Source organism: Papaver somniferum, unplaced genomic scaffold, assembly GCF_003573695.1.
Source record: "Papaver somniferum cultivar HN1 unplaced genomic scaffold, ASM357369v1 unplaced-scaffold_139, whole genome shotgun sequence".
Classification (NCBI taxonomy): domain Eukaryota; kingdom Viridiplantae; phylum Streptophyta; class Magnoliopsida; order Ranunculales; family Papaveraceae; genus Papaver; species Papaver somniferum.
Genome location: NW_020623156.1, coordinates 837322 through 900167, shown reverse-complemented (window position 1 = coordinate 900167; position 62846 = coordinate 837322). Strand labels below are relative to the sequence as shown.

The 62846-nt window shown below is 37.9% G+C and overlaps 1 long non-coding RNA gene across 18 annotated transcripts; it reads right to left on the bottom strand.

Annotated features, from left to right (window-relative positions):
- Nucleotides 1-38832: 38832 nt before the first annotated feature.
- Nucleotides 38833-42793, bottom strand: LOC113335161. Of its 18 annotated transcripts, XR_003353189.1 has the most exons (14): nt 42536-42793; nt 42248-42305; nt 42046-42130; nt 41770-41868; nt 41566-41664; nt 41185-41481; nt 41052-41090; nt 40859-40957; nt 40528-40620; nt 40377-40421; nt 40201-40269; nt 39994-40066; nt 39345-39426; nt 38833-39069 (listed from the first exon to the last, which is right to left on the bottom strand). It is a non-coding gene; the product is annotated as an uncharacterized LOC113335161 (long non-coding RNA). The 18 variants fall into 18 exon arrangements; XR_003353202.1 differs by having other exon boundaries at nt 40201-40620; nt 41185-41283; nt 41378-41438; nt 41555-41664; XR_003353194.1 differs by adding an exon at nt 39496-39554 and having other exon boundaries at nt 40201-40620.
- Nucleotides 42794-62846: the final 20053 nt, after the last annotated feature.

The following is a 62846-nucleotide window of genomic DNA, read 5'->3' as shown; positions in this document are numbered from 1 at the left end:
GGTGTTTGAATTCCACACAAGAGTTTCCAAAGATAAGCAATACGAATGCTGAATTTCAGAGATTGGCTATCGTCAAAATATCAAAGAATATTGGATGGGGGAAGATAGCAGCACCAATCAAACATAGACTTAAATTTTCAAGATATATGGAAATGCATGCTATTAACAAGTTAACTGCTGTACTATTGCTTGATGATAAGGAGTGGAGCAAAATCTGGATGCTTCAAAAACAAAAACAAAAAAGCAAAATCTGGAAACCAGACATCTGGGAAACGAAAGGGGTTATTATCAAAATTAGTCTATCAAACGCAGAGTCTCTAAAAGCTTTGCCTATTTTTGAAGAGATGAATAACTCTATAGGAAAAGAAAACGGTACAAAGCATCAACAGAAGGAAATAAGCTCCCACTCAAAATCTGGGAGGAGGAAAATAAAGGACAAGATTTCATTACATAATCTAAATAACACAGAAAAATGGATTAAGATTTGAGGACTTCCAATCAAATGGTGGCGTAGTGATATTTTTGCGTCCATTGGAAACGAAATGGGTGGTTTACTCCTCATATCAGCAGAAACGTTGGATCTAAATGATGAAAAAAAATTCAATTTTTAAGAATTGTTGTAGGTGGTGAATTCAAAGACATTCTGGCGATGCTGCTAACGACGGCGGAGGAAGAGAATGTGGTGCTGACGGTGGAATGGGATACGAGATATTCTCCTAACATCTTGGATCCAATGGACTATTCTAATAAAGTTGATAACTTTGATGCGAGATTTTTGAAGTCAATGCAAGATATTATGGATTGCATGCATTCAAATGGAAATCTTCCTATTCAAGGTAACTTTCAGAACGGTCAGGATGGGTTTTCGACTGCCAATGAAGATTTGGTAGATGAAATTCGAGTGAATGGGTTATTACGGTCTGGAGAGGGTCGGGTTATAAGGGAAGATGAGGGTGGAAGTTGGGTGTACATATCGAAGCCCAGAAGAAGAAGTATCTTCTCTTTAACAGGTGCGGTACCCGATTCAGTATCAGGCTCAAGATTTAGGCAGCTGGATAATAACATGAACGTCTCTGAATTTTCTCTGAAGGATGTAGAATCTAGTGAAGATACTAGAAGAGAATCTGTAGGCGGAAGCCAGCGGATGCAAGATGAAGTGCTGCATAATCTACAAGGTGTGAAGAATGTGGACAAATCTGACGAGATAGTGACGAAGAAGACAGTGGATTCCTTTTTAACCTAGCTTGCTGTGAAAGGACAATAGTCCTACCTACATCGCTATAATCCGCTTAATAAACTTAAAATATAATATGGAAGGGCAGCTCCGTTCATTTCCAATTGGTTTTGAGTTGGATGCCCGCAGACTTTAACATGGTATCAGAGCTAAGCCCAAGACCCAGACCTGCGTACGCCGGATGTAGGCCGAGTTACTGGCCGAAGTGTTTAATTGATTTTGTCACTTGTACACCCGGGGTGTAGGCCAGTGCCGATACTGTCCGAGGTGTTACCTCCTGATTTTAGTCACTCACCTGTGTACACCTATTACCGATGGACTGGTAACTCGTACATAGGTCCACGTGTGAGGCTCATTGACTGGCCTTACACGTGAGGGGCGTTTGAAAGGACAATAGTCCCACATCGCTATAATCTGCTTAATTAACTTAAAATAAAATATGGAAGGGCCGCTCCACTCATTACCAATTGGTTTTGAGTTGGATGCCCGCAGATTTTAACACTTGCAGTTACGGGTCTATTGATGAACACCAAAAATCTATACTGAGACAGAAGATGACTTGTTTAGTACTGAATAAAAAGATAGATTCAAATTATCTGAGGAAGAAAGATTATATAATCAGAAGTAAGGAATTCAGGTGAAGTTGGTATCTACATGAATGATGAAGAACAAGAACAAAGTTCTAATCATAGAGAAGTGCACAAGGATGAGTGCTTGGAAGATGGAGAAAGAAGAAGCTTGGGAGAGAATGAAGGAGATAATATGTTTCTTATGAAAGCAGGGAGGAAGGAGAACAAGGGAGATGAAAATTCAACTGGATTTTGAAATCCTGTGCTGGAATATTAAAGGCATGAACAACTTTGAATCTGGTTAATGCCCAACGTTGCGATATTTGTATTATTCAGGAAACGAGGATGATGCAAATTACTACTTGGCTTATCAGGCAAATTTGGTATGACGATGGATTTGAGTGGTCATTCATTCCCTCAATAGGTGCTAGTGGTGGATTGCCGACGATTTGGAATACCAACAAATTTTTGAAAGAAGATGAAAGAATGGGACTAAAGAATATCTCTACTCTCTTTACTATTAGGAGTACTGGCTTCAAATGGGCACTGACGAATGTGTATAGTCCCTGTGAATACAATTGCACAACTGATTTTTGGGAAGATTTAGAAGACATTAGACACCGGTGGAGTGGTCCGTTATGTTTTGCTGGCGATTGGAATGCAGTTCGGTCTTCTAATGAACGCAATAGGGGTGATGGATACTCTAGAAACAACTCTTTTTTGAACAATTTCATTCTACAACAAGAATTAATTGATCAACCACTGATTGGAGGTTCTTATACTTGGTCAGATAATCATTCTAATCCGTTATTGTGTAGGCTGGATAGATTTCTGTATAGCATTGATTTTGAGAAAGCTTTTCCTGTTGGATAAACTTCAACATTAAGCCTAAGATAATCTCTAACAAGTTGGTTAGGATAAGAAAAGGAAATTGATGTAATCCTAAGGGAATTAGAAGTCATCTAGTTCTAAGAAAAGGAAAGACATGTAATAAGGTAATAGGACTAGGAAAAGGAATTCATAGTTCTATATATATATGATCACCAAAGTTGTGGTTGATCATATGAGCAAGATTAGAGCTTGTGTTTAGTTTTGAGAGATTTTCTAAACATCAATAAAGATAGTTGTCTTTATATAAGCTAAGTTTCATCTTGCAGTTGCCATTAATTGGTATCAGAGCTTGTTTCTGAGCCATGGAAAATGAAACCACCATTGTGGGTGCAAAATAGTTCACGCCACCATCAATACAAGTTCCAATCCTCAACGCCACAAACTACACAGTATGGGCCATGAGAATGAAGGTACTGATGAAAATCTACAAAGTTTGGGAAACAATTGATCCTGGTACATTGGACCCAGACAAAAACAATGTTGCCATTGGATTACTCTTTCAAGCAATACCAGAATGTCTTGTTCTACAAGTTGGTGAACAGAATACTTCAAAGAAAATTTGGGATGCAATAAAGGCACGTAATCTCGGAGCTGATCGAGTTAAAGAAGCCCGTCTGCAAACCTTAATGTCTGAATTTGAAAGAGTGAAGATGAAAGACACTGATACTATTGATAGCTTTGCAGGAAAGCTATCAGAGATAGCCTCAAAATCTGCGTCACTTGGACAATCCATTGATGAAAATAAACTGGTAAAGAAGTTTCTCAATAGTTTACCAAGATCCAAGTATATTCATATCATAGCTTCTCTCGAACAATTTTAGATTTAAAGAAGACTAGCTATGAAGATATAATTGGAAGATTGAAAGCATATGAAGAAAGAATCCTTGATGAAGAAAACAATGGAGAAACTCAAGGAAAACTCTTGTACACAAACTCTTACCAACAAAACTCTGCGACAAGAGGAAGAGGTGGTAGAGGAAACAGAGGCCGAGGAAGGGGAGGAAGGTTTAACTCACAAGATAGAACAACAAGTCAGAATGATCAAAACCAAGGGAAAGAAAAGAAGGATAGATCAAACATTATTTGTTACAGATGTGATAAACCAGGACACTTCTCCTCTGTATGCCCTGAAAGAATACAAAAGATGAAAGAAGCAAACAAGAATGAAACAAGGGAAGCAAATACAGCTCTTTTCATGCACGGAGTTGTATTCTTAAACGAAGGGAAACTAATACCAGAGAACTACGAATAAAAGGATGGAGAAGAAGGAATCTGGTATTTAGATAATGGAGCCAGCAATCACATGACTGGTAAGAGACACTACTTTTCTGTACTCAATAAGAAAATCAAAGGACAAGTGAAGTTTGGGGATGGATCTTCTGTAGAAATTGAAGGGAAAGGATCAATTCTATTTCAGAGCAAGACCGGAGAACAGAAGCTTGTCACAAACATCTACTTCATCCCAAACTTACAAAGTAACATTCTAAGGTTAGGACAAGCTACAGAAGTTGGATGTGATGTTAGAATGCAACAAGATTATCTAACAGTTCATGACCCAAGTGGAAGACTTTTAGTTAGAGTCTCACGCTCACAGAATAGACTCTACAAGATAAGTCTCATGATTGGAAGGCCATTGTGTCTGAATATGAGACTGGAAGATCAGACATGGAAGTGGCACGCAAGGTTAGGACACATAAGCTTTAGAACTTTAAAGGCAATGTCTTAAAACAAGATGGTTCGAGGACTACCACAGATAAATGATGAAGCAAAAATCTGTGAATCATGTTTAGTTGGGAAACAAACTCGTCAAGGTTTCCCAAAAGCAACAACATTCAGAGCCTCAAAGCCATTAGAGCTTCTTCATGCTGATTTATGTGGTCCTATTACACCACAAACCCTTGCAAATAACAAATACATATTTGTTATTATAGATGGCTTCTCAAGATATATGTGATCTATTCTTATGAAAGAAAGGAGTGAAGCATTTGACAGATTCAAAGCTTTCAAAAATCTGATAGAAAAAGAGTTAAAAGAGGAGGTCAAAATGCTTAGAACTGATAGAGGAGGAGAGTTCACTTCCGTAGAGTTCAACAAGTTCTGTGAGTCAAATGGAATCAAAATGAAACTCACAACACCATATAAACCATAACAAAACGGAGTGGTGGAGAGGAGAAACATGACTCTAATGGAGATGACAAGAAGTTCTTTAAAGGCTATGCAGGTACCTAATTATCTATGGGGAGAAGCTGTACGACACTCCACATACCTAATAAATAGGATACCTACGAAAGCTCTGAAAGACATGACTCCGTATGAAAGTTTGCGAAAGAGAAAACCAAACATAGATCATTTAAGAGTGTTTGGTTGCAAAGCATACGCAAAAGTTGATTCTGCAACTCTTATGAAATTGGATGATCGATCTCAGACTCTTGTGCATATAGGAATTGAGCCTGGATCCAAAGCTTACAGATTATTCAATCCAACAACGAAAAGAGTAATAGTGAGTCGAGATGTGGTATTCGATGAAAAAGCAAACTGGAACTGGAAAGAAACTAATGATGGACCAAGTAGGGATCCAGGAATGTTTCACATGAGATGGGGTCAAGTAATTGATGAAAGCGAAGGACCCATAATCATCAATACCAATGGAAACAATGATGTTAATCAAGAAGAAGAAGAGAATAATGAAAACACTGAGAATAACGAAGAAGTAGAAGAAGAAGAAGACGAGATCGATGAAATAACTCAACCCATTCCACTGCGAAAATAAACAAGACAGATACAAAAGCCACAGTACCTGGAGGATTATGTTCTTCAAGCTGCAGAAGAATGTGAGATTATGCTAGTTTCTGTTAATGATGAACCAAGGAATTTTCAGGAAGCAAAGGTCTCGACTAAATGGACACAAGCATGTAGAGAAGAAATTATTTCAATCAACAGAAACAAGACTTGGTTTCTAGTTGATAAGCCAGGTGGGGTAAAAGTGATTGGTCTTAAGTGGATCTTCAAAATAAAACGGAATGCTGATGGTACTGTCAACAAATATAAGGCAAGCCTTGTAGCTAAGGGATACGTTCAAGAATCAGGCATAAACTTTGATGAAGTTTTCGCACCAGTTGCTAGACTAGAGACAATTCGTCTCTTAATAGCAGAAGCAGCATCAAACTCATGGGAAATTCACCACTTAGACGTTAAGACAACATTCTTACATGGTAAATTGCGAGAAGATGTGTATGTTTAACAACCAGAAGGATTTGAAGTAAAAGGACAAGAGCATAAGGTTTGTAAGTTATCAAAAGCTCTATATGGTCTAAGACAAGCTCCTCGATCCTGTAATAAAAAGTTAGATCAAATCTTAAGAGAAATCAGATTTGTTAAGTGCTCTAAAGAAACATCAGTATACAAAAGAGAAAAAAAGGGAACGCTTCTTGTGATTGCAGTCTATGTAGATGATCTATTTTTGACTGGAAACTCTCTTAAGGTGATCAATGAGTTCAAGAGAGAAATGTCATCAAAGTTTGAGATGTCAGACCTCGAAAAACTCACTTATTACCTTGGCATAGAAGTCCATAAAGTAGTAGATGGGATTCAGATTAAACAATAAGCTTATGCAAGGAGAATTCTGAAAGAAGCAGGACTTGAAACTTGTAATCCAACTAAGATACCAATGGAGTTTGGACTTAAAGTTTCAAAGGCACAAGAAGAAGCTGAGATTGATCCAACGAGTTATAGAAGAAATGTTGCATGCCTTAGATACTTGTTACACACAAGACCAGACTTGGCTTTCTCTGTGGGAGTAGCAAGCTGTTATATGCAGAGTCCACGCAAGTCTCATGGTGATGTAATAATGCAGATATTGAGATATCTAAGAGAAACAATCAGCTGTGGATTGAAGTATGGTCGAGGAGGATCAAAAGGAATTGTTGGGTATAGTGACAACAGTCATAATATTGACCAAGATGATGGAAAAGGTAAAACTGGTCATATATTTTACCTAGGATATGCACCTATCACATGGTGATCACAGAAGCAAGACACAGTAGCTCTGTCATCATGCGAAGCTGAGTTTATGGCTGCAACAGAAGCAGCTAAAGAATCAATATGGCTTCAAGAATTATTGGGTGAAATCAAAGGAAGAGAACTGATGTATTTTCAAATGTTGTTGTAGATAGTGGTAAAAACTAGGTTCTTTCGAACTTGTGAAGGTAACTTTTTTTTTAGATTTAATTAAATTGTAAAGAAAATAACAAAGTGATTGAAATATTTTTGGAGGAAACTGGGGCTAAGGATTTCACTTTTCTACCATTTAAATTGATATTTCTAATATTTATTATGCAAATTTTTCCTTTAAAATAATTTTAATTATTGCTAAAACTGATTTTTTAAAATAATAACTGTAAGTTAAAAGCATGGAATATCAAAAACTCTAAGTCAAGCATAATCCATCAATCAAGATAACAATTATTTAATAAAAATCTTTGGAAAAATCCTATAACTCAAGGCAAATAATTAAATAAATTTAATTGCATAAATAATAAAAATAGAAATTACCAATTTTTTATTGGTGGAATTGCTTCCTCCGTCGCCCCAGAGAATAAGTTTAGCTCATCATGGTGCAATACATCTCAAAAGATTTTATTAATGCTCACAAGTTGATTACAAATGATGAAATAACAAGAAAATCAATTTATGACCGTCCTTTGCAACACACAAGAAACGTCTGAAAAGAACGGCACATGAGAAGTGCAGTTGACGCTGTTGTGAAATCACGGGAAAGGAATAGGGAATTGTCGCAGTTCAGCGACACTCCTCTACGACTTTCCTGGTTGGTCTTTGTTCTTCGTGTTCTTAGCTGAGCAGCAGCAGAACTCTTCTTGCTGTCGACCCTTTCCTTCGATTCTCTCGGCTCTAACTCTCTCCCTATGACTTGCTAACCCTTCCAAACTCTTTTGCCTTGTATTTATAGTGTTTTAGGACCAAAATATCCGACCATTACTTGCGTATATTCTCCATTTAATCCGTCATTGCTCGCTTCCCTTAGTTAACGATAATTTCCAATTATAACTTTGTCACACGTAAACTTTGATCCTGCACGCTCTAGTAAGCCTTATACATGCCTCATAAGTCATCCAACTCCTCCAAAACACTTCCATGCACAACCAAAACACACACAACACCGTGTACAGGCCGTGTTCACTCCGTGTAGCTCTGTTTTGAGCTCGAGAATCAAATCGATATTTCCAGCCAATTCCGATCAAATTCGACACCCAAACTATCTTCCTTAGGCTAAATCACATCTTTCTACCAAAATTCAACCATTGAATCGACCTACCACTACTTCATTTCTTCGATCGAAAATTCTCCTGTGTGTGAACATTTTTCCCGCCAATTTTGAGAATTTGAATTGTTGAAGAAGGTGCCCCTTATCCTGGACTGGGGTGCGAATAGCAGATGCCTTGGGGTGACCTGGGGGTGCCCCTTAGTAATTAGGTTACCCCTTATCCAAACTTGGGAGTCCGAATAACACGTGCCCTCCGGGTGCCAAAATCAACTTTTCGAGCCGAATTTTCTTAAAATATTTATTTCCAAAAAATACCTACAAATACATAAAATAACAAAATTAGTACAAAATCGAGTGCCAACAATATATAGTATTGAGATCAAATTAGACACAAAAATGTGTCTATCAAATACCCCCAAACTTATTATTTGCTAGTCCTCGAGCAAAATTTATTCTTGAAAAGTGACCGAGTTAATCTCGGGTGGGTTTATCAGAGGTGTACCCACAAAAACCAATACTCCAGATCCTATCTATCTACGCAGAACCTTGGAAAGCACTAAAGAACCTCCTTGGTTGGCATACAATTATTGATTCTAAGAGGAAGAACCCTGATGCGAAATTCCAATTGTTGTACACGAGTTTGCACTCAAGCATACTAAAATTCATATAAGTGACAGAGCTCTACTAAGATAGTTTCACGATGGACATCATACTCGGAGTCAGACTAATCACATGAAAAGATTAAGAAGATGGAAAAAGAAAAATGTAGATGGTTGAAAAGTGAACGGTGTTTCCCATATCTGTCTGAAGGCCTCTGCCAAGATGAACCTAACCTAAATGACTGAGATACCGGTCTGACTAATATTAACACACTGGCATATACAAGGGAACCAGTGGTCAATACTTAAATCTAGATCAACAAACTGGCAAATACAAGGGAACCAGCAGTTGACTACACATAACCATTTTTTTTTTTTTTAACTTAACGGCATGAATAGATCTTTTTGATCCAAGCGCATGCTTCTTGTCAGCAGATTACACGATAGTTCCCACGGGTCCTGCATTCCACGCTTGCTTAGGCGACGGAAACAGGGAGAACACACGCATATTGCTATCCAAGTGTTAATACTTATTCCGATTGGTCTAACTGGTCGGTTTTTTTTTTTTTTTTTTTTTTTTTTTTTTTTAAAATGTAACTCAGTCACTCTATTTCACCCTAGCAAAGGTAACAATTTGAATCGTGTGCCCCACCAAATCACTTGAAACAAAAGAAAACTAAAAATAGAAAGTGAAAAGGACTCGACAAGATATGGCGAAACTATCATGTTATTTCTAACACCTGAGCTCTGTGCTTTTATGAATAGACTCTATAGATGTTTCCATCTAGTCAGATTGGTTCCTCAACTCCTAAAACAAAAATGTTTCCATCCACTTAGATTGGTTAGTGTTATCCTTAATAGGCGTAAATTTCTAGGCTCTGGAGTTTATTTATTGCAACTTAAAACTAAAAAAATTTCTTCCCCACCCCCAAACTTAAATCTAACATTGTCCTCAATGTTCTAAAGATAAAATTAAAAGCATGAACAAGGAGAAACTGTTACCACTTGAAGAAAAAGAGTTAGGGAAAGATATTACCATGTTGCATGAGATTGGGTTACCTCCCAAGAAGTGCTAAGTTTAAAGTCTTCAGCCAGACATCAAATACCTCAAAAAGGATCTTCACCTTCAAAGTCATATACCAATAGCCGAAAGAGTTGTGGGTCCATAATACCAAATAGAGCTAACACCAATATGAGACAACTGCACTGGTTCAGAAAAATGAACAGAAGGAGCACATCCTCATCTAAGGTTTCTTGCAAGAAATCGGATCTATCCAGAGCCTCCAGTTGGGCTTCATAAGAGTGTCTTGAAAAATAGATTCATCCGAAAAGTGGGTTTCTAATATATGGATTTCCTCCTGAAAAGTATCAGGCGGATCAGGTTGTGGAGTCTGAATAGGCTCAAGCGATACCTCAGATGCACTAGGCTTGAGTCCCAAGTTAGGGACTTCTACTGGGGATAATTGACAATCTCTACCCCCAAATTTAGGGTAATCACTATTCTCCGTAAGACCTTTAACTATGGCTTGAATTTCTTCTAGTTCACTACCCCCAAACTTAGAGTTTTGGGTATCTCTACATAAACTAGTCACAATATTCCTAATTTCTAAACCATCCGGTTCCTGAAAAAGGTCAATTGCTTTCTCTGATTATAATCAGGTGGTTCATCCTCTAAATTCTTTTGAGGTGTACTAGCTATAGGACTTAGATGTTTCATATCCTCTATGGTCATCCCTAGGGTTTCCTTATTGTGTTGAAGCACGGTTGCTGGCCTAATTTCATGATCACTATCCAAATCGGAAGTTATAGGCAAAATCTCAGATGGGCCTACAAATGCATAATTGGGGTCCAACTTAGGAGGATCTTTAGGCTCTTCGAAATAAGGGCTTAAGGTAGATTCGGTAGCTAGTAATAGTTCAAACCTAGATTTCCATCTATCAGTATCTAACATAGGAATAGAATCCAACAGAGCATTTACTTGTTCAATGTTGCTATCATCGTCGAAATCCATGCTAAAACGGGCTAGACAACTCTCTAATGGATCTTCCGATTCGTGTTTGGTACAGACTTCGGAACTAAGGTTCCTATCATGTTGACCTCTTCAATGCACGTGTCATCTAGCTCAGAATGTAGCTTATTGACATTAAAAATATTCAACTCAATAGTCATATTACCAAAAGATAGATTCATAATACCATTTCGACAGTTTATGATCGCATTAGATGTGGCTAAAAACGGGCGACCTAAAATCACTGGTATTTGGTTCTCTGGGTCAGGGACAGGTTGGGTATCTAGGATAATAAAATCCACTGGATAAATAAACTTGTCAACCTCTATGAGAACATCTTCGATCACACCACGAGGAATTTTAACGGACCTATCAGCTAACTGAAGTGTCATCTGTGTAGGTTTCATCTCACCAAGTCCTAGCTTAAGGTACACATGGTATGGAAGTAAGTTCACACTGGCTCCTAAGTCAAGCAACGCTTTCTCAACACGGTACTTACCTATTGTACAAGCAATGGTAGGGGACCCTGGGTCTTTATACTTAGGAGTAGTGGTATTCTGAATAATAGAACTCACGTGACTAGCTATGAAGGCTTTCTTCTGGACACTGAGCTTACGCTTTCGCGTACACAAGTCCTTAAGGAACTTGGCATAAGAGGGAATCTGCCTAATTGCATCTAATAATGGAAGGTTGATATTAACCTGCTTAAAAACCTCCAATATATCATTAAAGTTGGACTCCCTCTTAGTCGGAACTAGCAGCTGGGGGAACGGGGCTCTGGGAACAAAGCCGGGCTCATCAGGACCCTCATTGGTCTCTTTGGAGACTCTATCAGTCTCCTCATTTTCTGGCTCATAAGGGTGAACTACAGCATGTTCACTATCAGGCATGGCAACCTTGTTGTCTACTTTCTTTCCACTCCTAAGGGTTGTGACAGCATTCACATGATGGTACGATTTCTCCCCTTTGGGATTAGGCTCAGTATGACTAGGGAACTTTCCATCTTCTCTCTCACTTATAAACTTAGCTATTTGTCCTACTTGAAGTCTTAATTCGGCAATACTTTGAGAAGTATTCTTCAATTCTTGCCTAGTTTCTTGTTGAAAGCTCATGTGGTTCTTTGATAGCATTATGAGATTTTCCTCTAAGGCAGAGATGTTTTTCTCGGAAATGTTCTGAAACTGAGTTTGACCCGAAGAGTTCTTAAAACCAAATCCTGGGGGAGGCTGAGAATTACTAGACTGTCCTTGATTCTGACCCTTAGACCAAGAAAAATTAGGATGGTTTCTCCAACCAGGATTGTAGGTCTCTGAGTATGGGTCAATCTTCTGACGGTTCTCAAACCTAGCATTGTTATAGACAGCATGAGCTTGCTCTTCACTAACCTGACCTTCCCAAAATGAATTATCGGGCTCTATTCCACAACTAGAGACTTGAGAGGCTCTATTAGGTTCAACAAGGGACCTATTTTTGGACTGACCCATTTCCAAAGCTTCTAACCTTCTAGACAAAGCAGCAAACTTACATCAGACGCAAAACTCGTATCTACCACATTGGTGCTACTTCTATTGACCAAGAGTTTTAGGGGGTTCAACACAAGATTCCCACTGTTGGGATTTTTCAGCGATAACTTCTAAGAAGGTAAAAGCATCATCAGCACTTTTACTAGTGAACTCACCAGCGCACATAGACTCAACCATGGCTTTGGTCGAATAGTCTAAACCATCATAAATAATTTGTACGAGTTTCATCTTATCAAATCCATGGTGGGGACACTGAGATAGGAGATCATTGAATCTCTCTAAAAATCTATAAAGAGACTCTCCCTCTTGTTGCACACTAGCACTAATTGTTTGCCTAACAGCTGCAGTTTTATGCTTAGGGTAGAATTTCATATAGAAAGCGGCAATAAGTTCCTGCCATGTTTCAATGGATTCAGATGGTAGGTTGTTCAGCCAGGTCTTGGCTTTATCTCTCAAGGAAAAGGGAAACATCTTAAGTTTCAAGACTTCATCAGTAAGGTCTTTTATTCTAATTGTCCCACAAATTTCCTCAAAGTCCCTAATATGGAAATAAGGGTTCTCATCATCCTTTCCTAAGAATATAGGTATCATTTGGAGAGTACTAGGTTTTATCTCGAAATTAGCCGTAGTGGCTGGCAATTTAATGCACGAAGCTCGGTTGGTCCTAGTTGGGAACATGTAATCTTTCAAAGTTGCCATCTTAGGCACAATTGGAGTACTAGGGGTACTCCTCTCACTCAGAGATAAATTCTCAAAACTGAAGTTTCCAAAAACAGGGCTCTCAAAAGAACAATCTTCGACTCCCTGCTTAAATCAGAAGAACTACTAGGTTTTTCGCTAATCAATCGACCTAGAGTATCTCTTTTCCAAGCCCTATTAACAAAATCGGGCATACACTAAAAAAAATCAAAAAGAAATAAAAATCCTAACAGGAAGGTTCTAGCAATCACACAGCAGGCTGACTCGACTTTACCACAGCAAACCTAGAGAGTTCTAGCAAACAACAAGCATGATGGCTCACTTAGATTGTTTCTAGACCAGCTTCTATCTCTCGAAGGGGAATTCGTTACAATTTAAGCAAACCCCTCTGGAATCAATCCGAGTCAAAGTAAGTTGAATCGAGGCGAGGGAAGCTTAGTGGAGCTTTGATACCCAAGGCCTCACCGCAGTACAAGGCGGCGCAGTCACGCATTCAACTCACAGAAACCGTCATGAACTTCGAAGTATGCTAAAAGAATAACCAATATCCTTCGAAAATTTTCCTAACAAGCTCGATACCCTATAGGTCTCTTTCTAATCAGATTTTAAAGCTTGGGTTCGCGTTAGGTTTTGTTCTCCTAAAGCGGGCAAGAAGGGAGCGGTGATGAAATCCGAACCCTTATCTTGTTTAGGCCAGGCCTTGCCCTTTACTAGGAAAATAAAGACAGTCCTTCGTCCTCAACAATAGCACCTTAAGGAGTACAGTAACTCGCTTGCAGGGGATTCGCGAGTGTTTCGATTGGACTTACCTCCCGTACCAGACGGGGGATGAACCGTTGTCGTCGACTCGGGCCACGACTCCTATGCCGTGTGCGAACCCGAGGGGCCGAGGTGATATTGTAATCACCGTCCTTCCCTGCACACAGTTTGTATTTAACTACCCTTCCGTAGGGTTTAAAAAAATAATAATAAAGTCCAAGAGTCCAGTCCAAAGTCCAATAAAGTAAAGTGCAAAAGAAAAAGAAAAATAACCTAAAAAAAATATAAAAAAATCTCTCTCTTTTTTTTCTCTCTTCTATATATAAAACAAAAAAAAAAAAAATTCCTCTTTCGCTCCTTCGCTTTAAGCTTTTCCTTCCAAGGTCCTTAGTACTCCACTTCGAACCTGCAAATCAAAGACAAAAAGAAACGTAAAAAGGAAAAAAAAATAATAAACCTAAAAAAAAAATTCTACCTAAGCACAGGTCCGCGTCGGCGGCGCCAAAAACTTGATGTATTTTCAAATGTTGTTGTAGATAGTGGTAAAAACTAGGTTCTTTCGAACTTGTGAAGGTAACTTTTTTTTTAGATTTAATTAAATTGTAAAGAAAATAACAAAGTGATTGAAATATTTTTGGAGGAAACTGGGGCTAAGGATTTCACTTTTCTACCATTTAAATTGATATTTCTAATATTTATTATGCAAATTTTTCCTTTAAAATAATTTTAATTATTGCTAAAACTGATTTTTTAAATAATAACTGTAAGTTAAAAGCATGGAATATCAAAAACTCTAAGTCAAGCATAATCCATCAATCAAGATAACAATTATTTAATAAAAATCTTTGGAAAAATCCTATAACTCAAGGCAAATAATTAAATAAATTTAATTGCATAAATAATAAAAATAGAAATTACCAATTTTTTATTGGTGGAATTGCTTCCTCCGTCGCCCCAGAGAATAAGTTAGCTCATCATGGTGTAATACATCTCAAAAGATTTTATTAATGCTCACAAGTTGATTACAAATGATGAAATAACAAGAAAATCAATTTATGACCGTCCTTTGCAACACACAAGAAACGTCTGAAAAGAACGGCACATGAGAAGTGCAGTTGACGCTGTTGTGAAATCACGGGAAAGGAATAGGGAATTGTCGCAGTTCAGCGACACTCCTCTACGACTTTCCTGGTTGGTCTTTGTTCTTCGTGTTCTTAGCTGAGCAGCAGCAGAACTCTTCTTGCTGTCGACCCTTTCCTTCGATTCTCTCGGCTCTAACTCTCTCCCTATGACTTGCTAACCCTTCCAAACTCTTTTGCCTTGTATTTATAGTGTTTTAGGACCAAAATATCCGACCATTACTTGCGTATATTCTCCATTTAATCCGTCATTGCTCGCTTCCCTTAGTTAACGATAATTTCCAATTATAACTTTGTCACACGTAAACTTTGATCCTGCACGCTCTAGTAAGCCTTATACATGCCTCATAAGTCATCCAACTCCTCCAAAACACTTCCATGCACAACCAAAACACACACAACACCGTGTACAGGCCGTGTTCACTCCGTGTAGCTCTGTTTTGAGCTCGAGAATCAAATCGATATTTCCAGCCAATTCCGATCAAATTCGACACCCAAACTATCTTCCTTAGGCTAAATCACATCTTTCTACCAAAATTCAGCCATTGAATCGACCTACCACTACTTCATTTCTTCGATCGAAAATTCTCCTGTGTGTGAACATTTTTCCCGCCAATTTTGAGAATTTGAATTGTTGAAGAAGGTGCCCCTTATCCTGGACTGGGGTGCGAATAGCAGATGCCTTGGGGTGACCTGGGGGTGCCCCTTAGTAATTAGGTTACCCCTTATCCAAACTTGGGAGTCCGAATAACACGTGCCCTCCGGGTGCCAAAATCAACTTTTCGAGCCGAATTTTCTTAAAATATTTATTTCCAAAAAATACCTACAAATACATAAAATAACAAAATTAGTACAAAATCGAGTGCCAACAATATATAGTATTGAGATCAAATTAGACACAAAAATGTGTCTATCAAATACCCCCAAACTTATTATTTGCTAGTCCTCGAGCAAAATTTATTTTGAAAAGTGACCGAGTTAATCTCGGGTGGGTTTATCAGAGGTGTACCCACAAAAACCAATACTCCAGATCCTATCTATCTACGCAGAACCTTGGAAAGCACTAAAGAACCTCCTTGGTTGGCATACAATTATTGATTCTAAGAGGAAGAACCCTGATGCGAAATTCCAATTGTTGTACACGAGTTTGCACTCAAGCATACTAAAATTCATATAAGTGACAGAGCTCTACTAAGATAGTTTCACGATGGACATCATACTCGGAGTCAGACTAATCACATGAAAAGATTAAGAAGATGGAAAAAGAAAAATGTAGATGGTTGAAAAGTGAACGGTGTTTCCCATATCTGTCTGAAGGCCTCTGCCAAGATGAACCTAACCTAAATGACTGAGATACCGGTCTGACTAATATTAACACACTGGCATATACAAGGGAACCAGTGGTCAATACTTAAATCTAGATCAACAAACTGGCAAATACAAGGGAACCAGCAGTTGACTACACATAACCATTTTTTTTTTTTTTAACTTAACGGCATGAATAGATTTTTGATCCAAGCGCATGCTTCTTGTCAGCAGATTACACGATAGTTCCCACGGGTCCTGCATTCCACGCTTGCTTAGGCGACGGAAACAGGGAGAACACACGCATATTGCTATCCAAGTGTTAATACTTATTCCGATTGGTCTAACTGGTCTGTTTTTTTTTTTTTTTTTTTTTTTTTTTTTTTTTTTTAAAATGTAACTCAGTCACTCTATTTCACCCTAGCAAAGGTAACAATTTGAATCGTGTGCCCCACCAAATCACTTGAAACAAAAGAAAACTAAAAATAGAAAGTGAAAAGGACTCGACAAGATATGGCGAAACTATCATGTTATTTCTAACACCTGAGCTCTGTGCTTTTATGAATAGACTCTATAGATGTTTCCATCTAGTCAGATTGGTTCCTCAACTCCTAAAACAAAAATGTTTCCATCCACTTAGATTGGTTAGTGTTATCCTTAATAGGCGTAAATTTCTAGGCTCTGGAGTTTATTTATTGCAACTTAAAACTAACAAAAATTTCTTCCCCACCCCCAAACTTAAATCTAACATTGTCCTCAATGTTCTAAAGATAAAATTAAAAGCATGAACAAGGAGAAACTGTTACCACTTGAAGAAAAAGAGTTAGGGAAAGATATTACCATGTTGCATGAGATTGGGTTACCTCCCAAGAAGTGCTAAGTTTAAAGTCTTCAGCCAGACATCAAATACCTCAAAAAGGATCTTCACCTTCAAAGTCATATACCAATAGCCGAAAGAGTTGTGGGTCCATAATACCAAATAGAGCTAACACCAATATGAGACAACTGCACTGGTTCAGAAAAATGAACAGAAGGAGCACATCCTCATCTAAGGTTTCTTGCAAGAAATCGGATCTATCCAGAGCCTCCAGTTGGGCTTCATAAGAGTGTCTTGAAAAATAGATTCATCCGAAAAGTGGGTTTCTAATATATGGATTTCCTCCTGAAAAGTATCAGGCGGATCAGGTTGTGGAGTCTGAATAGGCTCAAGCGATACCTCAGATGCACTAGGCTTGAGTCCCAAGTTAGGGACTTCTACTGGGGATAATTGACAATCTCTACCCCCAAATTTAGGGTAATCACTATTCTCCGTAAGACCTTTAACTATGGCTTGAATTTCTTCTAGTTCACTACCCCCAAACTTAGAGTTTTGGGTATCTCTACATAAACTAGTCACAATATTCCTAATTTCTAAACCATCCGGTTCCTGAAAAAGGTCAATTGCTTTCTCTGATTATAATCAGGTGGTTCATCCTCTAAATTCTTTGAGGTGTACTAGCTATAGGACTTAGATGTTTCATATCCTCTATGGTCATCCCTAGGGTTTCCTTATTGTGTTGAAGCACGGTTGCTGGCCTAATTTCATGATCACTATCCAAATCGGAAGTTATAGGCAAAATCTCAGATGGGCCTACAAATGCATAATTGGGGTCCAACTTAGGAGGATCTTTAGGCTCTTCGAAATAAGGGCTTAAGGTAGATTCGGTAGCTAGTAATAGTTCAAACCTAGATTTCCATCTATCAGTATCTAACATAGGAATAGAATCCAACAGAGCATTTACTTGTTCAATGTTGCTATCATCGTCGAAATCCATGCTAAAACGGGCTAGACAACTCTCTAATGGATCTTCCGTTGTTTGGTACAGACTTCGGAACTAAGGTTCCTATCATGTTGACCTCTTCAATGCACGTGTCATCTAGCTCAGAATGTAGCTTATTGACATTAAAAATATTCAACTCAATAGTCATATTACCAAAAGATAGTTTCATAATACCATTTCGACAGTTTATGATCGCATTAGATGTGGCTAAAAACGGGCGACCTAAAATCACTGGTATTTGGTTCTCTGGGTCAGGGACAGGTTGGGTATCTAGGATAATAAAATCCACTGGATAAATAAACTTGTCAACCTCTATGAGAACATCTTCGATCACACCACGAGGAATTTTAACGGACCTATCAGCTAACTGAAGTGTCATCTGTGTAGGTTTCATCTCACCAAGTCCTAGCTTAAGGTACACATGGTATGGAAGTAAGTTCACACTGGCTCCTAAGTCAAGCAACGCTTTCTCAACACGGTACTTACCTATTGTACAAGCAATGGTAGGGGACCCTGGGTCTTTATACTTAGGAGTAGTGGTATTCTGAATAATAGAACTCACGTGACTAGCTATGAAGGCTTTCTTCTGGACACTGAGCTTACGCTTTCGCGTACACAAGTCCTTAAGGAACTTGGCATAAGAGGGAATCTGCCTAATTGCATCTAATAATGGAAGGTTGATATTAACCTGCTTAAAAACCTCCAATATATCATTAAAGTTGGACTCCCTCTTAGTCGGAACTAGCAGATGGGGGAACGGGGCTCTGGGAACAAATCCGGGCTCATTAGGACCCTCATTGGTCTCTTTGGACACTCTATCAGTCTCCTCATTTTCTGGCTCATAAGGGTGAACTACAGCATGTTCACTATCAGGCATGGCAACCTTGTTGTCTACTTTCTTTCCACTCCTAAGGGTTGTGACAGCATTCACATGATGGTACGATTTCTCCCCTTTGGGATTAGGCTCAGTATGACTAGGGAACTTTCCATCTTCTCTCTCACTTATAAACTTAGCTATTTGTCCTACTTGAAGTCTTAATTCGGCAATACTTTGAGAAGTATTCTTCAATTCTTGCCTAGTTTCTTGTTGAAAGCTCATGTGGTTCTTTGATAGCATTATGAGATTTTCCTCTAAGGCAGAGATGTTTTTCTCGGAAATGTTCTGAAACTGAGTTTGACCCGAAGAGTTCTTAAAACCAAATCCTGGGGGAGGCTGAGAATTACTAGACTGTCCTTGATTCTGACCCTTAGACCAAGAAAAATTAGGATGGTTTCTCCAACCAGGATTGTAGGTCTCTGAGTATGGGTCAATCTTCTGACGGTTCTCAAACCTAGCATTGTTATAGACAGCATGAGCTTGCTCTTCACTAACTTGACCTTCCCAAAATGAATTATCGGGCTCTATTCCACAACTAGAGACTTGAGAGGCTCTATTAGGTTCAACAAGGGACCTATTTTTGGACTGACCCATTTCCAAAGCTTCTAACCTTCTAGACAAAGCAGCAAACTTAACATCAGACGCAAAACTCGTATCTACCACATTGGTGCTACTTCTATTGACCAAGAGTATTTTAGGGGGTTCAACACAAGATTCCCACTGTTGGGATTTTTCAGCGATAACTTCTAAGAAGGTAAAAGCATCATCAGCACTTTTACTAGTGAACTCACCAGCGCACATAGACTCAACCATGGCTTTGGTCGAATAGTCTAAACCATCATAAATAATTTGTACGAGTTTCATCTTATCAAATCCATGGTGGGGACACTGAGATAGGAGATCATTGAATCTCTCTAAAAATCTATAAAGAGACTCTCCCTCTTGTTGCACACTAGCACTAATTGTTTGCCTAACAGCTGCAGTTTTATGCTTAGGGTAGAATTTCATATAGAAAGCGGCAATAAGTTCCTGCCATGTTTCAATGGATTCAGATGGTAGGTTGTTCAGCCAGGTCTTGGCTTTATCTCTCAAGGAAAAGGGAAACATCTTAAGTTTCAAGACTTCATCAGTAAGGTCTTTTATTCTAATTGTCCCACAAATTTCCTCAAAGTCCCTAATATGGAAATAAGGGTTCTCATCATCCTTTCCTAAGAATATAGGTATCATTTGGAGAGTACTAGGTTTTATCTCGAAATTAGCCGTAGTGGCTGGCAATTTAATGCACGAAGCTCGGTTGGTCCTAGTTGGGAACATGTAATCTTTCAAAGTTGCCATCTTAGGCACAATTGGAGTACTAGGGGTACTCCTCTCACTCAGAGATAAATTCTCAAAACTGAAGTTTCCAAAAACAGGGCTCTCAAAAGAACAATCTTCGAACTCCCTGCTTAAATCAGAAGAACTACTAGGTTTTTCGCTAATCAATTGACCTAGAGTATCTCTTTTCCAAGCCCTATTAACAAAATCGGGCATACACTAAAAAAAATCAAAAAGAAATAAAAATCCTAACAGGAAGGTTCTAGCAATCACACAGCAGGCTGACTCGACTTTACCACAGCAAACCTAGAGAGTTCTAGCAAACAACAAGCATGATGGCTCACTTAGATTGTTTCTAGACCAGCTTCTATCTCTCGAAGGGGAATTCGTTACAATTTAAGCAAACCCCTCTGGAATCAATCCGAGTCAAAGTAAGTTGAATCGAGGCGAGGGAAGCTTAGTGGAGCTTTGATACCCAAGGCCTCACCGCAGTACAAGGCGGCGCAATCACGCATTCAACTCACAGAAACCGTCATGAACTTCGAAGTATGCTAAAAGAATAACCAATATCCTTCGAAAAATTTTCCTAACAAGCTCGATACCCTATAGGTCTCTTTCTAATCAGATTTTAAAGCTTGGGTTCGCGTTAGGTTTTGTTCTCCTAAAGCGGGCAAGAAGGGAGCGGTGATGAAATCCGAACCCTTATCTTGTTTAGGCCAGGCCTTGCCCTTTACTAGGAAAACAAAGACAGTCCGGTTCGTCCTCAAACAATTAGCACCTTAAGGAGTACAGTAACTCGCTTGCAGGGGATTCGCGAGTGTTTCGATTGGACTTACCTCCCGTACCAGACGGGGGATGAACCGTTGTCGTCGACTCGGGCCACGACTCCTATGCCGTGTGCGAACCCGAGGGGCCGAGGTGATATTGTAATCACCGTCCTTCCCTGCACACAGTTTGTATTTAACTACCCTTCCGTAGGGTTTAAAAAAAATAATAATAAAGTCCAAGAGTCCAGTCCAAAGTCCAAGTAAAGTAAAGTGCAAAAGAAAAAGAAAAATAACCTTAAAAAAATATATAAAAAATCTCTCTCTTTTTTTTCTCTCTTTTCTATATATAAAACAAAAAAAAAAAAAATTCCTCTTTCGCTCCTTTCACTTTAAGCTTTTCCTTCCAAGGTCCTTAGTACTCCACTTCGAACCTGCAAATCAAAGACAAAAGAAACGTAAAAGGAAAAAAAAATAATAAACCTAAAAAAAAAAATTCTACCTAAGCACAGGTCCGCGTCGGCGGCGCCAAAACTTGATGTATTTTCAAATGTTGTTGTAGATAGTGGTAAAAACTAGGTTCTTTCGAACTTGTGAAGGTAACTTTTTTTTAGATTTAATTAAATTGTAAAGAAAATAACAAAGTGATTGAAATATTTTTGGAGGAAACTGGGGCTAAGGATTTCACTTTTCTACCATTTAAATTGATATTTCTAATATTTATTATGCAAATTTTCCTTTAAAATAATTTTAATTATTGCTAAAACTGATTTTTTAAAATAATAACTGTAAGTTAAAAGCATGGAATATCAAAAACTCTAAGTCAAGCATAATCCATCAATCAAGATAACAATTATTTAATAAAACTTTGGAAAAATCCTATAACTCAAGGCAAATAATTAAATAAATTTAATTGCATAATAATAAAAAGAAATTACCAATTTTTTATTGGTGGAATTGCTTCCTCCGTCGCCCCAGAGAATAAGTTTAGCTCATCATGGTGTAATACATCTCAAAAGATTTTATTAATGCTCACAAGTTGATTACAAATGATGAAATAACAAGAAAATCAATTTATGACCGTCCTTTGCAACACACAAGAAACGTCTGAAAAGAACGACACATGAGAAGTGCAGTTGACGCTGTTGTGAAATCACGGGAAAGGAATAGGGAATTGTCGCAGTTCAGCGACACTCCTCTACGACTTTCCTGGTTGGTCTTTGTTCTTCGTGTTCTTAGCTGAGCAGCAGCAGAACTCTTCTTGCTGTCGACCTTTCCTTCGATTCTCTCGGCTCTAACTCTCTCCCTATGACTTGCTAACCCTTCCAAACTCTTTTGCCTTGTATTTATAGTGTTTTAGGACCAAAATATCCGACCATTACTTGCGTATATCTCCATTTAATCCGTCATTGCTCGCTTCCCTTAGTTAACGATAATTTCCAATTATAACTTTGTCACACGTAAACTTTGATCCTGCACGCTCTAGTAAGCCTTATACATGCCTCATAAGTCATCCAACTCCTCCAAAACACTTCCATGCACAACCAAAACACACACAACACCGTGTACAGGCCGTGTTCACTCCGTGTAGCTCTGTTTTGAGCTCGAGAATCAAATCGATATTTCCAGCCAATTCCGATCAAATTCGACACCCAAACTATTCCTTAGGCTAAATCACATCTTTCTACCAAAATTCAACCATTGAATCGACCTACCACTACTTCATTTCTTCGATCGAAAATTCTCCTGTGTGTGAACATTTTTCCCGCCAATTTTGAGAATTTGAATTGTTGAAGAAGGTGCCCCTTATCCTGGACTGGGGTGCGAATAGCAGATGCCTTGGGGTGACCTGGGGGTGCCCCTTAGTAATTAGGTTACCCCTTATCCAAACTTGGGAGTCCGAATAACACGTGCCCTCCGGGTGCCAAAATCAACTTTTCGAGCCGAATTTTCTTAAAATATTTATTTCCAAAAAATACCTACAAATACATAAAATAACAAAATTAGTACAAAATCGAGTGCCAACAATATATAGTATTGAGATCAAATTAGACACAAAAATGTGTCTATCAAGAACCTGAAAAAGTTCTCATCAAGATTGATAATAAGTCTGCAATTGCACTCACTAAAAATACAGTGTTTCATGGGAAGACGAAACACGTTCACAAAAAGTATCATTTCATACGAGAATGCATCTAGAAGGAGGTCATTAACGTTGAACACATACCAGGAACTGAGCAGAAAGCAGATATATTGACAAAGGTATTAGCTCGGATCAAGTTTGAAGAGATGAGGAAATTAATAGGAGTACAAGATTTTTCTCAAGCACAGTTGAAGCTTAAGGGGGAGAATGTTGGAAAAACTTCAACATTAAGCCTAAGATAATCTCTAACAAGTTGGTTAGGATAAGAAAAGGCAATTGATGTAATCCTAAGGGAATTAGAAGTCATCTAGTTCTAAGAAAAGGAAAGACATGTAATAAGGTAATAGGACTAGGAAAAGGAATTCATAGTTCTATATATATATGATCACCAAAGTTGTGGTTGATCATATGAGCAAGATTAGAGCTTGTGTTTAGTTTTGAGAGATTTTTTAAACATCAATAAAGAGAGTTGTCTTTATATAAGCTAAGTTTCATCTTGCAGTTGCCATTATTTCCGGATGCGCTTCAAATTGCTTTGACAAGAATCCAGTATGATCACAATCTCTTAGTAGTGATAACGAAGCCTGCTGTCAATTCTAAACCTTACTTCAAAGTAGAAATACATTGGACAAAGAATAAATTATTCGCACGACAAGTGGATTTGTGGTGGAACTTTATGGATTACAGAGGCAGCAACAATTCTGTATTTTTCTTAAAACTTCATAACTTAAAGCACTTCATTAAGCCGTGTAGTAGACATGAGTTTGGTGCTGTCAGTAGAGAAAAAGCTTTGTTGACACAGAAGATCAGTGAGATTAATCTTCTTGAAGAGGATGGTATTTTAAGCGAAGCGCAGCAACAAATTCGTATGGAAAGTAAAGTTAAGCTTAACTCCATTGACATGATGAAAGAAAGAAAATGACAAATCAGGTGAAACCAAGATGGTTTAAAGTGGGGTGACTCAAATGCCGGGTACTTTCATAAAATTGCAAGCTCGAGAAAGAAAAGAAATACCATAGTGAAGATGCATATTAATGGGGAAGACTATTTTGATCAGGCAGTTATAAAAGAAGATTTGAGAAATTATTTCGTAAATCTTTTTTCGAATACTTCTGTTTCGATGTCTTCTTTAGATTCTCTTCACTTTCCTAAAATTTCAGTTGCGGAAAAAGGTTAGCTGGAAAGAGATTTCACAAGAGAAGAAGTTTAGAAGGTAATAAATCATTTGGGTTCAAACAAGTCCCTGGTCCAGACGTCTTTACAGCGGAATTTTATAAGAATTGTTGGGTTCTATTAAGGTGGACTTCATGAACATGATTAACGATTTCCATAGATACGGGTCTCTAGATTGTAGATTAAATATGTCTTTTTATCACTTTAATCCCTAAGAAATAAGACACTTGTACTTCTAAAGATTTTAGTCCGCTGAGTCTTATTAGTAGTGCTATAAAATTATCTCTAAGGTTCTTGCAGAAAGACTCAAGACGGTGATGCCCGGGCTTATATCCGATTTTCAAGGTGTTTTCATTCATGATAAGAAAATCATTAACGGGGTGTTAATTTCTAATGAATGTGTATAAAACAGAATGAAGCTAAAAAAACCCAGGTATCCTATGCAAGATATATATGGAGAAGGCTTTCGACAATGTTAATTGGCACTCTCTTTTTTGTATACTTCAGAAACATGATTTCAGAAGTAAATGGTTATCATGGATAAAGTGTGTGTGACTTCCTCTCATTTATCAGTTTTGGTGAATGGTGGCTCAACTGAAAAGTTGAAGCCAACAAAAGGGCTTAGGCAAGGTGACTCTGTTTCTCCATATCTCTTCTTATTGGAGGCCAAATTCATGGTTTCCAGGTTGTGGAGGAAGGTACTATTATCTCTCATTTACAATTTGCGGATCATAATCTTATATTTATAGATGCCAAGGTTGAAGAAGTTCACAGACTGTTTATTATTCTTTCAATGTTTGAAGTTCTTTTCGGAATGAAGCTCAATCTTGAGAAGAGTACTATGGTTAGCGTGTGATGAGTGCTAAAAAGTGCATATTTCTATATATTTTTCTTGCCATTTAACTCATCTTTTGTGCATTAATTCTACATTTTATCCCATACTCTGTATTTTCATTGTTTTCAAGAATAAATATTTTTCTTACTTAATTTTGCATTTTTAGGTAATAAATAAAGATTGGATGAGTTGCGGAGCAAAAAGAGCAGAAAAGTAGTGAAAAGCCAGGAGGAATTACGCAAGGAAGCCGCGAAGAGTGATGTGCGGAAGACCAAAAAAAGGATAGAAATGGGCTTGAAGAAGAAAGTTGTTCTTAAAGAAGAAGTGGGCTCAAGGTTTTCCAAGCCCAAACTCATTTCCCAAACCCATATTCTATACCCAAAAGCCTAAAACCCAAATCCATACCCGCTTGCGTCTTCAGCCGTCAGATCAGTTCTCAGAAGCATCCGACGGTCGCTCCCTTGCTGTGCATCGAAGTTTGATATCTCCGCCTTACACTACAGTACCTAACTCCATCAAGTACCGTTCGTTTCGTTGTATCTCTTCATCCGACGGTCGCTCATCGCCTGCCTCCGCATCGCCGTCAGATCCACCTACCATCTTCCCATCCATCGCTCCTTGTCGCAGATCATCAAACCTCGCTGCACCCGCCTAACACCCAAGTATCGAACACCCTATACCCCTAGCCAAACGCCCCCTAACCCAAAATCACTCGACCTCTTCTCCTCCATACCCTGTTGCAGAGAGCTGCTCTGCAACTCCATCACCTCCACCAGCTACACCTCGCTGAACCACACCACCCTGCCATCGCCACTTCCTCCACTGTCACCAAACACCACCTACACGCCTTAGCTACCTCCCCTACCTCTATAGCCATCTAACTTATTGATTTTTCACCACTGAAACCCTAGGTGATAAATCAATAAATTAGGTGAGGCTATAAGACGCAATTGAAGACATGGAGAGGAGCAGAGAAGAGAGAATAGGCATGGGTCGACATCAATTCAGGGATTAGGTGAGTGGAATTTTCAATTCAAAAATTAGGGTTTGCAAGTTAGGGTTTCGAAATTTGGGGATATTTTGTAAACTATAAAAGGCATTGATGTGTAGAGAGAAGGGTGTTCTTGGTTAGCCGAGATACCCCCTAATTGGGTTAATTTCAGTTTAATTCCAATTTTAATTTCAGTTTTATCATGTGTTAGTTTCAATTGCTAGGGTCTTAAGGAAGCCTTAACTTGCTATCCTGTGTGATGTGAATATGCATTCTTGAATGTTAAAAATGTTTAGGAGATAATCACTTTGGCATGTCTGCAAATTGCTCTCACAGTGGATGCCATGTATCCACTGTAGTTAGAATATCTCTATGTGGACACAGCCACCAATCATGCTAAACCAGACCATGTTGAGCCTTAGACTAGTTATACTTAGCCAGATAACTAGTGCTATGGAGCAATGTCTTATTGGGGATGATTTCTCTAGTGGAGAAACTTCTTAGACATAGGGCAGACCACATCTTAACCCATGTCATCACAAGAACAAGAATGTAGTCGTTGAATACATGGTGTAGGTTAGTGGTGGAATTAATGATCCTAGCTCCCTTCATCTGCTTTGTTTGCTTTCACCACTGCTCACCCACTGCCTATGACCTTTGGTCACTGTCACTGTTTTTGTTACATTGCCTTGTTTCTTTCTTCTGCTTTGCTCACTCATCATCTTCACTGCCCTGTTCACTGCCTCTCTTGGCTTTGCTTTTCTCTTTTACTTTACTACTACTGCCTTCTCATTGTTCTCACTGCCTGCACTGTCACTGCCATTTAGCTTAGGAATCTTCATGAACACACCCAAGTCCCTGTGGATCGACCCGTACTTGTGCACTCACTACATCGAAACCGTGCACTTGCGGTATCACTGTAGGCCTTAACTTTCTCCATTTTTTATACACTGTCCCCGGCCTACCAAGTTTTTGGCGCCGCTGCCGGGGACTTGGTTGTGTTGTGTTGAATTTTTTCTGGGCTGTTTTTGCATGTTAGTTCATTTGCATCATTGCATACTCTTTTGCATATTGTTTCATTCTAGCATACTCATCATGCATTGCATTCTTGCATTTTAGTGTAACTTGCTGTTTTAGTAGCTGCTGTGTAGTGCAGCTGAATTTCTTAGCTTCTAGCAAGAAACTTACTTCTCTTTTTGAGCCAACAGGTGTTGCTGCTGCTGCTGCTTCCTGTTGCTGCTTTTCTTCCTTGCTGTCTGCTGCTGCTGCTGCCAAGGCAAGTGCTGGAGAAGCTGCTGCTGTGCCTGAGAGCCTCTTGCTGCTGAGGCTGCCCCTGAGTTGCTGCTGAACTGCCCCTCCTGAGACTTGCTTGCCAAGACTGCTGCTGTTGCTGATCCCTGCTGCTGCTGCTGAGTCCCTGCTGAAGCTGCTGCAGCTGGTGTAAGATAAAGCCCAACTGGGCTTGTGAAGTGAACTGATTTGAACCAAGCCCAACTGGGCCTTAAGTATTGAAGCCAAAGCTTAGGATGATCCAAGGCCCAACTGGGCTTTTGCAACCAAACTGAGCAGCTGGGCTGTGCTTAAGCAAGTAAGCCTAAACCCATTAAGAGAACCCAACCTGTGGGCTTCCATTTTTAATTTGTGGGCTTGTAATAATTTTTTCCATTTTTTTTGTTGGGCTTGTAATTTAAGTTAACTTTTGGGTTTGTATTTGAGCATTAACTGTGGGATTGTCCCTATCAAAATTTTGGGTTTCAAAAACCCAACAAACAACCTAAACAAGGTTAACTGAACCTACCAACTCAGCTGGGCTTCATTAGTTTCTGGGCTTGCTGAAGTCGTTAGTGGGCCGTGTACCCAAACTCTAGGCCGAAAGTTGGGCTCTGTTTCACAACAGTTCCCCAAACCCATTGCCTCACCAAAGCACAACCAAAACAGTGGGCTTATCCCCATAAAAACCAAATGTTTCCCATCAAAAACCAAATGTTTTTCATTCCCATAAAAACCAAATTTTTCCCAAAAATCCAAACCCATTAAAAACCAAATTTTGGGCTTTGTAACATAGTTACTTAGCTTTTGAGCCCAATCATGTCTAGATCTTGGTCTACAGTTGGGGAATACAACAAATCCCTTAGAGAACTTGCGTGTGGACATACTTCACGTTATGAACCTCCCATAGACCATGATGTCAATAGTCATAGGAATTATTATGGACATTTTCAAAGTCCCGAGCCTCAATACATGAACCCTAATGACTATTCACACATGCATCATTCGCCACAACGTGAAAATGAACATTTTGCTAATACCTCACTCACACAATCATCTCTTGTGGATCAATTAGAAGCTCGAATCGCAGCTTTAGAAATGCAATCACATGAGGAATCTGTCACATCTAATTTTCTTAGGCAACCTGAAATCTATGCATGTCCCGCATGTGGTAGTTTAGACCACCCTGTTGAGAATTGTCATATTTTGCATAATTTTAGGCAATCTAGAGAAAATCCAAGGTATGAAATGCCCATAAATTGTGAGAATGGTAGTCATTGGGACCATAATCAATCCTTTGAGGGTTGCGATCAATCTTTTATAAACCCTAATGACCATGCACACATGTACCAATCACCACAATTTGAACATGAAGAATTTTGTACTCCCATGAATTTAGACTCCACCACAGAAGCTTTCAACTCAGTGAGCAAAACTTCGATAGATCTACATCACGAATTCAGGCATATTTAGATCAGATTTTGCTTCACCTACAAAAGGAGGAAATTCATGAGGAAATGTATGTTGTCCCTAATGAAGTGTCTAGTCCCATTCATGTAAATGATGTTGAATATGAACCTAATTTAGAGGAACATGAATCGACTAATGACACCACCACTTTTAATGAGGACCAATATGCATGCTACCATGATGATGATTATGATGATATGTTAGAAGAACATGAAAATATTGTGGAACCTGTTGGTTCAATAACATATGGCTTCTCGCCCTCGACCTTCATGAATGTTGTTTTTTCTAATACTCAGTGTAATTCATATGATTTTGATATTGACATGGGATTCGTACAATTATTCTGTGAAGATGAGCATGACATAGGAATAGTTGAATCTTCTGTAGACACTAATGTTATTATGCATGAAAATATAAGTGATGTGTCTGATTCTCTACCTAGGTCACATTGTGATATTTCCATTGAATTGCCGATGCATGAGGACAAATCTGTTGATGATGTTGATGATTCTGAGTGTGAACTTGCTAATTTGATTGATGATTGTGAGCATGATGTGACATGTGTAGATGATTTAGGAGATTTTGATTTGATTGATAATGACGCACCTATTCTCCTACATGAGTCACAATCTGATGGCCTTCCACCCAACCTAGATTTGGTTTGTACCAATATTGTAAAACCAATTTTTCTGAGAATGCCTAATCTAGGTTTGGAACTGTGTGCTTCCCAAGTCCTCTTGGACCATTTTGCATTCAAATATAATATCTTTGAGGAACCACAGTTGGAAATTGCATGTTTGCCCGTCCCTAGCAAAGTTCATTTCGAGCTAGACCTTTTGCATGATGAACCCCCGAAACTGCGCGATTTTGTTTTCAAAATTATATCTAAAATCCAGGTTTGGGGGTAGCTCATTTTGTTTCACAGCTTCACTTGCATGCCTACCATATTATTATTGTGTGAAGCTGTTGAAACCTTTACACTTTGTCTTTTGGGTTGATCCTCAACTCTTTAGATTGTTAGTGTATGGTGAATTTTTGTATATAATCCAGTAGATAAAATTTCTTAAAACCCTTTTGTTCCTTTTGTATATATTTTGCTAATCCAATATGATCTCGGCTGAAATATGTTGGATTTTTGCCTTGAATAACGGAGTTTTAATTCTGCTTTCGCCGAAATCGGGTATTCTCTCTCCTTTTACTCTACTCACATGTCCCTTTCCATATGTTGCATTTTAATTCTTTCCATATTTTGAAACATTGAGGACAATGTTTAGTTTAGGTTTGGGGGTATAGAGTAGATACCATGATAATTTGCCATAATTGAAAACGAACTCTTCTTCTTTTGAAAAAATTGAAAAATTCAAAAAAAATTAAAAAATCAAAAAAATTAAAAATAAAAATGGAGCTCATTTACCTTGAAATGTTGACTCTTGTGCAAATATGTAATTATTAGGAGTCTTAGTCTAGATATTTAGGCACCCTGATTCTAGCACAATTCACATAGTGATAAGAAATTTGCACGCGCACGATCTACCAATACATGTATGGCCTCGATCTTCAAGGTGTTTGATAGGAAGTTACGATTGCCAATCACTTTAGAATACTGAACGAAACTTGACTAGCTTGTTCTTTGGTTGGTTGGGATAGAAGGTGGAGGTTACATTAAGAAAGACAACCATCGAATTTAACTGGGTGCATCAAAAAGGGCTACCTCTTGCAAAGTGTCATGTAATCTTTTGTTTCCTTTTGTATATGTATCAAAAGTGTTCCTTCAAAAAAAAAAAAAAAAAAAAAAAAAAAAAAAAAAAAAAATCAAGTACTTATCAATTCCATCATCTCTTGTTCCAAAAATAAAAGAGAGTCAATGTAAATAAGAGTCATGTAAAGAGTCATCTTTGTTGTTTCATTGTAATAAGCAAGGAGGGTGTATGCCATTGATGTACAACGCGAGTAATTGTGAAATACCTCCAACTCATTCACAATCTCGTAAAGTCCGGACAGCTAGCTAGATTTCGACCTTGGTTCTAGCCTGAGAAACTATCTCTTGGTGATTAGTAGTCATAACTTCAGATCTTTCTTTACACATGTGTAGATACACTTTACACTCTTATCACATGTCTTTTTTTGTTATCAGTGCTAGGATTGTGCCTTTGATAGCTAGATTGACATCTCCATTTTGCTGTGAGCTTAACTGACTTGCACATGTCACATTTGATGGAATCTGAGCTTATATTTTGACCTAGAACTTTGTAGGTACGTTCTAAGCAAACCTTCACGAGACTTCAACTCGTCCACTAGGGACACTTAGTGGTTTAAAAGGCTTAGTGCATACGCTAAATGCATTCGAGAGACCAGCGACAGTGGTATAGGTAGAATTTCCTTAGTTTTGTTTTACTTGAGGACAAGTAAAATTCAGGTTTGGGGGTATTTGATGAGTGCTAAAAAGTGCATATTTCTATATATTTTTCTTGGCATTTAACTCATCTTTTGTGCATTAATTCTACATTTTATCCCATATTCTGTATTTCATTATTTTCAAGAATAAATATTTTTCTTACTTAATTTTGTTTTGCATTTTTAGGTAATAAATAAAGATTGGATGAGTTGCGGAGCAAAAAGAGCAGAAAAGTAGTGAAAAGCCAGGAGGAATTACGCAAGGAAGCCGCGAAGAGTGATGTGCGGAAGACCAAAAAAAGGATAGAAATGGGCTTGAAGAAGAAAGTTGTTCTTAAAGAAGAAGTGGGCTCAAGGTTTTCCAAGCCCAAACTCATTTCCCAAACCCATATGCTATACCCAAAAGCCTAAAACCCAAATCCATACCCGCTTGCGTCTTCAGCCGTCAGATCAGTTCTCAGAAGCATCCGACGGTCGCTCCCTTGCTGTGCATCGAAGTTTGATATCTCCGCCTTACACTACAGTACCTAACTCCATCAAGTACCTTTCGTTGTATCTCTTCATCCGACGGTCGCTCATCGCCTGCCTCCGCATCGCCGTCAGATCCACCTACCATCTTCCCATCCATCGCTCCTTGTCGCAGATCATCAAACGCTGCACCCGCCTAACACCCAAGTATCGAACACCCTATACCCCTAGCCAAACGCCCCCTAACCCAAAATCACTCGACCTCTTCTCCTCCATACCCTGTTGCAGAGAGCTGCTCTGCAACTCCATCACCTCCACCAGCTACACCTCGCTGAACCACACCACCCTGCCATCGCCACTTCCTCCACTGTCACCAAACACCACCTACACGCCTTAGCTACCTCCCCTACCTCTATAGCCATCTAACTTATTGATTTTTCACCACTGAAACCCTAGGTGATAAATCAATAAATTAGGTGAGGCTATAAGATGCAATTGAAGACATGGAGAGGAGCAGAGAAGAGAGAATAGGCATGGGTCGACATCAATTCAGGGATTAGGTGAGTGGAATTTTCAATTCAAAAATTAGGGTTTGCAAGTTAGGGTTTCGAAATTTGGGGATATTTTGTAAAACTATAAAAGGCAATTGATGTGTAGAGAGAAGGGTGTTCTTGGTTAGCCGAGATACCCCCTAATTGGGTTAATTTCAGTTTAATTCCAATTTTAATTTCAGTTTTATCATGTGTTAGTTTCAATTGCTAGGGTCTTAAGGAAGCCTTAACTTGCTATCCTGTGTGATGTGAATATGCATTCTTGAATGTTAAAAATGTTTAGGAGATAATCACTTTGGCATGTCTGCAAATTGCTCTCACAGTGGATGCCATGTATCCACTGTAGTTAGAATATCTCTATGTGGACACAGCCACCAATCATGCTAAACCAGACCATGTTGAGCCTTAGACTAGTTATACTTAGCCAGATAACTAGTGCTATGGAGCAATGTCTTATTGGGGATGATTTCTCTAGTGGAGAAACTTCTTAGACATAGGGCAGACCACATCTTAACCCATGTCATCACAAGAACAAGAATGTAGTCGTTGAATACATGGTGTAGGTTAGTGGTGGAATTAATGATCCTAGCTCCCTTCATCTGCTTTGTTTGCTTTCACCACTGCTCACCCACTGCCTATGACCTTTGGTCACTGTCACTGTTTTTGTTACATTGCCTTGTTTCTTTCTGCTTTGCTCACTCATCTTCACTCACTGCCCTGTTCACTGCCTCTTGGCTTTGCTTTTCTCTTTACTGCCTTCTCATTGTTCTCACTGCACTGTCACTGCCATTTAGCTTAGGAATCTTCATGAACACACCCAAGTCCCTGTGGATCGACCCGTACTTGTGCACTCACTACATCGAAACCGTGCACTTGCGGTATCACTGTAGGCCTTAACTTTCTCCATTTTTTATACACTGTCCCCGGCCTACCAGCGTGCGATCGGATGAAGTTATTTCGATGATGGCTAAGGAAATGGTTGCAAGAAAGAAACGTCGTCGATCAAATACTTAAGAATTCCTATTGGGGCTTATTCTAGAAGCTCTACTGTTTGGGACTCAATATTAGATAGTGTGAAGTTAAAGCTTGCTTCTTGGAAGAAGAAGTTTCTTAATAAGGCGGGAAGATTAGTGTTAATTAAACATTGTTTGTCTAGTTTGCCTATATAGTTTCTTTCATTGTTTACTAAGCCAGTTAGCGTCGAAAAGAAACTCATAAAGCTTATGAGAAACTTCCTTTTGGGGGCAGTCGATGGGAATAGAAAAATGGCGTTGGTATCTTGGCCTAATGTTTGTATTTCTAAACAATTAACACTAGGGGTCAAGAATTTGAGATTAGCTAACAAAGCTCTTCTTATAAAATGGGTTTGGCGTTATTTGAAGAGTAAAAATGCTTTGTGGAGGCGAATAATTCAGAAAAATTCTAAGGCCAACGCCAATCTGCTGATTCCAACAGATGATGGTTCGTCACATGCAGGAGCCTATGGCATAATGTCCTTAGATTTGTTCCTGATGTGCAGAAACATTCGACTTTGAAGGTAAACAACGGAGTTGCGATCAATTTTTGGAATGATAAATGGGTGGACAAGGGCATTCTAAAAGAGTTATTCCCGGTGGTTTACAAAGCTGTGAGGAATAAAATGTTACTAGCAGACATGATTCACAATGGCAGATGGGTTTGTACCTTTGGCAGACTTCTTAATGCTAATGAGCAACTTGAATGGGAACTTCTTAAGAGAGATTTCGGCACTCCACCTGCTCTTGATGGAGACGAAGACGAAGTTGTAGTAATGGATAATCTCACAACTAAACGTTGTTATGAACTTCTGGAGGAAGAACCTACAGAATGTGCGTTCTCGAAGCATCTTAGGAAGAAGGAGATACCCCCTAAGGTGAGTATTTTGGTTTGCACTATATTTCATAATTCATTGCCTACCAAAGACATGCTTATACATAGAGATGGTCATGTTACCGACGATATCCGTGTGCTCTGTAATATTGAGAAAAAAAGTGATACACATTTGTTACTTCACTGTGCATATACACATGAAGTATGGATGCATTTCATTAAAGCCTTCAGAATCTATTGGGTCTTTCCTATTACTATACAAGGATGTTTTGATGAATGGAATCACATCATGTTAAAAGTAAGAAATAAGGAGGTTGCTGCGGTGATGCACTTCGCACTGATTTGGCATATTTGGGATGAAAGGAATCAGAGAGTTTTTGGATCTCGTAGAATGTCTGTTGTAGAACTCACATACAAAATCAAATAGACGATAGTTCTTTGGTTTTGTAATAAGAAAACGTTTAGATTTGCGAGTTGTAATAACATTCTTTTAAATTGGAAGGATACTATCAATATGTAAATCCCCTAATTCTTTTGTTTTCTTGGATCTTTTCTTTTACATTTCACTTTGCTTTGTTCCCAAAACTGATGAAATCAAATCCTACACATACTTGATAACATCAAACTCTGCATCTTCGGAAGCTGTAGCATCAAATCCTCATATACTTGATCAAAACCAATCCTTTGTCTTCAAAATTTTCTGCCACCGGAAAACTCGAAACTTCTCTCTTCAAATCTTCTATCCAACAAACCTAAAACTCTGATACCAATTGTTGAGGCAATTGGTATCTAACCTAAAACTCTGATACCAATTGTTGGGGTTCAGAGCCATCTACTTGCTAATCTTGCGGAAACATCAATTAACCATGACGCAGTTTCCTTTTTGGGGGAGACAAAGAGTGGTCGGGATGGATTCTGGAAACACAACTAGGGGTCATGATGTTTTAATCCAACAGGAAAAAATCTGCAACGTCGGTTAACTAAAATGGATAGCTATCTACCGTCCATTGAACTCTGTTGGTTTGTATCCATTAGGGTTTTATTTTAATAAACGGTTAACTAAACGGATGCAACCCACTACCATCTTCAGTTGCCGAAACCAATTCATAACTTACTCAACTTACGTGATTCTGTCTTATAAATTCCAAACTGCTATACCATTTTTCTCATGTCTTTGTTTTCCATCGGTGTGTTTCTCATTCAGTCCGTAGTGATCCAAACTGATACTAAATGATTTCTAGCAGATATGTATGCGGTGAAATATACACAAAACTATGTCTATCGAAGACGTGATCGCACGAAAGTGGTGTTAAGGTCTGTGTCCACCGATTCGTCAACCATAGGGATGCTCAAATTTATGCACAACTACATATACAGGAGCCATAAGCACACCAAAATCGTGCTAAATAGAGTGTCCGGAAGCGAAGCCACCAAGTCAATTAGTACGATTGCATTTGCAAGAAAGCTGATGCAGTTGAACAAAGAAGAGCAACAGATTCGGAGATGGGAAGCAGCCCTGCAAATTGAAAACCTTAGAGCAGAGAAGTTATACAGTAAAGAGGACAACTATGTTGATAAGAACCTAGAGGTAAATTTATTAAACTTCTAAATTGATTTGTCAGTAATCGATGTGCTTATTTCTTGCTTACTTATTTCGGTCAGTCTTTATGGCATGCTTATCAGTCTAACAACAATAAGGTACGATGGACGTCCGGAAAACGTGGTTTCTTCTTGGACAACAATTATCCATGTATATCCATATATGGGGAGGTATGTTAAAATTGATTGATTAAGTTTTAAGGTTTAAATGGGTTTTGTACTTTTGTTTCTGACGATTTCTTTTTTAATAACAAATGGACATGGACTTGGACTACACGGTAAAAATCCTCATAGTTTACAGTAATTTTTGAATGATTAAACTCACATCTCATGCGAATGTAAATTTGAAATGCAGATTAAGTATTTATGTATAAATGGTGTGCTGATCTACTTCCAATGATATGAAGGTTTATCTCTTTCATGTTTGATATATGTTTATTAAAATTTTCTATCCTATTACAAGCCTTTATGAGAACTGCAATTTCTATGATGATGACAGCCCATTGAGGACGAGCAGATCATTACTGAGGAAGGGGAAATAAAATATGTTGTGACTTCGGAGGTAGAAACCACGTTACACAGACTTCTACCGCCTACTTTCTGATACACTTCTATCGCCTGCTTTACACTTCTATCGCCTAATTTACACTTCTGTTTGGATTTTACACTTCTATCGCCTACTTTCTAATAAAAATTATCCATGTTTGTAGAAAGATCGGCAAATGGGAGGCCGGGTATATCTTAGTTTGCATTACGGGAGTGAATGGAAACAAAATCACAAGGTAAAATATTAAGTTTGTGGCCAAAAAATTATTTATGAAATGAATAGAACTTATGAATCACTTATTATCAGATTGTTGTACGTGCTCCTCATTGACGACACATGCTCCTCATAAACACTTTTACATTCTCAAACGTGGTGACGAAAATGTACCCTAAAAATGGATAAATAGCAGCTGCGACAATTGAGAGGTGTTTAGATTCTTTGCAGAGTTGTGGAAAACTCCACCGGTTGTCTTAAGTTCGCGAACTTGTTTGTGAGCTTAAGAGGTTATGATCTAAATATGTGCTCTGAACATGAAACTTAAATTACTAAGTAATGCTTTATGCAAACCGTGGCTATAAAGTTCATGAGCCGATTCAATCGAATCGAATAATCTTTGTTTCAATTGTGTCTTGTGTAGTTACATAAGATCTCATAGCAATTGAACAACTCTTTAACTAGTTCATTTGAGTCAATTGAACTAGTTATGGTGAAGAAGAACAAGGTTAATATGAAATGCTCATATGGTTAACCTTTTGGGTTACTATGTTGAACTAACATACACATACACGTTTGGGTATGGTTTTCACAAACCCAGTAAACCTCTACCCAAGTGTGTATGACAAATTAAGTTTTCGATCTAACGGTTGAGAAATATTAGCTTGAATCTAAATCAGGTTTTCATCTAACAGTGAATATGGATTGCTTTGTAACTAAGGCAAAACCCTGATTTGAAGGCTATATAAAGGAGACATCTAGCATTGTGCAAAATTAATCCCCACACGTCTGTGTGATACTAGTGCGCTCGCTAGAGTCGATTCTCCTTTAACCTTTGGTTTTCTTCTCTAAAACCAGGTGAACGACTTGAAGACTTCATTGGGATTGTGAAGCCAGACTGATACTACTTTTATCGTAGTTGTGTGATCTGATATTGCATCTTCTATCGTACGAGTACAATCTTTGATTGGATTGAGGTCGTGAGAGTTCTCCGATAGGCAAGATAAAGAAGTCACAAACATCTTCGTCTCACTGTTTGTGATTCCTCGAAAAACCGCCTCTGTAGTCAGGAAGGATTGTAGAGAGGTGATTGATTAATTTAGGATGTTCTTCGGGAATATAAGACCGGATTATCAATTGGTTCCTTGTAACAAACCTATTTTTTCATATAATCCTGGTCGATGATTTTCTAGAAAAATACGTCGCTAAATAGAACATAACCTTGAAAATCTGTGAACGCGTTACTGCTATTCACTAGTATAAAAAAAGGGGATGTCAATACTTATTATACATATTGAAAACACAATTAAGTTCAATTTGATTACATGCTTTCTCTCAGGAGTACAAATCAGAATTTAAGATTTACAAGAGCTACCCAATGTAACATGTTCCCCGACTTCCTCGACTATAGTCGCATGCAATACGATAGAAGAAAAATAAAATAAACCATTGATTAAGTATCCTTCGAAAATCCATCCAAAATGAACTCATTCAAGCCCCTTTTCAATTTCCTATTAAAACTTGAAAAAAGTAATCAACAGGAGTTAAACTCCGAGCAAGTTCTCCCGGTCAACGAGTTAAGGAAAAACATAAAGAAGAAAACAGCAGCATAAGCTAGAGTTTAGAAAAATATTATGCTAGAGAATTATTATTGATCAGTAGCTAAAAACAGGTGCAAACAGACTAACTCAAATGGTTCTCCACAAGGCGTAAGATTAAACCTCTTGTAACATAATGTAATACTCAAAACTGTTGAAGGAATCACCATTCTAACACTTCCATATGAGTGCAAGCACAAATGCAAAACGAACCAGTTTCCTCCTATAAAAAAAACTTAAACTATTCCTGTTCGGTGCATCAATTACGCCGACCTTTATTAACCATTACAGAAGTGGAAATGCATGGAATTTTAGATTCGTTTCCCGCACTAATCATCCACCATTATACGATATTGAACCAAGCCCAATAAATGCCTACCAAAATGTTTTTATGTGCTAAACGACTATAATTTCTGCTGTAGATTCTTAGCGGTAGTTGCCAGTCCGCGACTGCACCTCTTGGAAGCACATCCTAAAATTAAGAATACCTCTAAAGAACACATCCAAACTAAACAGTACCACCTCTAGAGAATACATCGAAGTATCTTGGTGTTCCATTTTATGATGGATTATAGGATACTTAATTACTTTCAGACGCTTACGCAAAGCCCTGAGACACTAGTGGAAAATGGAAGTTAAACCACTGTCAGGACAAGAAGTAATATCACTAAAACTGATTGTGTCCATCAGCAGTAATATATGAGTGGTTCTTTCGAAAACGACTGTGTCTGGCAAAGGTTGATTTCTTTAAAAGAACCACTGTTTTTCACAGTACATCTATAGTACTGATACACACAGTAGTTTTTATCGATGATATTTCATAAAAAAAATAATATTGATTCAGCTGAATCCAAAACTGATTCAACTGAATCCAAAACTGATTCAACTGAATCAAAAACTAAAAGCTGAATCACAATTAAATTAATGACTTCAAAACCGAATTTCACAAAATTAAATTGATAACGCCTTTAAAGCTCAATATGTATTGAAAAGTGAATTCAGTCTACAATTTCAACTAAATACTACGAGTTCCAAGTCAGAAAAAAATCTAACATTAAGTGGAAAACCTTGAACTATGTTCCTATTACAAGATTTACAACCATAAAGTTTCAAAACATAGACATCACCATCTAAGACTTCATCTTCTGACAAACTAGCTCGAATCAGGTCCATTACTCCATCCCTGAGCTGCAAACAAAAATCAAGACTACAACAATTAACAACAGTAACAAAAGAGGAAAAGAGAAAAGAACCTACTCAACACCAGCACCACCTACAACTACATGTGCAACTATCCACTCATTATAATTTAAAGAAAAAACATGAACTACAACTATTTTGCGTATGTAAAGTATCCAGTCCATCACTCATGAAGAAATTGAGATCATGACCCAAAACATACACAGCGAATTGATGGAAGTCTTAGGAGAAAATCGACAAACTTAACCAATTGAGATCCTTACCCAGCAAACTTGCCAGTTGACACTCGTAGAGAGGTTCATAGCTTCATCTATTACCATTCATACGATCAAACTTTAATTCCACCTGCAAAAAATTCAAACAAAATGAATTCAAAACAATAACAACATAATACTTGTACATAAAAAATTCAACCTGTGAGGAAAATACGATGACGTGTCGAAAATTTGACAATTGTGTCCTCTTCCTGCTCACTTTTAAAGAAAAATACATTGAATGTTAAAAATTAAAGAAGAGAATAAACCATAAAATCAACAATCAAGCCAAACTTCTCTCGGTAAGATACCCGATTAAAAGGTTAGTGTAGTTTCTCATTTGTAAAATTGATACAAAACTGCTCAAAGCTGTGGCATTGAACATGTGCAAGAGAATACCATCAAATGAGCAGTCCTATGAAATAATAATATAGGCAGGTAATTCCTTTAAAGGTACAAATTACAATTAGAAGCCATGCAATGAATAAAGGCCTTCTGCTAATGTATATGTGTAACTGTAAACATAGTACAAAAGATTAACTATTGGATTAAGATTGTATGCTTAAGTACCTTCCCAAAAAACTAAGTTTATCCCCAATAATGTTGAACAACATAGTTTAGTCTTCAATAAAAGAGGACAAGTTGAAAAAGAACTTACAGACACTGAAAAGAGCAAATGGAGTTCACATTCGAAAAGTAAAACAAGTGATAGATCTTCCTTGTAGAAAAAGCTATGAAAGAAATGTAAAAATGAAAGAGAAGTCACTTTAGAGTTACATTAATGTAAAACCAAGCACACTTTAAGCAATTCATGAAAGCTAAAACCTACAGAACAAAAAATTCAAGGGTAACCGATCAAGCATACCTTGTTCATATAGTTAAGAGCCTCCACCATTTTTGGAGGGTGTTAAATGGGCAAGACCACGCCAGGCAACTAATAATCCAAATAAACAACCATAAAGGATGAGTACCATTTGTGTTATTACAAGCTAAAGGACTAGCTGCGAACATTACAAGCTTATTCTTATCATGTACACTAACCTCTCAGGTAATACCATTGCAACGAATTTGCACGCTATCATGGACCTTAATGAAAACATATAACATGAAACAACTTTTAAGAACAATACCTAATATTAGACGCCCAAACCAAGCTAGAGAACTGAAATAGGATGGAAAAGGATTTTCTTACCCGTGGAATGACCGGAAGCATGAGCTTTTCGCAAATCTATCGCAAATCTATACGACCCATTAATGTTAATGAATCCTTTTCCAAATTGGTGTCCTGTATCAACAACCCCATTACACGAATTCTCAAAACTGAAAAAGATAATGCGTCAAAAGCACACTTTATGTCTATTTAGATTTGACACGATTGTCGGCACCCAATTAATTCAGAATGCTTAGCCCTGTGGAAATTCTAGAGAGAACACACTTATGCCATAATGCTTATATGCACAACTCACAATGATTCAGTATGCTAGTAAACCACTGCAATCTCAAAGATGTTACAAATGGCTTACCGATACTCCAATGTCATTCCTTTCAAGCGGGTTTCAAGGATTTGAAAAATTGTAGTCCTCCCAAAATTTTGCTTGTTATGAAAATAACCTCCAAAGTACCTGCCGAAACAGATCATTGCATGAAGTTTAAAAAGAGGAAATGGGAGCATCATAATGTGAAAGACGGCGTAAAAGATTAGCATAATTTTCTCACCTGCTACACCTCATCCCGACTGACAACATCCAAAAACGACTGTGTTTAGAAAAAGTGAACAGACATGTGTCATGTACCTATAAGTATATTACGAAGCAATTAAACACGACCGGTTGAAGTAAGAAAAATATACCATTATTAGCCTGTTCTTGTGGTAAATGAAGAATCCAGGGATATTTATCTTAGGAGCATCCTTTAGGAACCCAATTGTAGTTACTACTGCACCCTGAGTCTGAGTGTATAAACAAAAACAAAGAACGTACTATGAAAAGAGACCACCGCGTAGCAGCAAAGAAAGTAAACATGAAACCAAAGATGAAATGGACCTCTGAATTTGGACCACTATTAGGTTTGTGCCGCCGAACGACTTTTCCAAGCAATATTATTCTGAAATGATCGGGTAACCTCAGGTTTAAGATGGATAAGTACTCTGAGGTGTCGAAGTAAAAATGAAAAAAAGGTTAGACAGGTTTTTATGCATCATCAAATGGTGAAGTACAAACCATAGACTCACACGAAGAGAATAGTGAAGCTTGTTGGCCAGATGTTGTTGGCATAGAGCTTGTAAAGTAGTTTTCTTGGACATTTCTGGGGCTCCAGCTAGTTGGATATCCTGCGAACAAGTAAGACATGTATACAATCAAATTTGAGAAACAAACATATGAAAAGACACTTGTAATGGAAACGAAAGGACAGTGTTACAACATCATAAACGAACCTTTACATCTGATTCAAAATTGAGCTTCATTTCCCCATCGTCGGTGAACCAAAGATTGTAGATAATAACTTTTGTTCCATGAGTTCCCAAGTCATTAAACTGCTCAGCAAATTCAGCAAATAGAAACCAATGCATCAAAAAAAATACCTTTTAATCAAAGCTGTAACAAAACAAAATTCCAGCATAAGAATCCTAATCTAGTAACATAAGAAAACCCATATTTATCAAATAGTATATGCATAATATTTCATAAACTGGCAGAAGTAATGATCTTACAACACAAAATCACAAATTAAATCCCAGGTTTATCAAACACCAGAATGTTGTTAACCTTCTCTTTTTGCTTTCCTTTGCACCACTTCTGTAGAAATCAAAAAAAAAACAACTCAGTACAAAATAAAAAACTTAAATTCAACATAAAGAAGAACCCAATATAGATTTAATCATGAATTGATTTTTTTTTTTAATTTTTGTTTACCACTATTAGATTTAGATGGCTTTGATGATGGTGGTGGAGCTTTCTACTTCTTTAGTGCCTGAATAAAAAGAAAATACACACAATCAATAAAACAAAACTAAGAAAACAAACAAATAAACAAAAGTATGAATAAATCCACTAACTGATAACAAATCTGAAAAAGAGAACTCAGATGAAATTAAAGCTTTTAGGTTTACTAAGATCTAATCTTTTTTATACTGAAATTTCAATTTGGAGATGGATATGTTAATCAATTGAACTAAAACGATAAATAGAGATTATACTTACCTTTCGATTCAGTTGTTGTTGATTATCATCATCACCTCTTTCTCACCGATTCAGAACTAATCTTCAAGAGCCGATGTTAAAGAAGAGGACACAAAACCTAATACTAAAGTTGTGATTCACAAGCATCTAATTGTTATGATAAAAAAAAAAATGAAGCGAAACAGATAGAGAGAAGTGGTGGAAGAGGCTAGATGAAGTGAAACAGATAGAGAGATAAAAGAGATAAGGTTTGGTTTCTTTTTCTCGTTCCGCTGAAAAATCTAGCCCTCACAGTGGTTCTTGAATCTGTGTATTATTACAAAACTACCCCTCTAAAGAACAACTGCGTCAGAAACAGGTTTATGTTTTTCTTTTTTTTCAACAAAAACTACTGTAAAACACTGCACTATGCATAACTACAGCCCAAAAGCAGTTGTTTTTGTAAAGTCCAGGAAGTGGTTAAAAACCCATTTCCCACTAGTGAGACCAAACTTACATAGCGAAAGTATCACTACATGAAAGACACGCCAGCAAAATTCTCTACTAACAAGTGCCGCAAGTTTAACTTACTATAAATAAATTCCATGAGCCAGAAAATTTACCTCAACTGTTAAAGGGTCTTGGCAACGCATACCACTCTGAATTTCAAACTATCGACATAGGAAATGTACCATATTTTGTCGATTTATCCGCGATGACTTCTATTCACAGACCCGATAAAATCAAATCGACATTTTTACACAACAATGACTTGTAAGCTGAACTCCTACTTGTTTCCTTGAACTCAATAGAATATCTCAAACGTGATTAATCGAGTAGAACGCAGAATTTATTAGCATCATCTAACTAATTCTAGCCAAATAAAAAGTAGTGACATACTACATATGAGACATTCGTATAAGAGTAAAATTTATAATCACTTCCACAAAATTTCCTATACATCACAAGATAATGTGAAGACATTCATAGCATACACAATCAAACAAGCCACACTGCAGATCAATTCAATTCAATGATTTATTTAAATTTCAAGTTAGTTGGGGTTTTCACAGAGGGTAAGTACTCTAATATTTTCCATGGATAGGTAGTACAGTTTAAACATGATTTTACTAGGTCAGTTAATTATTAAAACAACCAGCAATCATCTTTAATAAGTTATAGGTTTGATTTCTTAAGGTTTGGCTATATATTACTAGTTTAATCCTTTATATTCACCCTAAACTAAGAGTCTTTAGAGAAACTTGCCTTAATCGGTCGATAAGCCAGCCAATCCAAAACCTCTTAAAGGAGAAGACACTTCATGTACTCAGCCCTAAAATAACATAAACAAATCAAGAATATACCATTTGATCTCAAAGGAATAAGAAAATTGAAACCAGAAGGCACTACTACCCATCGTCGATTAGTACCAACTTACTACTCTTGATGCTAAGTCTGCTGCCGCCGATTCTTTTTCCTTTCCTTTTCTTTCCTTTCCTTCCCTCTCATTCTTTTTTTTAGATCTTTCATATGGGCATAATCAAAACCCTTTTCTTATCTTAACTAAAACCTAGGGATGCGTTAAGAAAACACCATTACTGGCTAAGGGCACATCCCATCACACACTCCAAGGAATTTGTTTATCTGAGAAAGGGTATTACATTCCTTTTCATCTTGATTTCATATCTTAAGACGGAACAAAATCTAGGGTTTATCTGTGGGAGACAGATTTACCCTTTGATAGACTTTTCTGTGTGAGACAAAATTGTTTATTATCAAGTCTGCGATTTTGGGTTGCAGCAATTCTTGGTTGTGGGTGAGATCAGCTAAGGGAATCAAGTGCGCAGTATCCTGCTGGGATCAGAGGCGTAGGAGTACAACTTTACCTTAGATCGGTGGGAGACTGATTGGGGTTCAATTATAATCCAGTCGGAAGTTAGCTTTGAGTAGGCTAATGTCTGTAACGGCTTAATACAATGTGTATTCAATCTGGACTAGGTCCCGGAGTTTTTTCTTTTTTCTCATATATATATATATTTATTTATTTATTTTTACCACCAGCAACAATACTAGATCTCACTTCTCTTAGGGTCGGAAACTCCAAACCTGAAGCAAACGTCAGCCATCTTCATCGTTACTATTCTTATCCAGTCACCACTGAGATAAACCAAGTCAACAGCAGCAACTCCTTCCTTCTTTTTTTTTTTGGCACAAAACGACTCCAGGATCACCTCTTTTTCCATGTTCTTTTTGATATTTTTTCTGTAACAAGAACCCTTGTGTTCATCTTCCTCCGTCCACTCAAGTCGATCAAAACAAACTAAGTTCTTCTCATCAATTTAATCACGCCTGTAGGTCACCACAACTTCAACCAAACTCGAACTCCATTGAGCAACAACTCCTTGTTTTCTTCAAACTAAAATCCAGTCACCATCCTTCACTGTCACCAGTAATCGACATAAATCACCATCCACGACCTCCATCAAATCTCTTACCCTTTTTTTTACTGATGTTCTCCTCCATCAATGGTCTTCATCGTACTAGCAGCAACCAAAGATCAACAGCAACAACTAATAAGTTATGGAGCAGTAACCAAAACTCCTTTTTCTTCTCAGCCAAAGATAATGGTGGAGTATTTATGGAAAGAAAATATTTTCGCATATTTTTATTACCCTCTAATTTATTTCAATTATTTCGCAAGATATATGGCAATAAATTAAGTTATTTTTATTTATTAAGAATATTCTAGAAATATAATTAATTATGTAGGGATTTTATTAGTTTACAAATTTCTCGTATTTCAGGTAATAAGTATTTTAATAGTTTAGGAAATACGAGAAGAGTTTATCTATATAAAGAGCTCTTTGTTTTAATAATAAACAGTCTTGGATGAATTGAAAAACTAGCGTTTCCTAGAGAGTGGTATCTCGGAAACATGTGGTTTTAGATATTAGTTCTATTCAATGCTTCCTCCCTGCATCGGTTGGTTCAGAGACAGGCCACGCTCCTGCATCATGTATAGAGGAAGAGATTACGGTGTTGCTCGAAGAGCCACTCTCAGCGATGAGAAAGAGCAAGCGGTAATAGATGATAAAGAACGGAAAGTTAAGGCGATCACCCTCCAATTGGATGAAATGCATCATCAACAAGAGCCCCATCATGGTCCTAGCCTACAGTGAGTGGAGGAAGTGATCGGTGATGAAAACAAAAACCTCTTTGGCGACAAGGAGAAAGGATTTCAAGGAGTTGCACATGATCCGCGAGATTCGTTGGAGTCTGGATTAAAGCTTGAGATCCAAAGGTTTGATGGCATCGTACTGGCAAAATTCGAGGGCGAACGTTTTTGAGAAGGAGAGAAGGGGAGAATGATGGAGTATTTATGGAAAGAAAATATGCTTGCATATTTTTATTATCCTCTAATTTATTCTATTCAATAAATAAAGAGCTCATGTGGACTATCAAAAACTCATGTGGTTTTAGATAGTTATTTTATTCAACGCTTCCGCCCTACATCAGTTGGTTCAGAGACAGGCAACGCTCCTGCATCATGTTTCGAAGAAGAGATTATGGTGTTGTTCGAAGAGCCGCTTTCAGTGATGAGAAAGAGCAAGCGGTAGTAGATGATCTAGAACGGAAGGTTAAGGCGCTCACCCTCCAATTGGATGAAATGCATCATCAACAAGAGCCTCATCATGGTCCTAGCCTACAGCGAGTGGAGAAGTGGCCGGTGATGAAAACAAAAACCTCTTTGGTGACAAGGAGAAAGGATTTCAAGGAGTTTCACATGACTCGCGAGATTCGTTGGAGTCCGGGTTAAAGCTTGAAATCCAAAGGTTCGATGGCATCGTACCGGAAAAATTCGAGGGCGAATTTTTTTGAGAAGGGGAGAATGGTGGATTATTTAGGTAAATGAAAAATATTTGTTAGTTGGTATCATTCTCTTATTTATTATTATTATTTAGAAAATAATATTACCATTAATTAAGTTATGTTCATTTATTAAGAATATTTTTAGTAATATAATTATTTATCTAGGGATTTGTTAGTTTAGAAATATCTCTTATTTTAATTAATAAGTATTTTGATAGTTTAGGAAATATGGGAAGAGTTATTTATATAAAGATCTCTTTTTTTAATATTAAACAGTCTTGGATGAATTGAAAAAGTAGTGTTTTCCTGGAGAGTGGTATCTCGGAAACATGAGTGTTAGATGTTAGTTCTATTCAACGCTTCCGCCCTGCATCAGTTCGTATCAGAGCTAGGAAACGCTCCTGCATCACGTTTCGAGGAAGAGATTATGGTGTTGTTTTAAGTGCCGCTTTCAACGATGAGAAAGAGAAAGTGGTAATAGATGATCTAGAACGGAAGGTTAAGGCGCTCACCCTCCAACTGGCTGAAATGCATCATCAACAAGAGCCCCATCATGGTCCTAGCCTACAACCAGTGGAGGAAGTGACCCGTGATGAAGAAAAAAAAAACCCTCGTTGGCGACAAGGAGGAAGGATTTCAAGGAGTTGCATATAATCTGTGAGATTCATGGGAGTCCGGATTAAAGCTTAAAATCCAAATTTTATCACAGAACCATAAATGTAAGCAATTATACCATCAAAACTCTAGGACGAATTTTTCTGAGAAGGGGAGAATGGTAGAGTATTTATGGAAAGAAAATATGCTTGCATATTTTTATTATCCTCTATTTATTTCAATTATTTCGCAAGATATATGGCAATAAATTAAGTTATTTTTATATTTATTAAGAATATTTTAGAAATATAATTAATTATGTAGGGATTTTATTAGTTTACAAATATCTCGTATTTTAGGTAATAACTATTTTAATAGTTTAGGAAATACGGGAGGAGTTATCTATATAAAGAGCTCTTTGTTTTAATAATAAACAGTGTTGGATGAATTGAAAAAGTAGTATTTTCCTGGAGAGTGGTATCTCAGAAATATGTGGTTTTAGATATTAGTTCTGTTCAACGCTTCCGCCCTGCATTAGTGGTCCCGGTCTGTACTTCTTATCGCCTGATTCTGACTCCTTTTTTATTTTATAAAAACAGCCAACAACTCTTCTTCATCTGTGTTCTTGTCTTCTTGTCTCAAAATAATTCACCATCACTTCAAAACGACGCAGCTAAGTCATGTTTTTTCTCCGACCAAAATTATGTCCTATAACCGCAGACAACAACTCTACAACGAAATCCACCCAACAACATCAAATCTTCTTTTCATGTTTCTTCTTAATCCGGACATACTCATCTTTCCTAAACTCAACTGTAGTAGCATAAAATCTGACTACTACATCCAACGAGATCTAATGAACGTAAATCTTTGAAAATCAAACATAAAAGATAAAAGTGCATAAAAGTAAAGATTGACACAAAGATTTTATAGTGGTTCGGCCATTAAAAGACCTACATCCACTTTGGTTTCACTATTATTGGTGGTGATAGACAAGGATCCATGAATGGAGGTCCTCAATGGACTTGAAACTCCATCCATGGAAGAAGAGGAGGATCTAGAGTCTAGCTCGTAGAGGGAGAAGAGAAGCAGGAGAGAAGAAGGACCCCTTTACCCTATATCTCCTTCTCTTATATAGGGGGTATTGTACGTCGAATTACATTTATGCCCTTAGGGCTGACTAGATAACGACTAGATAGGATAAGGATTACAAAATGTGGTATTATTGTATAGTTGCTTGTAGTATTATATGGTGCACCCGTCTAGATCTTTCCACGTGTCGAGTTTATATTTTACCCTCACATCAACTTCTAAGAAACAATTCAAACAATCATCGTTCATTATGAGCATAACACTTCCTTGGCTGGTTTCACGGTTTCCCTGTTGGTTTCTAAATCAACTTCACAGACAACCCATTAACAACATAAGCTACAAGCTCTTTCTCAGCTGATTTTTTTAGGTTATCTTGAAACCCTAATATTTAGCAACGTAGCACATATCTCATAACCAATCATGACCGGTTCCCCGTGTTGTTCTCCTAGTCATTGTAGATGAGCGTCAATCACGAAAGACACCCACCAACACGGCAACACGGCTTGACGGGCCTTCGAAAAATTCTTTCTTCTTCCTCTTTTAACCCATCACAACTTTGTGCATCAACTTCTCTTTTAGCTAAAAACAATACTATACCACCAAAAAACTTATGAATTTTCTCGAACTCTATCTCCTCTCCTCTCCTCCCTCTTCCTCTCACCTTGCTCTGATACCAAATGTATGATCGAGCAAGAGAGAGGAGAGCACAATGCGGAATCATAAAACGAATACATTGATAATCAGTTTGGTGTACAATTCTTATGGCTCAATAGCCTACTTATAGTCTCACAAACTTGACGATCACTCAAAGTGCTTTCCTAATAAAATCAAACTCTAAATAAAGTTCACTTCTAGAAATACAAAGAAACTCTAAACATAGCAAAACTCGAAAATCAAAGTTGCTCCTTGTCATGCTCCATTATGGCAGTCTCCATATGCGTCTTGGTAAATTTGGTTAATCATCGTGTCTTTCACGAGCTGCATTAATTGGATTTCATTTAACCCTTAATGCTTTGCGATATAATCGTTAAGCTTTTGCTCCTTCATTTTGGTTCATCTGTGAACGATGGTTAGGATTGGTGGTATTTTACCGTCAATCTCACCAGGACTGTACAGCTTAGTAAGCGTGACATGCTTGGACTCCTTCAAGGGTGATTTTTCCAAGGTGACTTGGTCTTTCAAAGTTTGTTTTCTCCTTTCTCATAAAAATGTGACAATGAATTTAATTATCACTCGTCGTTGCGTCACCCTCTTCTTTTGTTGCTCCATTTTTTGGCACTACTGTTGATGAAGGAACTGTGTAGGGGAATACGATTTGCTCCTTTGCATACTTTACCCTATTCTCATATTCAGTTCCGAGGCACAGGTGGTGCCCCTGCTTGATTCAATTCATCATGTTATTTCGCCTTTGAGTTTGCTTTTTAACTTTATTAGATTAGTAGTTGGTGATTAATTCCAACTAACTGTTGTAATTAATGAGTTTGGCATTATCCAATCTCCCTTCGGGTCATCATGTTGCTTCCCGACACTATTGTTAAGGTTGGTTGGTACGCGCATCGTGCTCCTCCATTTATGTTATGGTTGCGATGGACCTCGTGTTCCTCCTGGATAGATCTCGTCCTTGTCAGCGAGATTGGTGTATGGCTATTTGCTTAATAGCTTAGAAATGGGTGTGCCTCGCTTCTGCTTTTGTTCGTCTCTTCCTTCGGATTGAGTTTTAGTTTGTACTGTTCACTTCTTGCTCCTAGGAGAATTTATTGTATTGTACGCCGTCGGCTCCGTTTGCCCGGATCGCCCTTTCTTTTGCTGACCTTCAGTTGGTCTTTGATCCAAAGTGTAAAATGTATTTTTAACATTAGTCCATCCACCTTGTTGTCGTTAATGGCTCAATATGTCTTAGGTTTATTTACCCCTTGGTTTTGCTCGTGTGGAGCTTTACATCGGGCTGCTGATAGTTCTGGCCAATATTGTATTTTTTGGAAGTAGAGTGGATTACGAGCTTCACAATATTTTATTGTGTATATCACCCATGTGGTGATTGTTCATCTGGTTTTTCTCGTGCATTTTTAGTAGATATCCTTTCTTTTGGGTGGATGTAAGTTATCCTTTCTCTGTTCACATTATGGGATTATATACTCCAATTTGTTCATCAGTGCTAATTATATGGTGGTGCTGGAGAGGTGGCATTTTGTTAAATGCACATGTCCCTGCCTACATATATTGTAATAAGTACTCCTTTGGGCGGTCGCGCCTCGCCCTGGGTTAAGCCAGAATTTCAACTCCATAGAGTTAGATTACCTCGTTGCAACGGGTGGCCCTTCTGATAGCCTGGCATCGTACTGCGCTCTTTCTTTAGCCACCATAATGTCCCTTATGTTAACATTTTGTTGTGTGCTTCGAGTATCGCCGATGCGATCAATGTATGGCAGCAACGTAGGCTAATGCTTCACGAGCTAAAATTATGACTGGATTCATTTGTCCATCATTTGTGGAGATATCATTGCATTAGTATGTCGGATTCGAGTATCTCTACCGCGTCGAGGGTATCGTTGGCATTTATTCGCCGATATATGAAATATTTGTTTTTATTATTGCTTGAATCGAAAGCTTACATCTTAATAGGCGTGTTGATAACGATGGAATAATGTCCCACTTTAATCGTTGTCAACTTTTTTCACCATGTGACAAGTGTTGGTGGAGTCCGATGTCTCACTACCTTTTGGTTTTGCAGATATTTTGTTGGTTATGCTTTTCATAAGCTCTCGTATAGGTTCTCTCCGATGTGTCGTCGTTTATAGTTGGAGGCGATAGTATTCAATCAGTAGCTTTTGTAAGTCCTCGTGTTCCTTCCGAGGCAATTTTTTGAACAGTTTTTAAATTTAATATGGGTTTTCTTTTGTGGCACTGAGGATGTTTTTCGTTTATGCTTTTAATCCAACCATGGGTGACAAGGTTAAGGAGTGATCAGTTCCTTAACTGAACAGGTCATCTCTTATGGTGTTGGATTATGGGTATAACGAATCTCCTTACTCGCCTTTGTTATTTTAACAGTGTCATATTTAAGGTTACACTTGTCTCTTTGTCGAGTGATCAGATGTTTGAGTCACTTGTTTTTTAACCAATTTTTGGAGGGCGCGCGATACCTCGGTTAGGTGATTCTTGGCTTAGCCAGATACAAGTACCCAAATTCAGGATATCTCCTGTTGTGGCAGGACATCATCTGATTTCATGATCGTGATGGCATTATCTTAGGTCTGTTCCGTCTTAGGTAGCTTAGGGTGTTGTTCCCGCATCATTCCTTGTAGAATGGAAGGTGTGGCTAGCACCGTGCCATAACCTTGATGGGCTTTTTTGAGGAGTATCGTTTGGAATCAAAAATTTCGAACTATATGCAATGCAAAAAGCAAATATATAAACAAAACAAAAATAAATCCTAAATAGGAAAAAATTTCAAAAGAAAAAAAAAAGTTCAAAAAAAAATGCTTATATTATTGTTCCAAATGGAATCCGATTCAAGGCATGTAGCGTTTGCTAGTTCGACTTCGTGGCCTCTTATAGCGATTTGTATACTCCATTTTTAATGGTATGGAAGGAATGTACCCTCCGAATTACACCATACTTGATGGTAAGGAAAGTATCCTCAAATTTTGTCATTCTCGTTAGAATGATAAAGTACTGCTCTGTCTCATCTTGGAGATGTTTGTTGTTGCTTTGGGTAGTGACCTTCTTAGAGATATTTTTCTTGCAGAGGATTGTATGGTAGATCTCATCTGGCTCCCCTATTTTGCTCGTCATCATGGCTTAAATTGCAGAGGTGTCGGGCTCGTCTGACTTCTTCGAGGCTTGCTTTACCAAATTCTTTTTTGCGTCTTTGTATACTGACTAATGATCGTCAATATCAGTTTTTTTGCTGATGGTGGTAGTTACTTCATGGTTTGGCCTTCTCGTGGGGACGCCTCGGATTACTGAGCGATGGAGCTCTAGGCATGATTTCATGGGTGAGTTTCACCTTAATTTATTGGTTAGAAGGGGCTATGGTTACTGTGGTTGTAACATCAAGCATGGACTTCACCTTTGGCAGCGAGATTGTGCGTCATGGGAGTCATCATTCATTTCGGAGCTGAATTGTTATGTTAACAATTGTTTCGTCTTTTTAATTTTATCACAATGTACAGGGGCCTTTATTATGAGATTCTCCTGCAAGTTAGTTCATAACTCAACTGTTCAGGGTTTTTTATTTTGTTGTGAGTGCGACGAAAGTGAGATAATAAATTTAAGGTCCACCCACCATTGTAGGGTGACGACCCTCTTCGCTCATAACGGTTCTGCGATTGATATATGTTGCTACAGAATTTCCACTTCCAGAGTTTTCATTTTACGTTTTTGAGAGTAGCATTTCTTTGATGCCCCGTTGGTGGATTTCTATTAAGGTAGCAAATAGTAGTGGTTCCTCCTATTGTCGTCATCGTAGGTAGTGGATGTCCTTCATTGGTTCCAAATTTCGGCTTAGCATGGGTCATACTCTTGTTCATTGAGCTTTTAGTTGATATATGGTGCAGGTTCTTAACTGCTTGTCTACGAGGTTTACATTAGACATGTTACCACCAACCAAAGTAAGACATCTTCAAATGCATTTATGGTCAGTTGAGTATCCGTCTGTATTTGGCAAGGGATATCGTCTATATAGTATACTCTTTTTCTTTTTCTTTTTTTTTTTTTCAGATAGTTCTCCTTAGCGTCACTTCTTGTCGCCTTATTTCAAGACTACTTGGGTGTTACGTCCCTTCTAGAGTGGTCACCATTCTTCGTCGGCGCCGAGGACAAGGCATCGTCCTTCCTTGTAGCGATAGAGAGCTAGACTCGTCTACCTAGAGAATAATGGTTGTGTGGTATTATCTTGCCACCTCATGGTCCATCGAGCTATTGTCGGCAGGATTGTTACTTCTGGCTCATCAGCCATTGGACAAACCATAGTTTTTGAATCAAAAACTCTTAATGGTCGTTGGGAAATTATTTCCCATGACCTGCAATATGATTACAAGCATAAGGTCTAGAAATGGTTGTGTGTTATTGCAGCTCCTGCATTATCTAAGGCTCAGACCCATTTTAGGTACATAGGCCTGGACTCCGGGTTAACAGAGACTGATGAAGTTTTAATCATCTATTCATTTATGACCAGAGGGTAAGCTACATAGAAGCGTCGCTTCGTCTTGTATTTGGCTGTTAAGGTTTTAACAACGTCAATAAGGGTTGGTGATTGATTCCAACCACTTATTTTATCAGGGCAACGGGAGTTTGCTCCATTGCGCGTCTCCCTGCTGTTGCATCTCTGCGTCAGTTAACATGCTACTGTGGTGGTGATTGGTGATGAACTTCCAATCAACCGTCACTCCGTGTGTCAGATCTTATCTCTGCGAGATCGAGTGTCTCTTTTTCTTGTTGTTATCATTATTTATAAATTCTCAGTGACTGGTGTTTAAATCCAATCAGCTGTCTCGTCATGGCAGTGATGCTTACTCCTCCGAGGCTGTTCGCCTGTTTAACTTCATTTTGGATCCTTCCCTGTTGAAACAAAGAAAAGAGCTTATTGATTCAAGACTGCCGTTATGTGGGCTAGTGTTGTTTCGTCGAGATATGTCGACTTGATCTTGGACTTCAATTTCGTCCGTTATGTGGACAGAATTGGGTTATGCTCCATGGCCCTTCAAACTTCTGTTTTGTGCCATCTCGTCGTTGACTTTGTGATAGCCAAGTAATTCGCCATAGTAAATATGGTAAGTTTGAGCTCAGGATTTGCAAGCCTTTCGAATTGTTCTTCATAAATTTATTCGCCTGAGTTAATGGCCTGGACGATATGGCTGGTGAGTCCGAGCGATCCATTCGATTCTCCTCGGATTGGTTCATCCGATGTGGGTACAACTACTCGAGATGGTTCGTCCGATCTGAGCTAAGTGGAGCTCATGAGCCCGAGCTCCCTCTCCGAGTTTATATTGGAAATGGCTCGTCGAAGAAAGAATCTTGGCGCACCCACTTGAAACACAGCTCGATTTGGAATTGTGCATTGGGATCACCAAGTGCTCGTGACAGTAACTCAACTTCAAAATATTCATATTATTGTACCAAATCGACATTCGTCCTTGCTTTTCCTTACTGCCACTGTAAAGAGTTGTCCATGAATAGGCCCATGCAAAGTTTTGACGGCTAGGTGTACAGAAATTTGCAAAGGGATCTTCACATGATCTTTTGAGAATTGTCACCACAACTACCTTCCTTTGGGAGGGACAGAACTTTGCTAAGCGATCTTCACATGAGATTTTTGGAATTGTGTCCACAACTGCGTTCCTTTGGGAGGGACTTTTGTGAAGCATCTCATTGTCTTTAGTTATTTGAACAACTCCCAGGACAACACTATTGTTATTGTGTTCCACTTCACCAAGATTTCCTTGAAACTTAGCCTCAACCGTTGTATGTAAGGTACTCGTAGGAGACATTTCTTTCCATTCTCCCAACGGTCGTTTACCGGGCATTAGCACGACCCTGGTCTTCCTCCAAATAAACTCATAAACATTTTCAGGGCCATGAACAACATGAACGTCAAACAACCAAGGCCTACCCAACACAACATCACAAATATTCATATCAACTACGTCGCAAAATATTGTGTCCGAGTAGCACTTACCAATTGACACTGGAATTTTGCAAACACCCATACAAGTAATTGCTCCTCCACTGTTGAACCACTTAATTTGGTCCGATACATGATACCAATCCATTTCCAAACCCAAAGATTCAATCGTTTTCAATGATACCAAATTATGTTCGCAACCATTATCAATCATAAAATGACAAACATTCCCACCAGCTATATATCGACCACGAAAGATCTGAAATTGACCTGGTTCCATAGTTATATATACTTCATAATATGAAGTTAAGAAACTTAATTTGGCAGCGTCTTAGATGAACATATAAGTGGATCTGCGTCTTATTAAAAGCCCAATAATAGTTTCGTGTCTGACTTTACTCGAACGGAAATCCTTTGCAATTTTACTTCCAGGAAACAAACTTTTTGTATAGCTCTGGAAATGCAATTTTACTTCGAGCAAGTGGTAATATATGATCTAGAACGGAAGGTTAAGGCGCTCACCCTCCAACTGGTTGAAATGCATAATCAGCAAGAGCCCCATCATGATCCTAGCCTACAACCAATGGAGGAAGTGACCCGTGATGAAGAAAAAAAAAACCTCGTTGGCAACAAGGAGGAAGGATTTCAAGGAGTTGCATATAATCTGCGAGATTCATGGGAGTCCGGATTAAAGCTTGAAATCCAAATTTTATCACAGAACCATAAATGTAAGCGATTATACCATCAAAACTCTAGGACGAATTTTTCTGAGAAGGGGAGAATGGTAGAGTATTTATGGAAAGAAAATATGCTTGCATATTTTTATTATCCTCTAATTTATTTCAATTATTTCCCAAGATATATGGCAATAAATTAAGTTATTTTTATATTTATTAAGAATATTCTAGAAATATAATTAATTATGTAGGGATTTTATTAGTTTACAAATATCTCGTATTTTAGGTAATAACTATTTTAATAGTTTAGGAAATACGGGAAGAGTTATCTATATAAAGAGCTCTTTGTTTTAATAATAAACAGTCTTGGATGAATTGAAAAAGTAGTGTTTTCCTGGAGAGTGGTATCTAAGAAACATGTGGTTTTAGATATTAGTTCTATTCAACGGTTCCGCCCTGCATTAATGGTCCCGGTCTGTACTTTTTATCGCCTGATTCTGACTCCTTTTTTTGTTTTATAAAAACAACCAACAACTCTTCTTCATCTGTGTTCATGTCTTCTTGGCTCAAAATAATTCACCATCACTTCAAAACGACGCAACTAAGTCATCTTTTTTCTCCGACCAAAATTATGTCCTATAACCGCAGACAACAACTCTACAACGAAATCCACCCAATTATTTTAGCTTCACATTAACCATCGTATCGTCGTTAGCCTGTAATCAAATCTTCTTTTCATGTTTGTTCTTAATCCGGACATACTCATCTTTCCTAAACTCAATTGTAGTAGCATAAAATCTGACTACTACATCCAACAAGATCTAATGAACATAAATCATTGAAAAACAAACATAAAAGATAAAAGTGCATAAAAGTAAAGATTGACACAAGGATTTTATAGTGGTTCGGCCATTAAAAGACCTACATCCACTTTGTTTTCACTATTATTGGTGGTGATACACAAGGATCCATGAATGGAGGTCCTCAAGGGACTTGAAACTCCATCCATGGAAGAATAGGAGGAGCTAGAGTCTAGCTCGTAGAGGGAGAAGAGAAGCAGGAGAGAAGAAGGACCCCTTTACCCTATATCTCCTTCTCTTATATAGGGGGTATTGTACATCGAATTACATTTATGCCCTTAGGTCAGGCTAGATAATGACTAGATAGGATAAGGATTACAAAAGGTGGTATTATTTTATAGTTGCTTGTAGTATTATATGATGCACCCGTCTAGATCTTGCGCCACGTGTCGAGTTGATATTTTACCCTCACATCAACTTCTAAGAAACAGTTCAAACAATCATCGTTCATCATGAGCATAACACTTCCTTGGCTGGTTTCACGGTTTTCCCAGTTGGTTTCTAAATCAACTTCACAGACAACCCATTAACAACATAAGCTACGAGCTCTTTCTGAGCTGATTTTTTTTTTAGGTTATCTTCAAACCCTAATATTTAGCAACGTAGCACATATCTCATAACCAATCATGACCGGTTCCCCGTGTTGTTCTCCTAGTCATTGCAGATGAGCGTCAATCATGAAAGACACCCACCAACACAGCAACACGGCTTGACATGCCTCCAAACAATTCTTTCTTCTTCCTCTTTTAACTCATCAACACTTTGCGCATCAACTTCTCTTTTAGCAAAAAACAATACTCTACCACCAAAAAACTTATGAATTTTCTCGAACTCTATCCCCTCTCCTCCCTCTTCCTCTTACCTTGCTCTGATGTCAAATGTATGATCGAGCAAAAGAGAGGAGAGCACAATGCGGAAGCATAAAACGACTACATTGATAATCAGTTTGGTGTACAATTCTTATGGCTCAATAGCCTACTTATAGTCTCACAAACTTGACGATCACTCAAAGTGCTTTCTTAATAAAATCAAACTCTAAATAAAGCACACTTCTAGAAATACAAAGAAACTCTAAACATAGCAAAACTCTAAAATCAGCAACCGGCACAACTTGCTTCTCAAGTTAACTCCAACTTCCAAATATCACATAGGGTGTCAACAACGTATGTTGATCCACCCAGACTGTGTCAACTATACTTGTTGATCCACGAACCAAATCACCATATCTTGGTTTAACTTCCAACAAGGTTGAAGTCGGGCTAACAAAAGCCAACCTCAATACAAGGAAACATCGTACAGTAGTTCTTATATTTACAATCCCGACTATCCAGTACAGCGGGAAATATGACAATCCACATAAGTAAACACAAGGAAATTGACTGATCTGTCATCGCATGACAGTTATTTAAAATCGATGAACATGAAACATTTACTGACACGAATAGAACAACTTGGATAAACTACTTGGACGTGCTATCTCTCCAGACATGTCTTTGCTTATTTAACAACAACAACTGCAGTTTGAGGTTTGGTGTTGCAGAACTTGAAGCATGCATTGTTACATCGCTTGACCGCAACTTCCATAGTTTCTTCAAGTTGGCTTACGCTACCTACTTCACAAAATAACTAGCATTAAATAAAATGAAACATTGTGGCCACATATATGTTTGTTGTTTAACAAGTAACTTCATACAATAAAAGAAATTTAATTAATATCCATTGAATTACCTGCAGATTTGTGGCGAGTGATTATGTTACTGCATGCGAAGGATGCACATCCCAACCGGCAGAATTCATTGGTCGTATATGTCTCTTCTGTGATGACTTCATCGCTAGTAATCTCCTACTTCAATCAAGTCACTTATATCTAACTAGTCTTCTACTTCTCTCTCTGGAGTGAGTAAGGAGTTATGGAATCGTCTGTATGCAAGCATCCTCTGGACCTTGTGGCTGGAACGTAATGAAAGGACTTTCAATCCTAAGGAAAAATTTCATGAAGCCATTATTTTGGAAGTTAAATTGAAGACCTTCTCTTGGGCTAGTAACCTATCTTCTTTCTCTAATGTCGTAATTGACGATATCATTGTAAATTGGATTTTGAAATTCATCGATCCTCCTTAACTTTTTTTTTCGTTTTGCTCCTTTTTTGGGTCCTTGTGACATCTTTGTATATAACCTTGTTCCCCTTTTGGGCTATGCTTCTATTAATATATTATCTTTGCCGATCAAAAAAAATGACTTCATCGCTAGTTTCTATTGGTGTCCAAAACAATTTTGATTAAATTGGATGGATCAATAGGGCATAAACATAAACATAAATAATGATTGTAGTTAATTTTATATTACCCGTATTCAGAAAATTTTCAATTTTATGGTAACCCCGGGGCTTATAATATGAAAAACCACAGGATGCAACACAGGTGTTTTCAGATCCTCCATTTGTACGGCAGGTAATGTAGCAGTTTGTGCTGGCACGGCTACCGCAACTAATTATAGCTTCAACAGAATTCTCTCCTAGGAACAACCCCAATAGGACTACACCTATCATCACAGAAGTGAGAGCAGCGGATTTTCCTTCCATTTTCTTATTGAATATATATTTCTGTCCTTGAGTAGTTTGGAATATGTAGTATTATGCGCTTGATGATTGAAGGAGGAGTTGAGATGCAGAACTATTTGTAGTAGTAAATCTAAACCACACCAGACGAAATCTTATCTAATAAGGCCGGTCATTCTTAGCTATAAAAATGTGCAGGTCGACTGGTAGGTGGAGTAACTTTGATTGAATTCAGCTATCGCTGTTCCCTACCAAATGAAGGACTCCACTAACAACTGTGCAAGGAGATACGCTGCTTTCTTAATTCAGTCTCGAATGGTGGAACCACTTTTCTCAGATTCTGCTGTTGCTTGGCACTACGGGAAAAATCATCATTGACGACACAAGATAAGCGTTGCAGTACCCCTACGACAACTCCATTTCATGCATTGTGGAACGGGGGTATTGTAGAAAGTCCAAGTTTTTCTACAATGGTTGACAAGTGTTGTAAAGGGTGATGTGATTCATGGTTCGACAATAGTTTGTCAATGTTGTGATTCTCTTTCGATTTTTTTTGATAACCTAACACAACTCTTGCTTGTATTGTAGAACAATCGTGGACAACATAAGTAGCATATCGTAGAAACATATGCAACAACAATTACCAGTATTATGAATAATATTTGCACAACACTTGTATGAATTGTCGAACTATCTTGGACAACACAAACTTATGTTGTAAAGTAAATGTTTCACAATATCTAGTTTATGTAGTTGAAAACCTTTTCACGATGTCTATTAGTATTGTGAATACTCCTCTCACTACACTTCCTTGAGTTGTATAACTATTCTGAACAACACCTTCTGATGTTGCAAGATTTCATTTTACAATGATTGTGGTATGAAGTAGAAATTGTTAACACAACACTTACTAGTAAATAAATAATTGGATTAAACTGAAACAAATAGATTAAACTGAAATGTAAATAAACAATTGGATTAAACTGAAAGATTCATTCAAATTAAACCAAACCCAGAGTTAAAACATTCACATACCAATGTGATATACACAAAACATACAAAAAAGTGGCAGTGATATGTTTGTTACCAAAAGTTAAGTCTCCAAAAAGATCACAGAAGATTAAGAAGTATATTGGTAGATTATTCTATCTTTGGGCCATGTGATAAAATTTGAAACAGCATCATGAACAGTTCTGACTTCTGAAGTAGCTTGGTAGACAAGAGCATCATCCACATAAGAAACCTTCACACACAGTGTAGGCTCCAAGACCGATTGGTTTTCCATGTATCTGCTTACTTGGATCTGTTTCAGCAATTTTAGCCTCTGCAACCACCTCGTCCTCCTTGTACCATCTTAACAACTTGCTGCCAAATAAATGTATCAATACATGAGTCATCAAGAATAGCATAACAACATGGTATTATCTCATAATATTTCTAAGATATACTTTCTTAATATATCAATCACATGTGCAATTGAGATGTAGGGATACAAAGTATCCTTAATGAATCCATCAAATGACGAAGTGAGACTTTTACGACATAGTATGAACTCCAGTCCACAGACTTTCCTAGCCAATACATTATGAAAACATAACTAGTTAGAGGTTGCATGGAATTCAACAGATGATAGCAATAACGATGTCTTCATAACTTGGAAGACAAACATGTAAGAATTTTCTATACCCCTATAGAAATGATGATGTCCTCAGTATTAGAAATGTGCTACATGTGCACAAGTTTATTTCACTTTGGGCCATTTCCTATCCTACTACGAAATTCTTTACTTAACTATACCCCTTTGATCAAAACGAATTGTATCCACATTCCGTTGATGACACTTGAAGAATGAAAAGAAAATCATTTGGACGTACTCATTGGTTTTGTAATTATTATATCATTATTAAGGACCAAACAATTCATTTAACTTCAGATACAGTAGCTCCCATATACTTTCCATAAGATCCAAGCAATATAATTTTGAAATTCATTAAAAGAAAGATTAGTTAAGAAAGAACATATATTTAAATTACCTCTTACAAGTCTCTGAACAAGTAACCTTATGGAATCTCCATGAACATCCTCTTGGATGACTCCATTGCTGCTCCATCCACCACTCCAATTTGAAACTTGGTTCTTCCCTTAATCCATGGAAAAAAAAATACAAATGACATTAGTAACAACAGTCACTTACACTGATCAAACAGTGCATCAAAAACAAACATAAATGAATCAATGAAAAGATGCCTTATAACCGAAAAATTTAAAAGATATAGAAAGACATACATAAATGAAGTGATGAGTTGATATTGTTGGATCTGTAAAATGCAGCATGAATCAATGGCAGGATAATTAAGAAGAAGACTACTCTCTTGGGTATGTTATTTTCCGACTGATCCTTGTCAATATTCCCCATATCTGAATCAGACCATAGAAAATACGAGCTAATTGGATGTCTTAACTATCCTTGGATATATAGCACATATTTGATGTTGCCAAGCATTGCATTTATCACATTGGACCCACTTAGGATAAACAAAGTAGTCACACGATCACTTATGGGTTATTGTTTCCAACAGAAAATTCCAACTCTCGCTTTTACTTGTTAGGCCGTAATTTTTTTGCAGCACGAATGAAATCCACGATCACTTCATCCTCATTCACTTTCTTTTGCAATGCAAAGATAATTCCAGATCAGAGGAGAGATACCAGCGACATGAAGTGATGCTGGACTGCGTCAACCATCTCATCCTCCGTAGCATCTGGATTCTTGAGCGGCTGGGACACATCCACAAGGTGAAAGAGGTTACCAGGTTAGATATCTACAAAAGGGCATGCACAATCAAAGCCTGTACAATCAGAAAGACTGATAAAGATAATACTCACAATGTTGAAGTGCTTCAATTAACGCCGCAATGAGTCAATCCTTAGTACTGGCAGGTTCACCTTCTTGTAATATACGAACTATCAATATATTATTATCGTAAAGATGGATTTAGGTGCAAGAGAAGGAACTATCAGGTGTGCCGAAGTCTTACTGGTTGAGGTTGATGTTTGTCAACATTGAATTGAGAGTGAGAGTTATCTCTGTAACTCATCTTGCAGGAAGGTCTATGCGTGGAAAGCGACGGAGCTTTGGCAGTCGAACTCTAGGTCCTCTTTGTTGTTTATGGAACATCATAGAACCAGCTGTATCAAAGATTGAAAGACTATCAAAACAGGTTCAACAACTTGTCAATGAAGAGCAATTGTCATACAACATATATGAGTAAGTAGTTAAGTTTGCGACGTACAAAATTCATCATCTCTAGTTCTCTGTGTCAGGGCTTCAACATGAGTTTTCAAACCCGTAAAACCTAACATTCATCTAACCCATTTCAATGAACTTCAACAGCAGCAACACAATTGATTCTCATCTGATTCTTCCTGATAGCATCACCAGTTACTCAACCTCAGACATCACCATCTAATGCAATTTCAACTTCAGCTACACCTATGTAACCTCCACCTCAACTGCAACCCGTCATTTCAATCTTAAACTTCCTGTGTAGCAATCAAAATCACCACTATCAAATTCATATAAAAACCCTGTGTATTCCTTCCACGACATCCTTCACAAAGATCTATAACATACAATTGAAATTAAAAAAAAAATTATCAATTAACAGCAATCAATCCAAACGCATAAACCATGTAAAATCCATGGTTTTTGTACAAGAAATCAACAGCGAAAAGGTGAAGTTACTGAAAATTACCCGATATTCATCAGCACCAACATTTCTTCGGATTCAAACAAAGTCCCAACATCAACCATTCCATCTAACCAGCAACACCAACTCAAAATCAGGGTCGAGATTCTGCCAAGCTTGAGCTTCAATTCCTCATCTGCAATTTGAATTTCACCAATATCCTAATTTCTTCATCATAATAACCACCACCATCATATCTTGATTTCTCATCAGTTCAATCTTCTCAAACCCCTAAAATCCAGTGAACCCATCTCTGTAAGTTCAATCCCCACCTTCATTCTCCCACTTATCCATTAATTCAGCAACAGAAGCTTCATTTCTTCGACCTA